Source organism: Pristiophorus japonicus, chromosome 13 (assembly GCF_044704955.1).
Source record: "Pristiophorus japonicus isolate sPriJap1 chromosome 13, sPriJap1.hap1, whole genome shotgun sequence".
Classification (NCBI taxonomy): Eukaryota; Metazoa; Chordata; class Chondrichthyes; family Pristiophoridae; genus Pristiophorus; species Pristiophorus japonicus.
In genome coordinates, this window is record NC_091989.1 from 196,402,862 (window position 1) to 196,474,503 (window position 71,642).

Genomic DNA, 71,642 nt, shown 5'->3' on the forward strand with positions numbered 1-71,642 from the left:
CCTGTCAAGCAGTGCATTACAGATCCAGATGCTGTGTAAAAAAAAATTGCTGACCTCTCTGTTAAGGGAAACAGGTCCTTCCTATTCACTCTATCCAGGCCCCTCATAATTTTATACACCTCACTAAGGTCTCCTCTCAGCCTCTTTTCCAAAGAAAACAAACCCAGTCTATCCAATCTTTCCTCATAGCTAATATTCTCCAGTCCAGGCAACATCCGCCTAAATCTCCTCTGTACCCTCTCTCATGCAATCACATCTTTCCTGTAATGCAGTGGCCAGAACTGCACACAGTACTCTAGCTGTGGCCTAACTAGTGTTTTATACTGTTCAAGCATAACCTCCCTGCTCTTATATTCTATGCTTCGGCTAATAAAGGCGAGTATTCCGTATGCCTTCTTAACCACCTTATCTACCTGTCCTGCTACCTTCAGGGATCTGTGGACATGCACTCCAAGGTCCCTTTGTTCCTCTATACTTCTCAGTGTCCTACCATTTACTGTGTATTCCCTTGCCTGGTTAGCCCTCCTCAAATACATCACCTCACACGTCTCAGGATTGAATTCCATTTGTCACTGTTCTGCCCACCTGACCAGTTCATTCGGCACAGACACGATGGACCGAATAGCCTCCTTCTGTGTCGTAATATTCTATAATTCTATGATTGATATCTTCCTGCGATCTACAGCTTTCTTATCAACCACACGACCAATTTTTGTACCAATCATACCCCCTACATTCAAGTCTAAATTATATATATACACCACAATAAGCAAAGGACCTAGTGCTAAGCCCTGCAGAACCCCACTGGAAACAGCCTTCCAGTCACAAAAATACCCATCGACCATTATCCTTTGCTTCCTGCCTCTGAGCTAATTTTGGATCCAACTTGCCACTTTGCCTCTACATGAAATGCACTACCCCCATCAACTCTCCTGGTTACCTACTCAAAAAGTTAAATCAATTCGTCAGACACAACCTTCCCTTAGCAAATCCATGCTGACTGTTCTTGATGAATCCATGTCTTTCTAAATGAAGGTTAATCCTAACTATCAGAATTTTTTCCAATAATTTCCCCACCACCAAGCTTAGGCTGACTGGCCTGTAATACTCGGTCTATCCCCTTATCCCTTTTTCAACAACGGTACAACGTTGGCACCACACCTGTAGCTAGAGGATTGGAAAATGATGGTCAGAGCCTCTGCTATTTCTTCTCCTGCTTCCCTTAACAGCCTGGGATACCATGCATTGGGCCCTGGGGATTTCTCCATTTTCAAAGATGCTAAAACCCTTAATACTTTCTCTCTCTCTCTCTCTTTATTTCATCTAATATTTCACGCTCCTCCTCCCTGATTGCAATGTCTGCATCTCCCCTCTCTTTTGTGAGAACAGGCGCAAAGTATTCATGAACACCATACCCACATCTTCCGCCTCCACACACACATTACCTTTATAGTCTCTAATAGGCCCTACTCTTTCATTAGTTATCCTCTTGCTCTTAATGTATTGATTAAACATATTTGGGTTTTCCCTGATTTTACTTGCCAAAATCTTTTCATGCTCTCTCTTTGCTTTCCTAATTTCCTTTTTAATTGCACCCCTGCACTTTCTATACTGCTCCAGAGATTCTGCAGTATTTAGCCCTCGCTATCTGTCATAAGCCTCCCTTTATTTCTTTATCCTACCCTGTATGCCCCTTGACATCCAGGGGGCTCTAGATTTGTTAGTCCCACCCTTTTTCTTCAAGGGAACATACTTGCTCTGAATCCTCAGGATCTCCTCCTGAATGCATCCCACTGCTCTGACACTGCTTTACCTTCAAGTAGCTGTTTCCAGTCCACTATGGCTAAATCACATCTTAATTTAGTAAAATTGGCTTTTTCCCAATTGAGAACTTTTATTCCTCGTCTATCTTTGTCCTTTTCCATAACTACCCTAAAAGTCTAATTGAATTATGATCACTAGCACCAAAATGCTCTCCCACTGATACCCCTTCCACCTGCCCAGCTTCATTCCCTAAAACTAAGTCCAGATCCGCCCCCCTCCCTTGTTGGGCTTGCTATGTACTGGCTAACGAAGTTCTCCTGAATGCATTTGAGGAATTCTGCACCCGCTATACACTTCACGTTAATTTTATCTCAGTTAATATTAGGGTAGTTGAAATCCCCTGCAATTACTGGCCTATAGTTTTTGCACTTCAGAAATGTGCCGACATATTTGTTCTTCTATCTCCCTCTGACTATTTGGGGGTTCATAGTACACTCCCAGAAGTGTGATCGTCCCATTTTGTTCTTCAATTCAACCCATATGGCCTCATTTGATTATCCTTCTAACACATCATCCCTCCTTATACAGGTGTGACGTCCGAAATCCGGAAACTTCGGGACCGAGGTCATTCTGGATATTTCCGGATTTTGGAACGTTTTTGCCTGGGCCGAGGAAAGTAGGTAGGGGAGGTAGGTTGGGTCGCCGGAGGTTGCGGGGTTGGTGGGTCGCCACAGTTCGGGGGGCCGGTTGGGCCGTCGGATGTCGGCGGGGGGGGGGGGGGGAAAGGTTGGTTGGACCATCGGAAGTCGGGGGGGGTCGGTTGGGCCGGGAGGGTGTTGGTCAGGCTGAGGCCGAGACCAGGGAAGGTCGGGCGGGTCAAGGCCAGGGGAGATCGGGAGAGGGGTCGGGTGGGCCGAGGCGAGGTCAGGCCGGGCTGAGGTGAGGTCGGGTGGCCGGAGGTCGGGCCGCCAAGCCGGGAGAATTTGGATTTCAGAACATTTTCCAATTTCCGGACGATCCCGCCACGGATCGGCCCGGTGTCCGGATTCTGGAATTTGGATGTCACACCTGTAGCTGTAATTGTTTTTTTAATCAATACTGCGGCCCTCCCTCCTTTATCCCCCTCTCTATCCTGACTGAAAACTGTGTAACCAGGAATGTTGAGCTGCCATACCTGCCCTTCTTTCAGCCATGTCTCAGTTACAGCTATATCATACTCCCAAGTGTCTATCTGTGCTCTCAGCTCATCTGCCTTATTCCCTAGACTCCTTGTATTAAAGTATATACCATTTAGCCCTGCCAAATTCACTTGTTGTTTATTTTCTGGCCTTTGTTTCCTCTCACTTACCAATTTTCTGCATTCTGACTTGGAATTATATCGCCGGTCCTTCATCATCGCTAGGTCAATATCCTGGAATTCTCTCCATAACAGCACTGTGGGTGCGGTTTAAAAAGGCGGCTCACCACCTTCTCAGGGGCAATTAGGAATGGGCAATACCTCAGAAATAGGAGCAGTAGGCTACTTGGCCCCTCGAGCCTGCTCCGCCATTTAATAAGATTATGGCTGATCTGATCATGGGCTCAGCTCTACTTCCCTGCCCGCTCCCCATAACCCTTTACTCCCTTATCGCTCAAAAGTCTGTCTATCTCCGCCTTAAATATATTAAATGACCCAGCCTCCACAGCTCTCTGGGGCAGAGAATTCCACAGATTTACCACCCTCAGAAGAAATTACTCCTCATCTCAGTTTTAAATGGGCAGTCCCTTATTCTGAGACTATGTCCCCTAGTTTTAGTTTCCCGATGAGTGGAAATATTTTCTCTGCATCCACCTTGTCGAGCCCCCTCATTATCTTATACGTTTCAATAATATCACCTCTCATTCTTCTGAACTCCAATAAGTAGAGGCCCAACTTACTCAACCTATCTTCATAACTCAACCCCCTCATCTGCGGAATCAACTAGTGAACCTTCTCTGAACAGCCTCCAATGCAAGTATATCCTTCCTTAAACATCATCATAGGCAGTCCCTCGGAATCGAGGAAGGCTTGTTTCCACTCCTGAAGTGAGTTCTTTGGTGGCTGAACAGTCCAATATGAGAGCCACAGAACCTGTCACAGGTGGGACAGACATTCATCGAGAGAAAGGGTGGGTGGGACTGATTTACCACACGCTCCTTCCGCTTCCTGCGCTTGACCTCTTCACGCTCTTGGCGTTGAGATTCGAAGAGCTCAGCGCCCTCCCGGATGCACTTTCTCCACCTAGGGTGGTCTTCGGCCAGGGACTCCCAGGTATCAGTGATGATGTTGCATTTTATCAGGGAGGCTTTGAGGGTGTCCTTGTAATGTTTCCGCTTCCCACCTTTGGCTCGTTTGCCGTGAAGGAGTTCCACATAGAGCATTTGCTTAGGGAGTCTCGTGTCTGGCATGCGAACTATGTGGCCTGACAGCGAAGCTGATTGAGTGTGGTCAGTGCTTCAATGCTGGGGATGTTAGCCTGGATGAGGACGCTGATGTTGGTGTGCCTGTCCTCCCAGGGGATTTGCAGGATCTTGTGGAGACAACGTTGGTGATATATTTCCAGCGACTTGAGTAGTCTTCTGTACACTGTCCATGCTTCTGATCCATACAGGAGGGCGGGTATTACTGCAGCCCTGTAGACCATGAGCTTGCTGGTAGATTTGAGGACCTGGTCTTCGGGCACTCTTTTCCTCAGGCGGCCGAAGGCTGCACTGGTGCACTGGAGGCGATGTTGAATCTCCGCATCAATGTCTGCCTTTGTTGATAAAACGCTCCTGAGGTATGGGAAATGGTTCACGTTGTCGAGCGTTGCGCCGTGAATCTTGATGACTGGGGGACAGTGCCGTGCGGTGAGGACAGGCTGGTGGAAGACTTTTGTCTTACGGATGTTAAGCTCCTCTCGGAATCACAGTTCAGATTTCGTCCCCTACGGGGCACAATGGACATGAAATTTGCAGCGCGACAGCTGCAGGAAAAATTCAGGGAGCAGCGTCAGCGTCAGCCCTTATACATGGCCTTTTTCGATCTTACAAAGGCCTTTGACACTGCGAACCATGAGAGTCAATGGAGCGTCCTCCTCCATTTCGGATGCCCCCAAAAGGTTGTCAACACCCTTCGCCTGCTCCACGACGACAAGCAGGCCGTGATCCTTACCAACGGATCCATTACAGACCCAATCCACGTCCGGACCGGGGTCAAACAGGGCTGCGTCATCGCCCCAACCCTCTTCTCAATCTTCCTCGATGCCATGCTCCACCTCACAGTCAACAAGCTCCCCGCTGGAGTGGAATTAAACTACAGAACCAGTGGGAAGCTGTTTAACCTACACAGTCTCCAGGCCAGGTTCAAGACCACCCCAACCTCTGCCGTTGAGCTACAGTACGCGGACGACGCCTACGTTTGCGTACATACAGAGGCTGAACTCCGGGGCATAGTCGACGCATTCACCAAGGCATATGAAAGCACGGGCCTTCCTTAAATACGGATAAATAAATGCCGGCATTGCCAGTGACGCCGGCATCCCGGAACGAATAAAAAGGATGGGGTCTGACCAGAGATTTATGTGACTGAACTTTGCAGCGTGTCACCCAGCGTGAGAGTTTGAGGCTGTTGGACAATCGCAGGCCAGGACACACCGCGCCTGCGCAGCCACACTCCTCCCGCGGCCGCTTGGGGCGCTGCCAGCCCGCGCGCTCCCGCCGGTGATGTCATGGCGCCGCGGGGTGGGGTGCGGAGGCGCGCTCGAAGCCGGTGATGTCATGGCGCCGCGCACGCTCCCGCACAGCCAGCCATGGAGCGGAGGGCGGCGGCGGCGGGCCCGATGAGTGGCCCTTCCACATCGGCCTGCGCTGAAGGTCGCGCCCTAGCTCTGGCCTCCACCTCGGGTCCGGGCCGGCCCCGTAATGTCCTCGATCTCCCTCCCGAGCTGCTGGTCGAAATCTTCTGCTTGCTGCCCGGCGTGAGCTTGCCCGGCCTGGCCGCCGCCTGCAAGAAATTCCACCAAATCCTCAGCACCGACACCATCTGGAGGAGGCGCTGCCGCGTAGGTGAGGGGGGGGGCAGGGCCTGGCGTGGGGCGTGGCCTCAGGGGGCCTATTGGGGCGGGGTCTGAGGCGCAAGAGGAGCCAATGGGTGTGGGGCCTCGGGGCAGGGGCGGGGCATATGGGAGCGGGGTTGCGGTGGGTGGGGCTTAAATGGGCGACGATTAAAGAGAAGGGAGGGGTCTGAGGGGGAGGGTCTCAAGGTGAGCAAGGGAAGAGGATCAGGGGTGATGGACTGGGGGAGGGGCCTGGGATCAAGGGTGGGGGGGGTCCTGGAATCAGGGGTGATGGACTGGGGTCGTGGACCGGGATCAGGATGTGGGGGAGGGGCCCAGGATCAGGAGTGGGGGAGGGGCCCGGGATCAGGAGTGGGGGAGGGGCCCGGGATCAGGAGTGGGGGACTGGAGGTGATGGCCTGGGGGTGGGGGACTGGGGCTCGGGATCAGGAGTGGGGGAGGGGCCCGGGATCAGGAGTGGGGGAGGGGCCCGGGATCAGGAGTGGGGGACTGGAGGTGATGGCCTGGGGGTGGGGGACTGGGGCTCGGGATCAGGAGTGGGGGACTGGAGGTAATGGACTGGGAGTGTGGCCCTGATCAGCAGTGGGGCCTAGGATCAGAGGTGGGGGACTGGGGTTGGAGGAACGGGGGAAGGGGAATGGGGCAGGTGGAGGGTGATGGATTTGGGAAGGGGCAACAGTATAGCTGACTGAGAGCAGTGGCTGTGGGACGGGGTGAGGGGTCTCTGGCTCCATGATGGGAGAGACCGGGGTCTCGGTGACGGGGGATCTGAGACTGTCCATGGGGCGGAGCAGGAGGGCAAACCTGGTGAGCTGATTGAGATGTTGCCCATGTGGTGGCTGGCATCGTGTCGGGGGAGAGGAACATACAAGACGAGAGAATGATGTATGATATGATGCCTCAGCAGTGATCGTTGGCATGGATCCAGTGGACGTTGTCACAAGGAAATGGGATCGGAAGTGGACGGGTTGCTCTGTCCTGTCCACATGAATTATAGCATCAGTTTGTGGCCACATTTATTTAGCCAAGGGTTTCTGTCTCAGTAACTCAGTGTTACTGTGTTGTAGAGGGAGCTTTACCAACCAGTCCTGGGAGTGCTTGATGCACCAGTGGGAAGCTTTACCTGGGATCGTTCCATGCTGACACTGGACACAGAGTGAAAAGTCTCCAGCCCCAGTAGAAAGTAAGAACTTGCATTGATCAAACATCTCAGTGATTGACGGAGAATGAATGGTTGCTCAGCCAGTAATACTGGCCTGAGATAGTCAGGTGTTGGTGTATGTTATGACTGGTTGTTTTTTGACTGATTATTGAATCATAGAAATTTACAGCTCAGAAGGAGGTAATTTCGGCCATTGTGCCGGCCGACAAAGAGCTATTCAGTATAATCCCATTTTCCAGCTCTTGGTCCGTAACCCTGAAGGTTACGGCACTTCAAGTACTTTTTAAATGTGGTGAAGGTTTCTGCCTCTACCACCCTTTTAGGCAGTGAGTTCCAGACCCCCACCACCCTCTTGATAAAAAAATTCTCCTCAAATCCCCTCTAATCCTCCCACCAGTTACTTTAAATCTATGCTTTCTGGTTGTTGACCCCTCTGCTAAGGGAAATCCACTCTATCTAGGCCCCTCATAATTTTATACACCGCAATAAGGTCTCTCCTCAGCCTCCTCTGTTCCAAAGAAAACAAACCCAGCCTATCCAATCTTTCCTCATGGCTAAAATTCTCCAATCCACGCAACATCCTCCTAAATCTCTGTACCCTTTCTAGTGCAATCACATCGTTCCTGTAATGTGGTGACCAGAGCTGCAAGCAGTACTTCGGCTGTGGCCTTACTAGTGTTTATACAGTTCAAGCATAACCACCCTCCTCTTGTATTCTATGCCTTGGCTAATAAAGGTAAGTATCCCATATGCCTTCTTAACCACCTTATCTACCTGTCCTGCTACCTTCAGGGATCTGTGGACATGCACTCCAAGGTCCCTTTGTTCCTCTACACTTCAGTGTCATACCATTTATTGTATATTCCCTTGCCTTGTTAGCCGTCCCCAAATGCATTACCTCACACTTCTCCGGTTTGAATTCCATTTGCCACTGTTCTGCCCACCTGACCAGTTGCTTGATATCTTCCTGCAGTCTACAGCTTTCTTCTTCATTATCAACCACATTATTTGTATCCACTGCAAACATCTTAATTATACCCCCTTCATTCAAGTCTAAATCATTGATATATACCACAAAAAGCAAGGGACCCAGCACTGAGCCTTGTGGAACCCCACTGGAAACAGCCTTCCAGTCACAAAAACACCATTCGACCATGACCCTTTGCTTCCTGCCTCTGAGCCAATTTTGGATCCAACTTGCCACTTTGCCCTGGATCCCATGGACTTTTACTTTCGTGACCAGTCTGCCATGTGGGGCCTTATCAATATACACTACCCTCATTGACCCTCCTTGTTACCTCCTCGAAAAATTCAATCAAGTTAGTCAGACACGACCTTCCCTTAACAAATCCATGTTGACTGTCCTTGATTAATCTGTGTCTTCCTAAATGAAGATTTATCCTGTCCCTCAGAATTTTTTCCAGTAATTACCCCACCACCATGCTTCAGCTGACTGGCCTGTAATTGCTCAGTCTGTCCCTTTCTCCCTTTTTAACCAACGAATGTTACTGGAGTGCAGACATGCCGATTATGCTCTGATATTGTGCCCTCAGCTGAGTGACGGACGGATCTTGTGGTTTTACACTGTAGTGAGCGTCGAGCCAGTGCTGAGCAGGGGGTGAACCCGCTCACTGTCGGTGTGGGCACTGCAAGTGCTATAGAGTAACCTGTGTGTGGGTACATGTTCTTCGAAAGAGTCAGTGCCGGTATGTTAGAATCATGGAATGATACAGCACAGAAGGAGGCCATTCGGCCCATCGCACCTGTGCCGGGACTTTGGTACTATTTCATGAATCTCACTCCACCGTTCTTTCCCCATCGCCCTGTAAATTTATTCCCTTCAAGTATTTATCCAATTCCCTTTTAAAAGTTACTATTGAATCTGCTTCCACTGCCCTTTCAGGCAGCACATTCCAGATTACAACAACTCGCTGCATAAAAAAAACGTGTCATAGAAAAAACATAGAAAATAGGTGCAGGAGCAGGCCATTCAGCCCTTCTAGCCTGCACTGCCATTCAATGAGTTCATGGCTGAACATGAAACTTCAGTACCCCCTTCCTGCTTTCTCGCCATATCCCTTGATCCCCCGAGTAGTAAGGACTTCATCTAACTCCCTTTTGAATATATTTAGTGAATTGGCCTCAACTACTTTCTGTGGTAGAGAATTCCACAGGTTCACCACTCTCTGGGTGAAGAAGTTTCTCCTCATCTCGGTCCTAAATGGCTTACCCCTTATCCTCAAACTGTGACCCCTGGTTCTGGACTTCCCCAACATTGGGAACATTCTTCCTGCATCCAACCTGTCCAAACCCGTCAGAATTTTAAACGTTTCTATGAGGTCCCCTCTCACTCTTCTGAACTCCAGTGAATACAAGCCCAGTTGATCCAGTCTTTCTTGATAGGTCAGTCCCACCATCCCGGGAATCAGTCTGGTGAATCTTCGCTGCACTCCCTCAATAGCAAGAATGTCCTTCCTCAAGTTAGGAGACCAAAACTGTACACAATACTCCAGGTGTGGCCTCACCAAGGCCCTGTACAACTGTAGCAACACCTCCCTGCCCCTGTACTCAAATCCCCTCGCTATGAAGGCCAACATGCCATTTGCTTTCTTAACCGCCTGCTGTACCTGCATGCCAACCTTCAGTGACTGATGTACCATGACACCCAGGTCTCGTTGCACCTCCCCTTTTCCTAATCTGTCACCATTCAGATAATAGTCTGTCTCTCTGTTTTTACCACCAAAGTGGATAACCTTACATTTATCCACATTATACTTCATCTGCCACGCATTTGCCCACTCACCTAACCTATCCAAGTCACTCTGCAACCTCATAGCATCCTCCTCGCAGCTCACACTGCCACCCAACTTAGTGTCATCCGCAAATTTGGAGATACTACATTTCATCCCCTCGTCTAAATCATTAATGTACAATGTAAACAGCTGGGGCCCCAGCACAGAACCCTGCGGTACCCCACTAGTCACTGCCTGCCATTCTGAAAAGTACCCATTTACTCCTACTCTTTGCTTCCTGTCTGACAACCAGTTCTCAATCCACGCCAGCACACTACCTCCAATCCCATGTGCTCTAACTTTGCACATTAATCTCCTGTGTGGGACCTTGTCGAAAGCCTTCTGAAAGTCCAAATATACCACATCAACTGGTTCTCCTTTGTCCACTTTACTGGAAACATCCTAAGACCCCTCGTAATTGACCTCTACACCAAGGGAAATAGGTCCTTGCTATCCACTATATCCAGGCCTCTTAAAATTTTATACAACTCAATGAAGATTTGTCAAACATGATTTCCCTTTCACAAATCCATGCTGACTTGGACCTATCATGTCACCATTTTCCAAATGCGCTGCTATGACATCCTTAATAATTGATTCCATCATTTTACCCACTACTGAGGTCAGGCTGACCGGTCTATAATTCCCTGCTTTCTCTCTCCCTCCTTTTTTAAAAAGTGGGGTTACATTGGCTACCCTCCACTCGATAGGAACTGATCCAGAGTCAATGGAATGTTGGAAAATAGCATCCGCTATTTCCAAGGCCACCTCCTTAAGTACTCTGGGATGCAGTCCATCAGGCCTGGGGATTTATCGGCCTTCAATCCCATCAATTTCCCCAACACAATTTCCCGACTAAGAAAGATTTCCCTCAGTTCCTCCTCCTTACTAGACCCTCTGACCCCTTTTATATCCGGAAGGTTGTTTGTGTCCCCCTTAGTGAATACTAAACCAAAGTACTTGTTCAATTGGTCTGCCACTTCTTTGTTCCCCGTTATGACTTCCCCTGATTCTGACTGCAGGGGACCTACGTTTGTCTTTACTAACCTTTTTCTCTTTACATACCTATAGAAACTTTTGCAATCCGCCTTAATGTTCCCTGCAAGCTTCTTCTCGTACTCCATTTTCCCTGCCCTAATCAAACCCTTTGTCCTCCTCTGCTGAGTTCTAAATTTCTCCCAGTCCCCAGGTTCGCTGCTATTTCTGGCCAATTTGTATGCCACTTCCTTGGCTTTAATACTATCCCTGATTTCCCTAGATAACCACGGTTGAGCCACCTTCCCACTGGAATGTACAATTGTTGTAATTCATCCATGCGGTCTCTAAATGTCTGCCATTGCCCATCCACAATCAACCCCTTAAGTATCATTCGCCAATCTATCTTAGCCAATTCACGCCTCATACCTTCAAAGTTACCCTTCCTCTGCTTCTTTTGCCAATTATCATAACTGCGTCCTCTAGTTACTGATCCTTCTGCCAGTAGAAACAGTTTCTCCTTATTTACTCTTATCAAACTGACAATATGGAAAACTGCCCAGGTATAATACACTGGTTAGGCCACAGCTGGAGTACAGCGTGCAGTTCTGGTCGCCGTATTATAGGAAGGACGTGATTGCATGGAGAGGATACAGAGGAGATTTACGAGGATGCTGCCTGGAATGGAGAATCTTAGCTATAAGGACAGATTGGATAGGCTGGGTTTGTTCTCCTTGGAACAGAGTAGGCTGAGGAGAGACCTCATTGAGTTGTATAAAATTTTAAGAGGCCTGGATATAGTGGATAGCAAGGACCTATTTCCCTTGGTGTAGAGGTCAATTACGAGGGGTCTTATGATTTGATTTGAGGGGAAGCTTCTTCACGCAGCAGGTCTGGAACTCACTACCTGGAAAGGTGGTAGAGGCAGAAACCCTCGCCACATTTAAAAGGTGCTTGGATGGACACTTGAAGTGCCGTGACCTTCAGGGTTATGGACCTAGAGCTGGTAAGTGGGATTAGACTGGATAACCTCTTGTTGGTTGACGCAGACATGATGGTAAGTACTTCAGGGAATCTAATACGGCCAGAGTGATCTCCTGGACTAGTTTTGATTGCCTGGATGATTCGGAGAGAAATTTTCCCAGATTTTTTTCCCCCAATTGGCCTAGGTTTTTTTGCCTCTCCCAGGACATCACTTGGCTCCGGGTGGAGTAGAGTGTAAAATGTTGAGATACATGGGGTATTGTGGTTGTGTGGGATGGACTGGTTAGGCCGGATGCACCTTCCCGGTCTGCCATTGTTCATAGGTTTATATGTAACCTTCAAGGCTGATGATCGAGGGCTATGTGGCTCTTTGTTGGCCGGCGCAGACACAATGGGCCGAAATGACCTCCTGCGCTGTAAATTTCTATGTATGTCCTGTCCACAAAAAGCTGGACAAATCCAATCTGGCTAATTACCGCCCCATCACTCTATTCTCAATCATCAATAAAGACGCTGTCGACAGTGCTATCAAGCAGCACTTACCAATAACCTGCTCACCGATGCTCAGTTTGGGTTCTGCCAGGTCCACTCTGCTCCAGACCTCTTTACAGCTTTGGTCCAAACATGGACAAAAGAGATGAATTCCAGAGGTGAGGTGAGTGTGACTGTCCTTGACATCAAGGCAGCATTTGACCGAGTGTGGCATCAAGGAGCCAAGTAAAACTGAAGTCAATGATAATCGGGGTGGTGGCGGGGGGGGGGGACTCTCCACTGGCTGGAGTCACACCTAGCACAAAGGAAGATGGTTGTGGTTGTTGGTGTTCAATCATCCCAGTCCCAGGACATCACTGCAGGAGTTCCTCAGGGCAGTGTCCTAGGCCCAACCATCTTCAGCTGCTTCATCAATGACCTTCCCTCCATCATAAGGTCAGAAGTGGGGATGTTCGCTGATGACAGTGTTCAGTTCTTTTCGCAACTCCTCAGAAAATGAAGCAGTCCATGCCCGCATGCAGCAAGAATTGGACGATATTCAGGCTTGGGCTGATAAGTGGCAAGTAACATTCGCACCACACAAGTGCCAGGCAATGACCATCTCCAACAAGCGAGAGTCAAACCACCACCCCTTGATATTCAACAACAATACCATCGCCGAATCCCCCACCATCAACATCCTGCGGGGGGGGGGTGGTTACCATTGACCAGAAATACTGTGGCAACAAGAACAGGTTAGTGGCTGGGTATTCTGTGGGGAGTGTCTCACCTCCTGACTCCCCAAAGTCTTTCCACCATCTACAAGTCAGGAGTGCGATGGAATACTGTCCACTTGCCTGGATGAATGTAACTCCAGCAACACTCAAGAAGCTCGACATCATCCAGGACAAAGCAGTATGCTTGATTGGCACCCCATTCACCACCTTCAACATTCACTCCCTCCACCACTGGTGCACTGTGACTGCAGTGTGTACCATCTACAAGATGCACTGTAGCAACTCACCAAGGCTTCTTCGGCAGCATCTCCCAAACCCGCGACCTCTACCATGTAGAAGAACAAGGGCAGCAGGCGCATGGGAGCACCATCACCTAGAAGTTCCTCTCTAAGTTACGCACCATCCGGACTTGGAAATATATCGCCGTTCCTTCATCGTTGCTGGGTTAAAATATTGGAACTCCCTCCCTAACAACCCACTGTGGGAGTACCTTCACCACATGGACTGCAGTGGTTCAAGAAGGCAGCTCACCACCACCTTCTTGAGGGCAATTAGGGATGGGCAATAAATGCCGACCTCGCCAGCGACGCCCACATCCCGAACACATTTTTTTTTAAACCCTTTCATGATTTTGAATACCTCTATTCAATCTCCCCTTAACCTTCTCTGCTCTAAGGAGAACAACCCCAGCTCGTCCAGTCTCTCCATGTAACTGAAATCACTCATCCCTGCACTCTTTACTGCACTCTCCCCAAGGTCTTGACATCCTTCCTAAAGTATGGTGCCCAGGATTGGACACAGTACTCCAACTGGAACCTAACCAGTGTTTTATAAAGTTTTAGCATAACTTCTTTGCTTTTGTACTGTATGCCTCTATGATTAAAATTGTACCATTTAGTTCATATTGCCTGTCCTCATTCTTCCTACCAAAATGAATCACTTCACACTTCTGTGTGAAATTTCATCTGCCATGTGTCTGTCACTTCACCAGTCTGTCTATGTCCACCTGAAGTCTGTTACTATCCTCCTCATTGTTTACTACATTTCCGAGTTTTGTGTCATCTGCAAACATTGAAATGATGCCCTGTATCCCGAAGCCCAGCTCATTAATATATATCAAAAAGAGCAGTGGTTCTACTACCGACACCACTGTACACTTCCTCCAGTCTGAAAAACAACTGTTCACCTCTACTCTCTGCTTTCTATCCCTTAACCAATTTTATATCCATGATGCCATAGGGGCATTTAATTGCAGAGGCCTTAATTTTGCTAACGAATCTGTCAAATGGCTATTGAAAGTCCATTTACACGACTGCCCTCATCAACCCTTCCTGTTACTTCAACAAAGAACTCAATCAAGTTAGCCAAACATGATTTACCTTCAACAAATCCGTGCTGACTTTTAGCTGAAATATTAGCTCATACTTTTCCAAATGCCAATTAATTTTGTCCCATATTATTGTCTCTAAAAGTTTTCCATACTGACGTTAAGCTGATTGGCCTGTAGTTGCCGGATTTATCCTTCTCCCTTTTTTTGAACAGGGGTGTAATCTTTGCTATCCTCCAGTCCTCTGGCACCACCCCCATATTAAGGAAGGATTGGAAGATTGTGGCCAGAGCCTCTGCAATTTCCACCCTTACCTCCCACATTACAACAGTGACTACACTTCAAAAATACTTCATTGGCTGTAAAGCGCTTTGAAACATCTGGTGGTCATGAAAGGCGCTCTATAAATCCAAGTCTTTCTTTCAGTAACCTACGATGCCTTTTCTACTTTGAGGACTGCCAACCTTTTAAGTACCTCTTTATTTTTATCCTATCCAATATCGCTACTACCTCCTTTACTGCTACATTGGTAGCATCCTCGTTAGTGAAGACAGATGCAAAGTCATCCTCGACTCCAAGGGACTGCCTAAGAAGAAGAGTGCAGTCAGATGCAAAGTACTTATTTAGTGCCTCAGCCACGCTCTCTGCCTCCTTTTTAGTCCCTAATCGGCCTTACCTTTCCTTTGATAACCCTTTTGCTATTTATATGTTTATAAAATACTTGTAGGTTCCTTTTTATGTCGGCCACTAATCTATTCTCATACTCTCTCTTTGCCTCTCTTATTCCTTTCTTGGATCTCCTCTGTGCTTTCCATATTCCGCTTGTTTCTCTGCTGTATTATGAACCTTACATTTGCCACAAGCTTCCTTTTTCTGTCTCATTTAAATCTCTATATCTTTAGTCATCCAGGGAGCTCTAGCTTTGGATGCCCTTCCTTTCCCCCTCATGAGAATTTGTCTACGCTACTCATTGAAGGCTTCCCATTGTTCAATTACTGTTTGCCTGCCAATTTTTGATTCCAGTGCACCTGGGTCAGAATGGTTTTCAACTCACTGAAGTTAGCCCTCCTCCAGTTAAGCATTTTTATGCTTGATTGTTCCATGTCCTTTTCCATAACTACTCTAAACCTGATATGATCACTGTTTCCCAAATACTCCCCCACTGAAACATGATCCATTTGTCCCATTTCATTCCCCAGAACTAGATCCAGCACTGCTTCCTTCCTCATTGGACTGGAAACATAATGACCAAGAAAGTTCTCTTGTATATGATGGGCTGAAATGGCCTCCTTCCGTGCTGTAAACTTCTATATACCCCTCTTATCCCTGTAGATTTAAAGTAAATAGTGGGGGGGGGGGGAGGGTTCAAGTGAGGGGAAATGTAAAAAGTCAAAGGGAAAGGAGAAGGCAATAGTGATAGGGGTAATGATAACCAGTGTATGACAGGAAAGGACAGAGTGTATAAACATAAGAGTGCACCAGAAAATAGAGTCTAAGTAGGGAAAAATGGTAAAAAGACTAAATTAAAAGCTCTTTATCTGAATACACGCAGCATTCATAACAAGATAGATGAGTTGACGGCACAAATAGAAATAAATGCGTATGATCTGATAGCCATTACAGAGACATGGTTGCAAGGTGACCAAGGCTGGGAACTGAATATTCAGGGATATTTGACATTTTGGAAGGATAGGCAGAAAGGAAAAGGAGGTGGGTTAGCTATGTTAATACAGGATGAGATCAGTGCAGTAGTGAGAAATTATATTGGCTCAGAAGATCAGTTTGGGTGGAGATAAGAAATAACAAGGGAAAGAAGTCACTGGTGGGAGTCGTCGATATGCCCCCTAACAGTAGCTACACTGTAGGACAGAGTATAAATCAAGAAATAATAGAGGCTTATAAGAAAGGTATGGCAACAATCATGGGCAATTTTAATCTTCATATAGATTGAACAAATCAAATTGGTAAAGCTAGCCTTGAGGACGACTTCATAGAGTGTATTCGGGATGGTTTTCTTAGAACACAGAACCAGGGAGCAGGCTATTTTAGATCTGGTGATGTGTAATTAGATAGGATTAATTAATGATTTCATAGTAAAGGATCCTCTAGGGAAGAGTGATCATAGCATGGTAGAATTTCAAATTCAGTTTGAGGGTGAGAAACGTGGTTCTCAAACTAATGCCTTGAACTTAAATAAAGGCAACTACAAAGATAGGAAGACAGAGTTGGCTAAAGTGGACTGGGAAAATAGATTAAAGGGTAAGATGGTAGAAAAGCAGTGGCAGACCTTTAAGGAAATATTTCATAACCCTCAGCAAAGATATATTCCAGTGAGAAAGAAAGACTCTTAAGAGAAGGATGAACCATCCATGGCTAACTAAGGAAGTTAAGGATGCTATCAAATTCAAAGAAAAGGCATACAATGTTGCGAAGATTAGTATTAGGCCAGAGGATAGGGAGATTTTTTAGAAACCAGCAAGGATGATTGAAAAAATAATAATGAGGGAGAAGATAAACTAACAAGAAATATAAAAACAGACAGTAAGAGCTTCTACAGGTATATAAAAGGGAAGAGAGTAGCTAAAGTAAACATTGGTCGCTTGAGGATAGGACTGGGGAATTAATAATGGGAAACGGGGAAATGGTAGAGATTTTGAACAAATATTTTGTATCGGTCTTTATGGTAGAAGACACTAAAATATTAATTGATAATCAAGGGGCTATAGGGAGGGGAGAATTTAAAACAATCACTAGAGAAAAAGTACTAGGCAAACTAATGGGACTAAAGGTAGATAAGTCCCCTGGACCTGATGACCCGCATCCTTGGGTCTTAAAAGAAGTGGCTGCAGAGATAGTGGATGCATTAGTTGTAATCTACCAAAATTCCCTGGAACTGGAGGGGTCCCAGCAGACTGGAAAACCACAAATGTAATATCCCTATTCAAGAAAGGAGGGAGACAGAAAGCAGGAAACTATAGACCAGTTAGCCTAACATCTAATCTTGGCCACTTTGTATGCCATTGTTATCAATTTGGTACCATCTTTTATTTCCTTAGTTAGACACAGATGGTTATCTCTTCTCTGAAAGTCTTTCTCATTGGAATATATTTTTGTTGAGAGTTATGAAATATCTCCTTAAATGTCTGCCACTGCTTATCAACTGTCCCACACTTTAATCTATTTTCCCAGTCCATTTTAGCCAACTCTGCCTTCATACCTTTGTAGTCTCTGACTACCTGTGTGACATCGAGACATGGCTGAGGAGATAATATCTCGTGTTATATACATTAACGATTTGGATGAAGGAATAGAGTGTAATATCTCCAAGTTTGCAGATGACACTAAACTGGGTGGCGGTGTGAGCTGTGAGGAGGACGCTAAGAGGCTGCAGGGTGACTTGGACAGATTAGGTGAGTGGGCAAATGCATGGCAGATGCAGTATAATGTGGATAAATGTGAGGTTATCCATTTTGGGGGCAAAAACACGAAGGCAGAATATTACCTGAATGGCAGCAGACTAGGAAAAGGGAAGGTGGGCAACGAGACCTAGGTGTCATGGTTCATCAATCACTGAAAGTGGGCATGCAGGTACAGCAGGTGGTAAAGAAGGCAAATGGTATGTTGGCCTTCATAGCTAGGGGATTTGAATATAGAAGCAGGGAGGTCTTACTGCAGTTGTACAGGGCCTTAGTGAGGCCTCACCTGGAATATTGTGTTCAGTTTTGGTCTCATAGTCTGAGGAAGGACGTTCTTGCTATTGAGGGAGTGCAGCGTAGGTTCACCAGTCTGATTCCAGGGATGGCTGGGCTGTCATATGAGGAGAGACTGGATCAACTGGGCCTTTATACACTGGAGTTTAGAAGGATGAGAGGGGATCTCATAGAAACATATAAGATTCTGACGGGACTGGACAGGTTAGATGTGGGAAGAATGTTCCCGATGTTGGGGAAGTCCAGAACCAGGGGACACAGTCTTAGGATAAGAGGTAGGCCTTTTAGGACTGAGATGAGGAGAAACTTCTTCACTCAGAGAGGTTAACCTGTGGAATTCCCTGCCGCAGGGAGTTGTTGATGCCAGATCACTGGATATATTCAAGACGGAGTTAGATATGGCTCTTATGGCTAAGGGGATCAAGGGGTATGGAGAGAAAGCAGGAAAGGGGTACTGAAGGAGTGATCAGCCATGATCTTGTTGAATGGCGGTGCAGGCTCGAAGGGCCGAATGGCCTACTCCTGCACCTATTTTCTATGTTTCTATGTTGTTACAAGCATCAAAGGGTGTTGATGCTACTTCTAGTCCAGACTGCACTGCTCATCAAACATGTGGAAACACGGTCCATTATGAAGACCAGTGACGGAGTTCTATACATGGGATTACTAACTTTTGGAGGACAGGTCTCCCCAGCACAACTTCTGATGGCTCAATCGCACCTGCTCCCATTAGCCTTTAATGGCAGCCACCTGAAGCTTGGGCAGTGGTTGAGATGAAGAGTCCCGAGAGGCTGCAGAAATGTCAATGATTAGCATGTCAAACCTCGACCCTTGTTCTCACCTGATACAGGTGAGTGGCACAAGCAGGGGGCAGGTAAATAGCGTGTTGCTTCATAGGGGCTGTATGTCGGGAACTGGTTTGCTCTGAATTGACCCAGTTACTCTAGTTGGATGGATGGTAGAATCTCGAGGCTCCTTGAAACACTGGTCCGGATCCGGATCAGAAACACAAGTCAGCTGTGACCGTTGGTTAATGGTCACTAATCAAGGTGTCCTGGATAAATGGCTTCCACAATAACTCGCTTCATACCTGGAGCAAAGGGAACCAGAATAGTTTGGACGCAGTTTGTTATGTCAAGTTGCACCAAGGTCTGTCTTTTTGAAAACGCCGCGAGGTTGTACGCTGCGTGTAATGAGAGCCCCTCAGGAAATGAGTGAACCAAGTATCTAGGACTCATGACATGATGACAACCTGGAAGTCACCAAACACGCATTAGATGTAACTAGAGAGAATTCTCCACTTACCCTGAGTAGAGGCGTCTGCTGCCCTGATACTGTAATCTTGTACAAATAAAATCCTGGAGGCAGTTAAAATACCAGTGTCTGAGTGCTAACCAATCTCGCTCTAACTTTCACGGTTAAACTACGTTCCGTTTACTATAGACACATTTTATAGTTTGTCTACTGCTAATATTCTGGGACTGTGACAAAGCTTTCAATATGTTACATCAGATATCGTATCACTTCAGCTTGATTTCAAATGTAGTTTCAGATCCCGTCTTTATTCTAAGAGAGGAGATGTAAGTAGATCAGTTATTGCTGCTGATGGCTGACAGGACACAGCATCTAAAGCTGTTTACAAAGCCAGAATCACTGCTCGATGCAAATTCAGGCGAATAAAAACAGAAAATGCTGGAATCATTCAGCAGGTCAGGCAGCATCTGTGGTGAAAGAAAGAGAGTTAACGTTTCAGGCCCATGAGCTTTCGTCAGAACTGGAAAAGGATACATAGAAGTGGTTAACACTCAACAAGGACACATAGAGCTAGACTTTCCACTAGGTGGCTAAGGCCGAAAAAATGCCTATACAATACCTACTATCAATATAAATACCATAAAATAATATTCTGAGCTGATCTATCTATAAATAAACTCTCTAAATAACTCACAACTGTTTAGCTCCTCTTTTTCTGTTGCCTCCACCCTTCCTCCGATCTTCAAAATGGTGTCCATAATGCCCGTTTCCGTTTGTAAAGCCCGGGAAAAGCAACTATTTCTCAGTGATCTTTTCGGCCTTGCATCAGCCCAGCGAAGTGCCGGCTATGTGCCGAAAGTTGGGATGGGCCTCGTATGGGCGATCAGTTCGGTGATCATTTTGGCTAAGTGAGCTGAAACTTGGGGGCCTATTCTTCCAGCGATGTTTTGGGCCTAGTTTCCATTTTTTGTTGAAAATGGGCGATAGAGGTCCGTTTTGGGTGATAGATGGGCCTTAGATGGTCGATGTGAAAGTCAAGCCTGCGATATCTTCATTCCTCACCAGTCACACTGGAGAGGGTTGTACTTCAAGTGGGGGATGAACTGCAGCCTTAGCATTGCGTGTGGCACTGGACTGTACTTCATATTTAGCAGGAATGTCAGACCATGGGTTGTGGCCTCTGGCAGTAGATGTCTTTATATTTTCTTCAGTGTGGGACTGAACCCCACAGGCCAAAAGGGGGCAATAGGCGGAACATAGACTGGAAACATCAGCCAGCTCCTGATCACTGTTGACTGCTGCTGAAAGATGCTGGTGTATGACGACTGGCTGAGGATAGGATTAGGGCCGGCTGTGATCAACGCCATGGTTGACTATCTTGCTGATCCTCACTTTCTGAGCTCACTACGGACAAGGTCCATGGAGGGCAACCAGCCTCATGGAGGGCAGCCGGCCCCTGTGGGCACCGTGGGACAAGAGCCGGTCCCTGTGGGTGGAAATCAGTCCCCTTAAGGCGAGAGCAGGGCCCCATGGAGGGCAATCGGTCCATGTGGAGGGCAATTGGTCCCCGTGGGGCAAGAGCAGGGTCCCGTGGAGGGCAGTCGGTCCCCGTGGGCGACGGCACGATAAGGAGGTGAGGAAACAATCTTTAGTCAATTTTTGACATCACTTCTTAGTAAAATGTTTCTTTTTTTTTGTAGAATATGGAGTTTCAGAAAACCTACGACGTTTGGAGACGGTGGGGATCGCTTGCCACGATTTGTACATCAAACGTGAGTAGCAGTACCTCCTTTGTAAATAATGATTTCTGTGCAAACACCTCATGAATTTGGGGCCTCCTGTCCTACCCACAGGCTGCAGCTTGAAATCTGCCCCGAGGGACGGACGGTGACCTGTCCCGAGGGACGGACGGTGATCTGTCCCGAGGGACGGACGGTGATCTGTCCCGAGGGACGGACGGTGATCTGTCCCGGGGGACGGACGGTGATCTGTCCCGAGGGACGGACGGACGGTGATCTGTCCCGAGGGACGGACGGACGGTGATCTGTCCCGAGGGACGGACGGACGGTGATCTGTCCCGAGGGACGGACGGACGGTGATCTGTCCCGAGGGACGGACGGACGGACGGTGATCTGTCCCAGGGACGGACGGTGATCTGTCCCGAGGGACGGACGGAACAGGGACGGACGGTGATCTGTCCCAGGGACGGACAGTGATCTGTCCCGAGGGACGGACGGACGGTGATCTGTCCCGAGGGACGGACGGACGGTGATCTGTCCCAGGGACGGACAGTGATCTGTCCCGAGGGACGGACGGAACAGGGACGGACGGTGATCTGTCCCAGGGACGGACGGTGATCTGTCCCGAGGGACGGACGGACGGTGATCTGTCCCAGGGACGGACGGTGATCTGTCCCGAGGGATGGACGGACGGTGATCTGTCCCGAGGGATGGACGGACGGTGATCTGTCCCGAGGGATGGACGGACGGTGATCTGTCCCAGGGACGGACGGTGATCTGTCCCGAGGGATGGACGGACGGTGATCTGTCCCGAGGGATGGACGGACGGTGATCTGTCCCGAGGGATGGACAGACGGTGATCTGTCCCGAGGGATGGACGGATGGTGATCTGTCCCGAGGGATGGACGGATGGTGATCTGTCCCGAGGGATGGACGGACGGTGATCTGTCCCGAGGGATGGACGGACGGTGATCTGTCCCAGGGACGGACGGTGATCTGTCCCGAGGGATGGACGGACGGTGATCTGTCCCGAGGGATGGACGGACGGTGATCTGTCCCGAGGGATGGACAGACGGTGATCTGTCCCGAGGGATGGACGGATGGTGATCTGTCCCGAGGGATGGACGGATGGTGATCTGTCCCGAGGGATGGACGGACGGTGATCTGTCCCAGGGACGGACGGTGATCTGTCCCAGGGACGGACGGACGGTGATCTGTACCGAGGGACGGACGGTGATCTGTCCCAAGGGACGGACGGACGGTGATCTGTCCCAGGGACGGACGGACGGTGATCTGTCCCAGGGACGGACGGTGATCTGTCCCCAGGGATGGATGGACGGTGGTCTGTCCCGAGGGATGGACGGACGGTGATCTGTCCCGAGGGATGGACGGACGGTGATCTGTCCCGAGGGATGGACGGACGGTGATCTGTCCGACTCGCCCTCCAGGAGTGCAGGCACCTTGCAGGGCACGTTGACCCATTTAGCTTGGGCGCAAATCTGCTTGTGGCAAAGATCATGCTGAGCAGTGATTTAGAGAGAGCTGCTGTTGACGTTCCATTATGGAGGTCGGGTGATGAGCCTTTTAATGTGCATTGAAGTGAGCGGCTGTGGATGGATACTTTCATTTCACTGGGTTAATCCCGGCAAGGATCAGTGATGAGCTAATAGAATGAAGCACGAATGGTCAGACTCACAGAAGTCATAAGAATGGCTGGTGTGAGAAATGGAAGAATTTACACTATTCCATTCGGAGGTCCTTTTTTGAGGCTATGGTTAAGGCACATTGTTCTGATAGTGTAGCTGGAGCTTTACTCTGTATCTAACCCGTGCTGTACCTGCCCTGGGAGTGTTTGATGGGACAGTGTACAGGGAGCTTTACTCTGTATCTAACCCCATGCTGTACCTGCCCTGGGAGTGTTTGATGGGACAGTGTACAGGGAGCTTTACTCTGTATCTAACCCCATGCTGTACTTGCCCTGGGAGTGTTTGATGGAACGGTGCAGAGAGAGCTTTACTCTGTATCTAACCCGTGCTGTACCTGGGGGCAGTGTAAATGGCATTTGAATATAAGAGCATAAGAATTAGGAACAGGAGTAGGCCATCTAGCCCATCGAGCCTGCTCCGCCATTCAACAAGATCATGGCTGATCTGGCCGTGGACTCAGCTCCACTTACCCGCCCGCTCCCCATAACCCTTAATTCCCTTATTGGTTAAAAATCTATCTATCTATAATTTGAATACATTCAATGAGCCAGCCTCAACTGCTTCCTTGGGCAGAGAATTCCACAGATTCACAACCCTCTGGGAGAAGAAATTCCTTCTCAACTCGGTTTTAAATTGACTCCCCCGTATTTTGAGGCTGTGCCCCCTAGTTCTAGTCTCCCCGACCAGTGGAAACAACCTCTCTGCCTCTATCTTGTCTATCCCTTTCATTATTTTAAATGTTTCTATAAGATCACCCCTCATCCTTCTGAACTCCAAGGAGTAAAGACCCAGTCTACTCAATCTATCATCATAAGGTAACCCCCTCATCTCCGGAATCAGCCAGTGAATCGTCTCTGTACCCCCTCCAAAGCTAGTATATCCTTCCTTAAGTAAGGCGACCAAAACTGCATGCAGTACTCCAGGTGCGGCCTCACCAATACCCTGTACAGTTGCAACAGGACCTCCCTGCTTTTGTACTCCATCCCTCTCGCAATGAAGGCCAACATTCCATTCGCCTTCCTGATTACCTGCTGCACCTGCAAACTAACTTTTTGGGATTCATATTGAGTGCACAAGGTTGCAGCCCCTGTTCCATTATTTGAAGGGGCTGCTCCTGAAATTCTGGCTGCACTTCAGTCCCACTCTCCTGATCTTTGGGCACCCTGTGCGGAGGGGAGCGGGTAGGTCCGAGGGCCTCCTCGTAGGACTGCTCCTGGGCACGGCCAAGGGTGCCATCAGCCGGTCCAGGCAGCGGGCGGTCGAGGGGGTCGTTCAACCTGACTGCCTGCCTCTCTTCCGCTCTTACATCCGGTCCAGGGTGTCCTTGGAGATGGAGCACGCGGTGTCCACCGGTACGCTCGCGGCCTTCCGCGAGAGGTGGGCACCGGAGGGACTGGAGTGCATCATCACGCCCGGCAACCAAATTTTAATTTGATTTTACGTTTTAAAGTTTAATTTGTTTTAATTGCCGGTGCTTTTAGTGTCCCCCTCTCCTTTTATAGGGGGCACTGGAAAAAGGAAAATTTTGTTTTTAGTGCCCAAAAAAAAAAACCACAAAAAAACCCAAAAAAAAAACAAAAAAGGGCCTTGTAAATGTCTTGTGTGTGTCATCCAGGTCGGGTGGCACGGATACATGTTTTATGTTTTGCAGGTTAACTCAAAAGAGTTTCATGCACAAGGAAGATCCCATCCGAACTGACCCCGTCCGGACGGAATTCCTCATCGGCGCCTCCCTCGGGGGCCGGCGCCTCACAACTTGAGCCGCCTCGGGGAAATCCCCTCCGTGCCTTTCAGTTCCGCGCGGAGGGGTTTCCTGTACGGGCTGCTCCTGCACACTCTCAACTTTGCCATCCTCGCCTGCCGTCCGGACACGCCATGGCGTACCATCCTGCCGTCCAGAGGAGGCGGGGGTCCCCGATGGAGGGCACTCTACGCAGGGGTCCTCCCACTATTCATCGGGGACTTGGCCTGGAGGGTGGTGCACGGAGCAGTGCCGTGCAATAAATTTTTAAGCCGGTTCACGGACTCCCAGGCCGCCTGCAATTTCTGCGGTCTGGAGGAGTCCGTGTTCCATGTTTTTATTGAGTGCACAAGGTTGCAGCCCCTGTTCCATTATTTGAAGGGGCTGCTCCTGAAATTCTGGCTGCACTTCAGTCTCACTCTCCTGATCTTTGGGCACCCTGTGCGAAGGGGAGCGGGTAGGGTCCGAAGGCCTCCTCGTAGGACTGCTCCTGGGCACGGCCAAGGGTGCCATCAGCCGGTCCAGGCAGCGGGCGGTCGAGGGGGTCGTTCAACCTGACTGCCTGCCTCTCTTCCGCTCTTACATCCGGTCCAGGGTGTCCTTGGAGATGGAGCACGCGGTGTCCACCGGTACGCTCGCGGCCTTCCGCGAGAGGTGGGCACCGGAGGGACTGGAGTGCATCATCACGCCCGGCAACCAAATTTTAATTTGATTTTACGTTTTAAAGTTTAATTTGTTTTAATTGCCGGTGCTTTTAGTGTCCCCCTCCCCTTTTATCGGGGGCACTGGAAAAAATTTGATTTTAGCGCCCCCAAAAAAAAAGAAAAAAAAGAGGGCCTTGTAAATGTCTGCTGTGTCATCCAGGGCGGGTGGCACGGTTTAATGTCTTTTTATGTTGACAGATAAACTCAAAAAGAGTTTCATGCACAAGGACCCCCAGGTCCCTCTGCACTGCAGCATGTTGTAATTTCTCCCCATCCAAATAATATTCCCTTTTACTGTTGTTTTTTCCAAGGTGGATGACCTCACATTTTCCGACATTGTATTCCATCTGCCAAACCTTAGCCCATTCGCTTAACCTATCTAAATCTCTTTGCAGCCTCTCTGTGTCCTCTACACAACCCGCTTTCCCACTAATCTTTGTGTCATCTGCCAATTTTGTTACACTACACTCTGTCCCCTCTTCCAGGTCATCTATGTATATTGTAAACAGTTGTGGTCCCAGCACCGATCCCTGTGGCACACCACTAACCACCGATTTCCAACCCGAAAAGGACCTATTTATCCCGACTCTCTGCTTTCTCTTAGCCAGCCAATTCTCGATCCATGCGAATACATTTCCTCTGACTCCGCGTACCTTTATCTTCTGCAGTAACCTTTTGTGTGGCACCTTATCGAATGCCTTTTGGAAATCTAAATACACCACATCCATTGGTACACCTCTATCCACCATGCTCATTATATCCTCAAAGAATTCCAGTAAATTAGTTAAACATGATTTCCCCTTCATGAATCCATGTTGCGTCTGCTTGATTGCGCTATTCCTATCTAGATGTCCCGCTATTTCTTCCTTAATGATAGCTTCAAGCATTTTCCCCACTACAGATGTTAAACTAACCGGCCTATAGTTACCTGCCTTTTGTCTGCCCCTTTTTTAAACAGAGGCGTTACATTAGCTGCTTTCTCTGGTCGCAGGGTAAAGGTTCTGTAATGTTACACTTTAAGCAGCACCAACATCTTTGCACAAAGATTTTGTGCAGCTCTTGGTGTCGTCCAGTTGGGCCACAGTGATGGAGGGTTTGCTGAACCTGCTACCGACAAGGTGAAGACCGAGCGGGATGGCTGGACAGTGCACAACATTTGCAAGGCAAAGCTCACCACATTTGCTGTCCTCTGCAGTCTGGTTTGAGAGTTGACATTGTTTTGATGTAGAATGTTAACGTTTGAATATTTGAACTGTGCAATAGAACCGCCGAGGGTGAGGGCACCCCTTTCATGTCCGCATTGAGGTCTGAATCTGTCCGGATGTACGAAGATTGTAATTTTGCTGAATCCATGGACTGTCAGTGGATTGAATGGGGATCTGGGAACACTGGTGGAGCAGACTCCAGTCCTGATCTCACTGACCTGTCTGTTTAGGTATTAATCCTCGGGTCAAATCAGGAAGGTTCGTGAAGTTGCTTCCCGACTATGAAAACATGGAGCACCGGGATGTGTACACGCGCTGTATGTATGACGCTAGTTTGATGTGGTAACTGGAGCACTGCATGATGAGAATGAACTGACCCATGCCTCTGCTCTGTTTGCTGCTGTGGTAATAGAAGGTTTGTGTCAGAGCCCCTTGGAGATGGGGAGAGGAATGTGAGAGAGATTGCCCTCCCCCATAAGAGCTGTCGGCATGGTGACGTGGCAACCTCAAAGGACACAGGGTTGGTTGTCTCGGTGGTGATTGACAGTTTTAATTGTTTTTTGTTTCCCCTGCTTCCCCCACCCCCACCCCCTCACCCTCTTTCTGTGAAGATGCTGACTTATAGAAACATAGAAAATAGGTGCAGGAGGAGGCCATTCGGCCCTTCAGCCTGCACCACCATTCAATATGATCATGGCTGATCATGCATTTCAGTACCCCATTCCTGCTTTCTCTCCATACCCCTTGATCCCTTTAGCTGTGAGGGACACATCTAACTCCCTTTTGAATATATCTAACGAACTGGCCCCAATAACTTTCTGTGGTAGAGAATTCCACAGGTTCACAATTCTCTGGGTGAAGAAGTTTCTCCTCATCTCAGTCCTAAATGGCTTACCCCTTATCCTGAGACTGTGACCACTGGTTCTGGACTTCCCCAACATCGCGAATATTCTTCCCCAGACGGAGAGTGGGTTTGCTTAGGTTGGTCATGGCTTTGTGGCCGGGTAATGGGCTAGTGCTCATTGGGGAGTCTGGGAGCAGCAGATGCTACTGAGCAGAGCAGTTTGTGTGAAACATTACCCGACAATCTGATGTTTTAAGTTGCATCCTTATCCAGTGGTAACGTGTAAGTAAAACTAAAACCTAGTCAGAAAATCATTGCAATGCATTTAAACCCTGCTTGGAGATGGGACTCTAAACATCAGATTTAATGGTAATTTTGCTCAATATTAACCATTTGACAAAGATTAATAGCATTGAGTGGCATGAGACTGGACTGAGTTTCTGAGCTGGTCTACATTAAGCTTCCCTTACACTGAATGAATGGGACTAATCCCACTGTATGGATGGTGTGATTTAACCGTGTGCCCCATGGTGCCGACAGTCTACTTGACTGATACCAGTCCTGTAATGCACCCATCACTCCCCCCTCTCCCCGCTCCCCCCTCTCCCCGCTCCCCCCTCTCCCAGATCCCCCCTCTCCCCCCTCCCACCGTTCCCTCCCCACTCACCCCTCTCCCCCCCCGCTCACCCCTCCCACCCCCCCGCTCAACCCTCCCACCCCCCCCCGCTCATCCCTCCCCCCCCCCCCCCGCTCACCCCTCCCTCCCCCTGCACCTCTCCCTCCCCCTGCACCCCCTTTGCCCTGCACCCCCCCCTCTCCCACCACACCTCTCCCACCCCGTGCCCCCTTCCCCCTCTCCGCACCACCCCCCGCACCCCCTCCCCTCCCCGCACCCCCTCCCCTCCCTGCACCCCCTCCCCTCCCCGCACCCCCTCCCCTCCCCGCACCCCCTCCCCTCCCCGCACCCCCTCCCCTCCCCGCACCCCCTCCCCTCCCCGCACCCCCTCCCCTCCCCGCACCCCCTCCCCTCCCCGCACCCCCTCCCCTCCCCGCACCCCCTCCCCTCCCCGCACCCCCTCCCCTCCCCGCACCCCCTACCCCTCCCCGCACCCCCTACCCCTCCCCGCACCCCCTACCCCTCCCCGCACCCCCTACCCCTCCCCGCACCCCCTACCCCTCCCCGCACCCCCTACCCCTCCCCGCACCCCCTACCCCTCCCCGCACCCCCTACCCCTCCCCGCACCCCCTACCCCTCCCCGCACCCCCTACCCCTCCCCGCACCCCCTACCCCTCCCCGCACCCCCTACCCCTCCCCGCACCCCCTACCCCTCCCCGCACCCCCTACCCCTCCCCGCACCCCCTACCCCTCCCCGCACCCCCTACCCCTCCCCGCACCCCCTACCCCTCCCCGCACCCCCTACCCCTCCCCGCACCCCCGACCCCTCCCCGCACCCCCGACCCCTCCCCGCACCCCCGACCCCTCCCCGCACCCCCGACCCCTCCCCGCACCCCCGACCCCTCCCCGCACCCCGACCCCTCCCCGCACCCCCGACCCCTCCCCGCACCCCCGACCCCTCCCCGCACCCCCGACCCCTCCCCGCACCCCCGACCCCTCCCCGCACCCCCGACCCCTCCCCGCACCCCCGACCCCTCCCCGCACCCCCGACCCCTCCCCGCACCCCCGACCCCTCCCCGCACCCCCGACCCCTCCCCGCACCCCCGACCCCTCCCCGCACCCCCGACCCCTCCCCGCACCCCCGACCCCTCCCCGCACCCCCGACCCCTCCCCGCACCCCCGACCCCTCCCCGCACCCCCGACCCCTCCCCGCACCCCCGACCCCTCCCCGCACCCCCGACCCCTCCCCGCACCCCCGACCCCTCCCCGCACCCCCGACCCCTCCCCGCACCCCCGACCCCTCCCCGCACCCCCGACCCCTCCCCGCACCCCCGACCCCTCCCCGCACCCCCGACCCCTCCCCGCACCCCCGACCCCTCCCCGCACCCCCGACCCCTCCCCGCACCCCCGACCCCTCCCCGCACCCCCGACCCCTCCCCGCACCCCCGACCCCTCCCCGCACCCCCGACCCCTCCCCGCACCCCCGACCCCTCCCCGCACCCCCGACCCCTCCCCGCACCCCCGACCCCTCCCCGCACCCCCGACCCCTCCCCGCACCCCCGACCCCTCCCCGCACCCCCGACCCCTCCCCGCACCCCCCTCCCCCCCCCGCACCCCGCACCCCCTACCCCTCCCCGCACCCCCTTTCCCTCTTCCCCCATCTGCACCCCCTCCCCTATCTGCATCCCCTCCCCCCCCCTGCACCCCCTCCCCCCTGCACCCTCTTCCCCTGCACCCCCTCTCCCCCCCCTGCACCCCCTCTCTCCCCCCCCCTTCACCAGCTTACCCCCTTCCCCCTCCCTCCGCTCACCCCCTTCAGTTTAATGCGCTGTGACCGTGCCTCGTGTTGGGGTTCAGGGCTCCGTCTCATCGCAGCGTAAAATTTAGTGTGAGATGCTGAAAGTAGCTCTGATGTTTGTTACAGTGCTGCACCCTTACCGTAACATCCTGGGCCTGTGGCAGCCGGACATCGGACCGTACGGAGGGCTGCTCAACGTGGTTGTAAGTAACAGACCGTGAAGCTTTGTGTTGCACTTTGGGTTTTCGAGTTCTGTAGTGAATGAAGTCCGCTCTTTATCCCATTCGCCACATTTCGCCAGCGTCTGTGGGACGCGCACAGAAATGTCGGAGCTTTGTGCTTTGCTTACTGTGATTTCGAATGAGTCTATGAAATCCTCTTCAGTGCAATTGTACTGCTCTGAGCGGAGATTATAGGCACTGTCTTCAACCCTGTGAGGAGCGGCCGTCACCAATATTCCCCCTAATTTTTTTTTAGTGCGCGGTCCCTTTAACTAGGTGCGCAGCCCATTCAAATTGTTGCCCATGCACGGTTTCTTCCTGTCGAAGCCGGTGAGCAGCCTGCACGGGACCTCCAGGCTGCCGTGCGGCCGCACAGCTTAGCGGGAACATGCTCATCACCCTATGCTCGCTGACCGACATTGGCCCCCAGTCCGGCAACGCCTTGATTTTAAATTTTTATCCTTGTGTTCAAATCCCACATGGCCTCGTCCCTCCCCATCTCTCTAATCTCCTGCAGCACCACAAAACCCCCTCCCACTTCGAGATGTCTGCGCTCCTCCAATTCTGGCCTCTTACACATTTCTGATTTCCATCGCTCCACCATTGGCGGCCGTGCCTTCAGCTGCCAAGGCCCTAAGCTCTGGAATTCCCTCCCTAAACCTTTCCACCTATCTCTCTCTCCCTCCTTTAAGATGCTCCTTAAAACCTGCCTCTTTGTCCTAATGTCTCCTTATGTGGCTCGGTGTCAAATTTTGCCTGATTATGCTCCAATGAAGCGTCTCAGGCGATTTTACTATTTTAAAGGTGCTATATAAATGCAAGTTGTTGTTGTTGTGATACATTCTGTCACGTTAGCCCTGTGTACGGATTGCGAGGGTTGCAACTGGACTGAGCATCCTCAGTGAGTGTCACCATTGGTGGCTGTATTGCTTTCCACCGCGGTGATGCGATGAGATGCGATGAGATGCTCACTGGTGTTTGTGTTATCGACCCACAGGTAGACGGGTTGTTTATCATTGGCTGGATGTTCCTGCCTCCTCACGATCCCCGAGTCAATGACACTATGCGCTGCAAACCTTTGTTCCGGATTCACCTATGGGAAAAGAACAAGGCGGAAGTGGAATGTATGTACGGACACAAGGGCTCTCACAAGGGAGATATACAGGTAGAACGCACGGAGCGATTCCTAACTCTTCTTCATTCATTCTCTGTATAGAAATTAAAAAGGTTGATTTCCTCCTCTACTCTGTTCTCTACCCACCCCACCCCCCCCGGATTGAAAATGGTTAAATAGTGAAGTGAGATATTTAAATTTAATGGGGGTGGAGGAGCCTAGGAAAATCAAACCAACCGTGATCAGTTAATGGAGAGGGATATGGAGCAGAGGAGTTCTAAATGGGCAATTAGTTATAAATGAAACAAAGGGGGGAATAGCATAGACCAAAAAAATCACAGGAAAAGGAGCAGTGTTTATTGAAACAAAAAAGCAAAAATAAGGTTAAAATACATGGATTGCAATGCGGAATGTGTGGGACAAAAGCTGGGGGACTGGAATTAATTGCTGTCAGGAAGAACTAGACTTAAAACGTAAACAGAAACCACACTGCAAATTGGACAAGAATGAAACTAAACAATCCGGATGTAATCTATTTAAAAGGGATTAAACAGGTAAAAAAAGAATGGCAATATTGGTGGCGGAAACACTTGCTGTGCCAGGGTGCTGTAGACAGGGGAAGGGCAGAGGCAGAGTCAGTATGGTTGGAGCTAAAAGATAAAATGGGTTTGTTCCCTTAACCGGGGAGCATTACAGTGCTCCAGATATTAGGGAGGAAACGGGAGAGGAAGTCTGGCGTCAGATTAGAGAGAGGATCAGGAGGAATTACTATTCCGGAGATTTTAATTATCCACTGGGACAGAGAAGGAGTGAATGGCATAGAGGGACTGGGATCCCTGTACCGTGTACAGACTCCCTCCTCGAGCGGGGTGTAAGTGTGCGACGGGCGGAGGTGCTGGGGGATCTGGTACTGAGCAATGAAATAGATCAGGAAACTGAGCTAACTGTGGGTGAGCACCTTGTGAGTCGTGACCACAATATGGTGAGGTTTCTCTCTCTCTTAGGCAGTCCCTCTTAGAGTCGAGGATGATGTGCTTCTACACTAATATGAGTTGTCAAGTGACTGATTGAGACCAATGCGGGACCTACAGTCTCTGTCACAGGTGGGACAGACGGTGGTTGGAGGGACGGGTGGGTGGGGTGCTTGGGTTGTCGTGTGCTCCTTCCGCTGTTTGCGCTCGGCTTCCGCGTGCTCCCAGCGAAGAGACTCGAAGTGTTCGGCGCCTTCCTGCGTGCTTCTCCTCCACTTTGAACGGTCTTCGGCCAAGGATTCGCAGGTGTTGGTGGGGATGTTGCACTTTTTCAGGGAGGCTTTGCGGGTGTCCTTGAAGCGTTTCCTCTGCCCGCCTGGGACTCGCTTGCTGCGTCGGAGCTCTGAGTAGAGCGCTTGTTTTGGGAGTCTTGTAGCGTGCATGTGGACGATGTGGCCCGTCCATTGGAGCTGATTGAGCATGGTCATTGCATCGATGCTGGGGATGTCCGCCTGAGCGAGAACACTGACGTTGGTGCACCTATCCTGCCAATGGATTTGCAAGATCTTGCGGAGACAGCATTGGTGGTACTTCTCCAGTGCTTTGAGGTGCCTGCTGTACATGCTTCAGACATAGAAACATAGAAAATAGGTGCAGGAGTAGGCCATTCGGCCCTTCGAGCCTGCACCACCATTCAATAAGATCATGGCTGATCATTCCCTCAGTACCCCTTTCCTGCTTTGTCTCCATACCTCTTGATCCCTTTAGCCATAAGGACCATATCTAACTCCCTCTTGAATATATCCAATGAACTGGCATCAACAACTCTCTGCGGCAGGGAATTCCACAGGTTAACAACTCTGAGTGAAGAAATTTCTCCTCATCTCAGTCTTAAATGGCTTACCCCTTATCCTTCGACTGTGTCCCCTGGTTCTGGACTTTCCCAACATCGAGAACATTCTTCCTGCATCTAACCTGTCCAGTCCCGTCAGAATTTTATATGTTTCTATGAGATCCCCTCTCATCCTTCTAAACTCCAGTGAATGCAGGCCCAGTTGATCCAGTCTCTCCTCATACGTCAGTCCTGTCATCCCGGGAATCAGTCTGGTGAACCTTCGCTGCACTCCCTCAATAACAAGAACGTCCTTCCTCAAATTAGGAGACCAAAACTGAACACAATATTCCAGGTGAGGCCTCACTAAGGCCCTGTACAACTGCAGTAAGACCTCCCTGCTCCTATACTCAAATCCCCTAGCTATGAAAGCCAACATACCATTTGCCTTCTTCACCGCCTGCTGTACCTGCATGCCAACTTTCAATGACTGATGTACCATGACACCCAGGTCTCGTTGCACCTCCCCTTTTCCTAATCTGCCGCCATTCAGATGATATTCTGCCTTCGTGTTTTTGCCAGCAAAGTGGATAACCTCACATTTATCCACATTACACTGCATCTGCCATATGTTTGCCCATTCACCTAATCTGTTCAAGTCACCCTGCAGCCTTTTAGCGTCCTCCTCACAGCTCACACTGCCACCCAGCTTAGTGTCATCTGCAAACTTAGAGATATTACATTCAATTCCTTCATCCAAATCATTAGTGTATATTGTAAATAGCTGGTGCCCCAGCACTGAACCCTGCTGCACCCCACTAATCACTGCCTGCCATTCTGAAAAGGACCCGTTTATCCCGACTCTCTGCTTCCTGTCTGCCAACTAGTTCTCTATCCACGTCAGTACACAACCCCGAATACCATGTGCTTTAATTTTTCACACCAATCTCTTATGTGGGATCTTGTCAAAGTCTTTTGAAAGTCCAAATACACAACATCCACTGGTTCTCCCTTGTCCACTCTACCAGTTACATCCTCAAAAAATTCTAGAAGATTTGTCAAGCAGGATTTCCCGTTCATAAATCCATGCTGACTTGGACCGATCCCGTCACTGCTTTCCAAATGCGCTGCTATTTCATCTTTAATAATTGATTCCAACATTTTCCCCACTACTGATGTCAGGCTAACCGGTCTATAATTATCCGTTTTCTCTCTCCCTCCTTTTGTAAAAAGTGGTGTTACATTAGCTACCCTCCAGTCCATAGGAACTGATCCAGAGTCGATAGACTGTTGGAAAATGATCACCAATGCATCCACCATTTCTAGGGCTACTTTCTTAAGTACTCTGGGATGCAGACTATCAGGCCCCGGGGATTTATCGGCCTTCAATCCTCTCAATTTCCCTAACACAATTTCCCGCTTAATAAGGATTTCCTTCAATCCGTCCTTCACACTAGACCCTCGGCCCCCTCGTATTTCCAGAAGGTTATTTGTGTCTTCCTTCGTGAAGACAGAACCAAAGTATTTGTTTAACTGGTCCACCATTTCTTTGTTCCCCATTATAAAGTCACCTGAATCTGACTGCAAGGGACCTACGTTTGTCTTCACTAATCTTTTTCTCTTCACATATCTATAGAAGCTTTTGCAGTCAGTTTTTATGTTCCCAGCAAGCTTCCTCTCATACTCGATTTTCCCCCTCCTAATTAAACCCTTTGTCCTCCTCTGCTGTATTATAAAATTCTCCCAGTCTTTAAGTTTGCTGCTTTTTCTGGCCAATTTAGATGCCTCTTCCTTGGATTTAACACTATCCTTAATTTCCCTTGTTAGCCATGGTTGAGCCACCTTCCCCGTTTTATTTTTACTCCAGACAGGGATGTACAATTGTTGAAGTTCATCCATGTGATCTTTAAATGTTTGCCATTGCCTATCTACCGTCAACCCTTTAAGAACCAGAGGTCACAGTCTAAGGATAAGGGGTAAGCCATTTAGGACCGAGATGCGGAGGAACTTCTTCACCCAGAGAGTGGTGAACCTGTGGAATTCTCTACCACAGAAAGTTGTTGAGGCCAATTCACTAAATATATTCAAAAAGGAGTTAGATGAGGTCCTTACTACTAGGGGGATCAAGGGGTATGGCGAGAAAGCAGGAATGGGGTACTGAAGTTGAATGTTCAGCCATGAACTCATTGAATGGCGGTGCAGGCTAGAAGGGCCGAATGGCCTACTCCTGCACCTATTTTCTATGTTTCTATGTTTCTATTACTCTCCAGTCTATTCTAGCCAATTCACGCCTCATACCATCGAAGTTATCTTTCCTTAAGTTCAGGACCCTAGTCTCTGAATTAACTGTGTCACTCTCCATCTTAATAAAGAATTCTACCATAATATTATGGTCACTCTTCCCCAAGGGGCCTCGCACAACAAGATTGCTAATTAGTCCTTTCTCATTACAGATCACCCAGTCTAGGATGACCAGCCCTCTAGTTGGTTCCTCGACATATTTATCGTGGGATGTGGGCGTCACTGGCAAGGCCAGCATTTATTGCCCATCCCTAATTGCCCCTTGAGAAGGTGGTGGTGAGCTGCTGCCTTGAACCACTGTAGTTCGTGTGGTGTAGGTGCTCCAACAGTGCTGTGAGGGTGGGAGTTCCAGGATTTTGACCCAGCGACAATGAAGGAACGGCAATAGACTTCCAAGTCAGGATGGTGTGTGACTTGGCGAGGAATTTGGAGGTGGTGGTGCTCCCATGCGCCTGCTGCCCTTGTCCTTCTTCGTGGTAGAGGTCGCGGGTTTGGGAGGTGCTGCGGAAGAAGCCTTCGCGAGTTGCTGCAGTGCATTTTGTAGATGGTGCACACTGCACTGGTGGTGGAGGGAGTGAATGTTTAAGGTGGGGGATGGTGGGGGGGGCCAATCAAGCGGGCTGCTTTGTTCTGGATGGTGTCGAGCTTCTCGAGTGTTGTTGGAGCTGCACTCATCCAGGCAAATGGAGAGTATTCCATCACACTCCTGACTTGTACCTTGTAGATGATGGAAAGGCTTTGTGGAGTCAGGAGGTGAGACACTCGCCGCAGAATACCCAGTTTCTGAGCTGCTCTTGTTGCCACAGTATTTATGTAGCTGGTCCAGTTAAGTTCCGGGTCAATAGTGACCCCCAGGATGTTAATGCTGGAGAGGATGATGAGGCTGTGAAGACGTTGATGGAAGTCTTGGTTTTATCACAAGTCGTAGGGGGGGACTGGGCCTCGGTGAGAGATCGTGTGGGACTGGCCTCGGTGAGAGACCGTGGGGGAGACTGGCCTCGGTGAGACCGTGGGGGGGACTGGGCCTCTGTGAGAGACCGTGGGGGGGACTGGGCCTCTGTGAGAGACCGTGGGGGGCACTGGGCCTCGGTGAGAGACCGTGGGGGGCACTGGGCCTCGGTGAGAGACCGTGGGGTACTGGGTTCTGTGATATAGGAAGGGGTTTGAGGTTTTAGGGAAGGTACAAATATGAAACAAAACTGAAAATGGTGTATTTTTGTAAGAACAACGCAGATTATGAGGAGATATGATGGTGTTTAAAAGGATGGAACGGTGTAGAAAAAAGCAGGCTGTCACCAGTAATAGAGGGTCTAGGACGAGGGGCCAGAGATCCAGGATTAAATGCGAGAGATTTAGAGCAGGGGCAGGAGAAACCTGTTGACACGAAGAGTTGTGAGGCTGTGGGATTCTCTCCCAGGCCTAGTGGTCGAGGCAGAAACTGTCACCTTTCAGAATTAGATCGGAGAGGGAGATAGAGGAGAGGGGGTTGAAAGGAGATGGGAACAGGGTCGGTAAAGAAGATTAGAACTATTTGCTTGCAGGGAGGGTAAAGGCCGGCATGGACTGGTTGGGCCGAATAGCCTGTTTTCCTGTTGTAACCCTGATGTATTTGTGCTGCTTGTGTATGTCAGTCCTGTGCTTGAATTAAGAATGTGGGCTAGGAGGAGTCACTTGCTCAGAGAAGCTGTGCAGAGATAAGGCCCAGCTGGCTCTGTGTGCAGCCACAACCCCTGATACAATACAGCCCACAGGAAAATGCGAGGTTCCCTTCCTGATCTGGTCTGAGTTAGTTCCCCTGCCCAGGGTGATGGCAAGGCTACAAATCGACCTGTGTCGCTGAGGGAGGATGAGGGAGAATCATACCGGGCTTCTGATGCTGATTGCATCCAGTGACTGTGCTGGAAAGGGCGTGTGTGACTATCAGATGAGAACTGATTGAAATATTGCAATTGGCTGGATCCCAGTTTCCTTATACCTGTGCTGCCCAATCAGTCGCATCCCAAACCCGTGGCTGTCAATGTTTCCCCTGAGGGGTGCGGCTGCTATTTGCTATTTGCAATCCGGAGGTCCCGTGCAGGCTGCTCACCAACAGCGGCCGTGCACCAATCCGGAGGTCCCGTGCAGGCTGCTCACCAACAGCGGCCGTGCACCAATCGGAGGTCCCGTGCAGGCTGTTCACCAGTAGTGGCCGTGCATCAATTGGAGGTCCCGTGCAGGCTGCTCACCAGTAGTGGCCGTGCATCAATCGGAGGTCCCGTGCAGGCTGCTCACCAGTAGTGGCCGTGCATCAATCGGAGGTCCCGTGCAGGCTGCTCATCAGTAGTGGCCGTGCATCAATCGGAGGTCCCGTGCAGGCTGCTCACCAGTAGTGGCCGTGCATCAATTGGAGGTCCCGTGCAGGCTGCTCACCAGTAGTGGCCGTGCATCAATCGGAGGTCCCGTGCAGGCTGCTCACCAGCAGCGGGCACTGAAAAAAACAGCTCGCAGGTGTGGATGTGCGGCAAATTTATAGGGACTGCATGCCAAAAACAAATCAGAGGGAACATTGATTGGTTGGTATTAGCCAGAGGGCAGTTGGGTTTACATGGAAACACTGCTCCCCCCCCCCCCCCCCCAGACCCTGACCACTGATTGACTGGTGGGTGGAAACACTGCGTCCCATAGAGCTTGACCACTGATTCATTTTATTTGGGCTGCTATTTGCAATTTTGCAAACCCGCACACAGTGTAATTTACTACCTCAGGTTAAACAACTTTGAACTGAACCATTGTGAACTCATTTTATGTTCTATGGGGCTGCAGAATCCTGTATCTAATAAAGAGTATTTTTTTTTGCAGATTGTGAAGAAGGATGAGTTTTCAACTAAGTGCAATCAGACCGATTTCCACCGGATGGCTGGAGGGAGGCAGGAGGTAAGTGTCGCGGTTATATAACAACATAAGAAATAGGAGCAGGAGTAGGCCATTTGGCCCCCCGAGCCAGCTCCGCCATTCAATAAGATCATGGCTGATCTGATCTTGGCCTCAACTCTACTTCCCTGCCCGCTTCCCATAAACCCTTGATTCCCCTGTGGTTCAAAAATCTGTCTATCTCTACCTTAAATACATTCAATGACCCAGCCTCCACAGCTCTCTGGGGTACAGAATTCCAAAGATTCACGACCCTCTGAGAGAAGAAATTCCTCCTCATCTCCGTTTTAAATAGGCAACCCCTTATTCTGAAACTATGCCCCCTAGTTCTAGATTCCCCACGAGAGGAAAAATCCTCTCAGCATCGACCCTGTCAAGCCCCCTCAGAATCTTATACGTTTCAATAAGATCACCTCTCATTCTTCCAAACTCCAATGAGAATAGGCCCAACCTGCTCAACCTTTCTTCATAAGACAACCCCTTCTTCTCAGGAATCAACCTAGTGAACCTTCTCTGAACTGCCTCCAATGCAAGTATATCTGTCCTTAAATAAGGAGACCAAAACTGTACGCAGTGTGGTCTCACCAACACCCTGTACAGTTGTAGCAAGATTTCCCTACTTTTATATTCCATCCCCCTTGCAATAAAGGGCAATATTCCATTTGCCTTCCTAATTACTTGCTGTACCTGCATGCTAACTTTTTGTGTTTCATGTACTAGGACCTCCAGATCCATCTGTACTGCAGCATTTTGTAGTCTCTCTCTCTCTTTTGTCATTCTTCCTACCAAAGTAGATAACCTCACATTTTCCCACATTATACTCCATCTGCCAATTTTTTGCCCACTCACTTAACTTGTTTATATCCCGTTGCAAATTCTTTGTGTGCTCCTCACAACTTGCTTTCCCACCTATCTTTGTATCATCAGCAAATTTGGCTACATTGCACTCGCTCCTTTCATCCATATAGATTGTAAATAGTTGAGGCCCCAGCACTGATCCCTGTGGCACCCCACTAGTTACAGTTTGCTAACCAGAAAATGATCCATTTATCCTGACTCTCTGTTTTCTGTTAGTTAGCCAATCCTCTATCCATGCAAATATATTACCCCAAATCCCGTGAGCTCTTATCTTGTGCAGTAACCTTTTATGTGGCACCTTATTGAATGCCTTTTGGAAATCCAAATGCACTACCAACTGGTTCCCCTTTATCCACCCTGCTCATTACATCCTCAAAGTAAATTTGTCAAACATGATTTCCCTTTCATAAAACTATTGACTCTGCTTGATTATATTATGATTTTCTAAATTTCCTGCTGCTACTTCCTTAATAATGGATTCCAGCATTTTCCCAATGACAGATGCTGGTCTATAGTTTCCTGCTTTCTGTCTCCCTACTTTCTTGAATAGGGGTGTTATATTTGCAGTTTTCCAATCCGCTGGGACCAGTGAATTTTGGTAGATTACAACCAATGCATCCACTATCGCTGCAGCCACTTCTTTTAAGATCCTAGGATGCAGGCCATCAGGTCCAGGGGACTTGTCTGTCTTTAGTCCCATTAGTTTGCCTTGTACTTTTTCTCTCATGACAGTGATTGTTTTAAGTTGCTCCCTCCCTATAGCCCCTTGATCATATATTATTATTGGGATGCTTTTAGTGTCTTCTACTGTGAAGACCGATACAAAATATTTGTTCAAAGTCTCTGCCATTTCCGTCATCCTCTCAGGGACCAACATTTACTTCAGCTACTCTCTTCCTTTTTATATACCTGTAGAAGCTGTTAACTATCTTTTTATATTTCTTGCTAGTTTAGTCTCATACTCTATCTTTACTTTCTTTATTTTTTTTTTTAGCCATCCTTTGCTGGTTTCTAAAAATTTTCCAATCCTCTGGCCTACCACTAATCTTCACTACATTGTATGCCTTTTCTTTCAATTTGATACCATTCTTAACTTCCTTCGTAAGCCACGGATGGTTCATCCTTCTTGTAGAGTCTTTCTCACTGGAATATATATTTGCTGAGAGTTATGAAATATCTCCTTAAATGTCTGCCACTGTTTCTCTACCATCTTACCCTTTATTTTTCCAGACCACTTTTGCCAACTCTTGTCTTCATACCTTTGTAATTGCCTTTATTTAAGTTTAGGACACTAGTTTCAGACCCAAGTTTCTCACCCTCAAACTGAATTTGAAATTCTAACATGCTATGATCACTCTTCCCTAGAGGATCCTTTACTATGATGGCAAATGGAATTCAATCCGGAAAAGTGTGAGGTAATGTATTTTGGGAGGGGCAACAAGGAAAGGGAATACACAATAAATGGGAGGATACTGAGAGGTGTGGAGGTACAGCGGGACCAAAATGACAGATGGAATGCTTTCCTTTATTAGCCGAGGCATAGAATACAAGAGCAGGGAGGTTATGCTAGAACTGTATACAACACTAGTTAGGCCACAGCTTGAGTACTGCGTGCAGTTCTGGTCACCACATTACACAAAGGATGTGATTGCACTAGAAAGGGTGCAGAGGAGATTTACGAGGATGTTGACAGGACTGGAAAACTTTAGCTATGAGGAAAGATTGGCTAGGCTGGGGCTGATTTCCTTGGAACAGAGGAGGGGTGATTTAATGGTGGTGTATAAAATTATGAGGGGCCTAGATAGAGTGGATAGGGAGGACCTATTTCCCTTGGCAGAGGGGTCAGTAACCATGGGGCATAATATTAACTTTTATTTATATAGTGCCTTTAATGTAGTAAAACGTCCCAAGGCACTTCACAACAGTGTTACAAGACAAAACAGATACATTTGACACCAAGCCACAAAAGAAGAAATTAAGGCAGATGACCAAAAGCTTGTTTAAAGAGGTAGGTTTTAAGGAGCATCTTAAAGGAGGAAAGAGAGGTAGAAAGGCGAAGAGGTTTAGGGAGGGAGTTCCAGAGCTTAGGGCCCAAACAGCTGAAGGCACGGCCACCGATGGTTGAGCAGTTATAATCAGGGATGCTCAAGAGGCCAGAATTTGAGGAGCGCAGACATCTTGAGGGATTGTGAGGCTGGAAAAGATTACAGAGATAGGGAGGGGCGAGGCCAAGGAGTGATTTGTAAACAAGGATGAGAATTTTGAAATTGAGGTGTTGTTTAACCGGGAGCCAATGTAGGTCAGAAAGCACAGGGGTGATGGGCGATCGTGACTTGGTGTGAGTTACGACACGGGCTGCTGAGTTTTGGATGACCTCAAGTTTACGTAATGTAGAATGTGCGAGGCCAGCCTGGAGCGAGTTGGAGTAGTCAAGTCTAGAGGTAACAAAGGCATGGATGAGGGTTTCAGCAGCAGAAGAGCTGAGGCAGGGGAGGAGGCGGGCAATGTTACGGAGGTGGAAAAAGGCAGTTTTAGTTATGCCGCAGATATGTGGCTGGAAACTCATTTCAGGGTCAAATATGACATCTAGGTTGTGAACAGTCTTGTTCACCCTCAGATTGATGCTAGGGAGAGGGATGGAGTCAGTGGTTAGGGAACGCAGTTTGTGGCGGGGACCAAAGATAATGGCTTCGGTTTTTCCAATATTTAATTGGAGAAAATTTCTGCTCATCCAGTACTGGATGTCGGACAAGCAATCTGACAATTTAGATACCAAGCAGGGTCGAGAGAAGTGGTGGTGAGGTAGAGCTGGGTATCGTCAGCGTACATGTGGAAACTGACTCCGTGTTTTCCGATTATGTTGTCATGGGGCCGCATATAGATGAGAAATAAGAGGGGGCCAAGGACAGATCCTCGGGGGCACTCGAGGTAACGATGCTGGAGTGGGAAAAGAAGCCATTGCAGGAGATTTTCATGCTACGATTAGATAGTTAAGAATGGAACCTAGCTGGATGTTGGTTGAGAGGCGTTGGAGGAGGATGGAGTGGTCAACTGTTTCAAAGGCTGCAGATAGGTCCAGAAGGACGAGGAGGGATAGTTTACCTTTGTCACACTCACAAAGGATGTCATTTGTGACTTTGATGAGAGCCGTTTCGGTACAGTGGCAGGGGCGAAAACCAGATTGAAGGGATTCAAACATTGAATTCATGGAAAGATGGTCACGGATTTGGGATGCGACAACACGTTCAAGTACTTTGGACAGGAAAGGGAGGTCGGAGATGGGGCGATAGCTAGCAAGCAAATTGGGGTCAAGGGTTGGTTTTTATGAGAAGGGTGATGACGGCAGATTTGAAGGAGAGGGTAACAGTACCTAAGGAGAGAGAACCGTTAACAATGTCGGCTAACATGGGAGCCAGAAAAGGAAGTTGGGTGGTCAGCAGTTTAGCGGGAATAGGGTCAAGAGAGCAGGGAGTGGGTCTGATCGACAAAATAAGTTTGGAGAGATCAAGAGGGGAGATCAAAGAGAAACTAGCGAAAGATATGTTTAGGGCTCGGGCAGGTGGGAGTCTCAGATGAAGTTTGGCCCTGTGGGCTAGGTGAAGGAAGAGGCAGCTGATTGGTTAGTCTCAATCTTTGAGACAAAGAAGTCCATGAGCTCGTCACATTTGATAAAAGATTTAAAGTAGTTGGTAAAAGTATTAGAGGGGAGATGAGGAAAGATTTCTTTACCCAGAGGGTGGTGGGGGTCTGGAACTCACTGCCTGAAAGGGTGGTAGAAGCAGAAACCCTCACCACATTTAAAATGTACTTGGATGTGCACTTAAAGAGCCATAATCTGCAGGGCTACGGACCTAGTGCTGGAAGGTGGGATTAGACAGGATAGCTCTTTTTCGACCAGCGCGGATACCGCGGGCTAAATGGTCTCCTTCAGTGTTGTAATTTTTTCTATGATTCTATGAGATCATAGTTGGGACTGATATCCTGAGGGAGTAAGGAGGTAAGTGTTGGGATGAGGGACTGATCCTGAGGGAGACAGGAGGTAAGTGTTGGGATGAGGGACTGATATCCAGTCAAGGTGAGGGACATTTTTTGAAAAGAAAGAAAAAGACTTGCATTTATACAGCACCTTTCACGATCTCAGGATGTCCCAAAGCACTTTACAGTCTTTTGAAGTATGGTCACTGCTGTAATGTAGGAAACACTGCAGCTAATTTGCGCACAGCAAGCTCACACAAACAGCAATATAATAACCAGATCATCTGTTTTACTGATGTTGTTTGAGGGATGAATATTGGTTAGAACACCAGGGAGAACTCCCTGAAATAGTGACATGGGATCTTTTACGTCCACCTGGGAGAGCAGACGGGGCCTCGGTTTAATTCAATAAGGTTGATCAAGTATGACCTTCCCTTTTGAAATCCGTGCTGACTAGTTATATTTTGAGTCTTTTAGTAAAGATTCCATTATCTTTCCTGCCACCGTTATTTATCTTACTGGTCTATAGTTCACTGGTAAATACTGAGGCATTATTTTTATCATTACCTGTGAGTTTAACTATGATGTCTGTTCAGAACCTCCTCCTTCCATCGCCACGGTTCCCAGTCCTGACTCTTCTCCCAATACATTAACCTGTCCTTTCTCTTATCCTGTCGCGAGGTTTGCTATGTATTTCCAACATTTGCTGTTTTTATTTCCGGTGTCCAGTGTATCTAGTTTCACTGAGATCAGTTATTTTGGCTCCTCCGACTTTCCCAGTGATGTTGGTTGCAGGGATTTGCTGTCAGTGGGTCAGAGCAGCTTCTGCATTCAGTGGGCACAGCCTTGGGGAAGCCCTCGGGTCGGGTACAGCTGTGTGCCCGCGGGCAAGGTAACAGCAATGGCTCCTTCGCTATACTGCATTTCTTCGGTGAAACTGTGCTTGCACCAACAGGAATTCCGCACGTGGCTGGCCGAGGAATGGGGGCGGACTCTCGAGGATATTTTCCATGAGCACATGCAGGAGCTAATCCTTATGAAATTTATCTACACCAGTCAGTACGAGTGAGTGTGTCTCATTGGATAACTCGCCTTAGCGTTATCCAACTTCCGGAAACTTTAGGGATCTGAACTGCTGTTGCTCAGGGTCAGCACCTTCAAACTGGTGGAAGGAGAGGGGCCTGGAACTCGGGGGGAGGGGCCTGGGACACGGGGGGAGGGAGGGCCTGGGACACGGGGGGAGGGAGAGCCTGGGACACGGGGGGAGGGGGAGCCTGGGACACGGGGGGAGGGGGAGCCTGGGACACGGGGGGAGGGAGGGCCTGGCACACGGGGGGAGGGAGGGCCTGGGACACTGGGGAGGGAGGGCCTGGGGCACGGGGGGAGGGGGAGCCTGGGACACGGGGGGAGGGGGGGCCTGGGACAGGGGGGAGGGATGGGGGGGCCTGGGACAGGGGGGAGGGATGGGGGGGCCTGGGACACGGGGGGGAGGGGGGGCCTGGGACACGGGGGGGAGGGGGGGCCTGGGACACGGGGAGGGATGGGGGGCCTGGGACACGGGGGGGGGGAGGGGGGGCCTGGGACACGGGGGGGGGGAGGGGGGGGCCTGGGACACGGGGGGGAGGGAGGGCCTGGGACACGGGGGGAGGGGGAGCCTGGGACACGGGGGGAGGGGGGACCTGGGACAGGGGGGAGGGATGGGGGGGCCTGGGACAGGGGAAGGGATGGGGGGGCCTGGGACACGGGGGGGAGGGGGGACCTGGGACACGGGGGTGGGGGGGCCTGGGACACTGCGGGGGAGGGGGCCTGGGACACGGGGAGGAAGGGGGGGGCCTTAGATTCCTGTTTCCCGCATTCGCCTGCGACAGTTGCCCTGTATTCGAGGAGATCCCTTGTGGTAATCTCAGTGCACTCGGGGTGGTAGGAGTGGCTGATATCAGAGAGGTGGTCCTTGGGTCCTGCTGGTTTTAAACAGAATGAGTTTCACAGCTTCTTCCCATGCGCTTGTGTGTGGGGGAGTGATGTCCGACGATGTGGGGGGTGGGTGATGTCTGGGAGGGGTTGATGTCCGGCTGTGTGGGGGGGGGGGAGGCATCCCGCAGTGCCGGGGGGAGGGTGTCCGGCGGTGAGGGGGGTGGTGGAGGGTGCGGGTGTCTAGCGGTGCGGGAGGGATGGGGGGGTGGGTGTGTGGCGGGTGTGTCCGGCGGTTTTGGGTGAGGGGGGGGTGGTGTTCCTGCGGTGTCTGGCTGTCCGGAGGTGCCAGGGGTCCAGCAGTGTGTGTGTTGGGTAGTGCAGCGGTGATTAGCATTTGGGTAAGTGACTTTGACCTCTCTCGCAGGAGGAAGGGGGGGTGACCTAATGCCTCCTGTGTTTGTGTTTCAGTAACTGCCTGACATACCGTAGGATCTATGTACCGCCATCCAGCCCAGAGGATCTGATACCACCCGGCCTTTTTAAAGGAACGTATGGGAGCCATGGGCTGGAGATTGTTATGCTGAGCTTCCATGGAACCCACATCAAAGTAACAAAAATCACCGTAAGTGACCATAAGCTACAGTCATTCCTGAGAGACACGGCTCACATCTGTGGAAATAGGCCAGCGGTGTGCATCTGTATCAGAGATCAGTGATGTTTGAGGACAGTGAAAACTCTCTGATTAATGATGGATACCATAGTCCAGTCGGAGGCCCATTGAGCTTTTGCTGAGAGAGCACGTTCCTCAGTGTGGAGGATATTTGGGACCTTGCAGTGCAGGTCCATAGATCCCTGAAGGTAGCAGGACAGGTGGGTAAGGTGGTTAAGAATGCATACGGAATATTAGCTGAGGCATAGAATATGAGAGCGGGTGTTGGGGGGGGGAGGTTATGCTTGAACTGTATGAAACACTAGTTAGGTCACAGCTAGAGTACTATGTACCATTCGGGTCATCACATTACAGGAAAGATGTGATTGCATTAGAGAGGGTACAGAGGAGATTTATGAGGTTGCTGCCAGAACTGGAGAATTTTAGCTATGAGATTTGATTGGATAGGCTGGGGTAGTTTTCTTTGGAACAGAGGAGGCTGAGGGGAGAGGTACTGTATATAAAGTTATGAGTGGCCTAGATAGAGTGGATAGGAAGGACCTATTTCTTTTAGCAGAGAGCTCAGTGGACATAGATTTAAAGTAATTGGGGAGAGGTTTTGAGGGGAGTTGAGGAGAAACCTTTTCACTCAGAGGGTGGTGGGGGTCTGGAACTCACTGCCTGAAAGGGTGGTAGAGGCAGAAACCCTCACCACATTTAAAAGTACTTGGATATGCACTTGAAGTGCCGTGACCTACAGGGCTACAGACCAAGAGCTGGAAAGTGGGATTAGGCTGGATAGTTTTTCGGCCGGTACAGACACGATGGGCTGTAAACTTAGATGCTTCTATGGCTCCGTACTCCTAGGGACTCGTGGAATTGGTTAGATTTGAATTTCTAGGTTTATAAGTTGTCCTGACAACCTTTCCCTTTCACTGTTGGGAATTATGCAAATATCTGTAAATTGTGTTGTTGAGTGCCAGCAGTTAATGGCATTCTCCCCCTGAGCCTGATGGTTTTGGGTTCAAGCCCCAATGCAGACTTGAGCACATGATCTAGGCCGACACCAAGTGCTGTGCTGAGGGAGTGCTGCTTTGTCGGAGACCCTGTCTTTTAGATGAGACGTTAACCCATGCCTGTCAAAGTGGACATCAAAGATGCTATGGCATTATTCGAAGAAGAGCAGGAAGTTCTCCTCGTGTCCTGGCCAACATTCATTCCCTTAACTAACACCATGAAAAACAGCTCATCTTGTCATTCATTGGCGATCCTGGCATCTTGCTGTGCACAAATTGGTTTCTCTGTTACCGACATAACCATACGTTGGGTATCGTGGTTTTACGATGCTGAAACTGAAGGAATCGAGCATCTAATATTAGATCTAAATAAAGCAGTGACCTGTGTACTCGACACCATGGGCGAAAAGATTTAAACTAACCTTTAGTCCCTTTTTTAACATTGAGTACAGGGAGACCCGAATGTGCCTGCAGGTCAGCTGACTTTGTACGTTGACGTGACTCGCCCTGTCCAACTACCTGACATCGAGTACCTGCGAAACTTTGATAAACTCTCTCGAATCGTGCTGGAGATTCACCAACAGGTGCAACGTGACCAACAGAACCAGGAGCATTGGCAGGACAGCACTCGTTGCAATGCAGACAGCTCGCAGCCCAACTGCAATGGGGTGCAAGAACCAAAGGAGCAGGGAGCGAAGGCTGGCGGGGTGAGCACCAAGACTGAGGCTGAGGGAGCGACTGCAGGGGGCCCGGTGGCTGGGCAACCCTTTGTGCTACCCGTAGGAGTGATGGCTCGAAATGAGGTGTATCCAAGGACGTGTCGGGCCTGGTAAGGAACTGCGGAGTGCGCGCGACTAAATACCAGCAAGTTATTGGTCCTCCAAAGGGTCAAAGGTAACAAATCATCTTGTGGAAGCAGAGGGCACTGAATGAATACTTTGCATCTGTCTTCATAGAAGATGAGGATGAAGTTAATGTCGGAGTAGAGATATTGGATAGGATAAAAATAGATCAAAAGGCGTTGTTAAATAGTTTGGCGTCACTCAAAGTTAACATGTCACCCAGTCCAGATGGGATGCACCCCAAGTTGCTGAGGCTAGTAAAAATGGAGATAGCAGAAGCTCTGACCACAATCTTTCAATCCTTCTTGGATATTGGAGTAGTGCCAGAGGACTGGAGGATTGCAAATGTTACATCTGAGTTCAAAAAAAGGGGAATGGGATAAACCTGGTAACTACAGGCTAATCAGTTTAGCATCAGCAGTGGGAAAACTACTGGAGACCATTGTCAAGGACAAAACTAATCCTCACTTGGAGAAGCATGGGTTAAAGGCAAATCATGACTGACTAATCTGATTGAGTTCTTTGATGAAGTAACAGAGAGGGTTAAAGAAGGTACTACAGTAGATGTATAGATGGATTTTTAAAAGGCATTTGATGAAGTACCTCAAAACAGACTAACTCGGAAAATAGAAGCACATGGATTAAAGGGACAATGGTAACTCGGGTACGTAATTGGCTAATGGATAGGATGCAGAGAGTCATGGTGAACAGATGTTTTTCTAACTGGAGAGAAGTATGCAGTGGGGTCCCCCAGGAGTCGGTATTAGGGGCATTGCTTTTCTCGTTATATGTAAATGACCTGGACTTGGGTGTCAGGAGTACAATTCGAAGTTTGCAGATGTTACAAAACTTGACAACGTAGTAAATAGTGAGCTGGATAGTAGCAGACTTCAGGAGGACATCGACAGATTGGGGAAATGGGCAGACACTTGGCAGATACAGTTTAATGCGATGTGTGAAGTGGTGCACTTTGGGAGGAACAACACTGAGAGGCAGTATAATCTAAATGGTACTGTTTTGAGGGGTTTACAAGAGCAGAGGGACCTGGGCGTGCATATTCACAAACTTTGAAGGTGGCGGGGCAAGTTGACAAGGTGGGTGAGAAAGCGTATGGGATACCAGATCTTATTAAATAGCGGAGCAGGCTCGAGGGGCCAAATGGCCTACTCATGCTCCTATTTCATATGTTCTTATACCTGGCTTTGTAAATAGGGCCATTGAGTACAAAAACAAAGAAGTCATGCTAAACCTTTATAAATCACTGGTTAGGCCTCAGCGTCCAATTCTAGAAACCTCACTTTGGGAAGAATGTCAAGGGCTTGGAGAGGGTGCAGAGGAGATTTACCAGGATTACACCAGGGATGAGGGACTTCCATTATGTGGAGAGATTAGAGGAGCTAGGATTGTTCTCCTTAGAGCAGAGAAGGTTAAGGGGAGACCTAATAGAGGTATTCAAAATTATGAGGGGTTTTAATAGAGCAAATAGGGTAAAACTGTTTCCTCTGGCAAGCAGGTCAGTAACCAGAGGTCACAGATTTAAAATAATTGGCAAAAGAACTAGAGGGGAAATGAGAAATGTCTTCACACACGTGGTTGTTAAAATCGAGAACGCACTACCTGAAAGGATGGTGGTGATAGCCATTACGGAGACATGGTTGCAAGGTGACCAAGGCTGGGAACTAAACATTCAGGGGTATTTGTGACAATTCGGAAGGATAGACAGAAAGGAAAAGGAGGTGGGGTAACTCTGTTAGTAAAAGATGAGATCAGTGCAGTAGTGAGAAATTATATTGGCTCAGAAGATCAAGATGTAGAATCAGTTTGGGTGGAGATAAGGAATAATAAGGGGAAGAAGTCACTGGTGGGCGTGGTCTACAGGCCCCTAACAGTAGCCATACTGTTGGACAGAGTATAAATTATGAAATAATTAAGGCTTGTAAAAAAAGGAATGGCAATATCATGGGCGATTTTAATCTTCATCTTGATTGGACAAATCAAATTGTCCACGGTTGCCTTGAGGAAGAGTTCATAGAGTTTATCAGATAATTTCCTTGCACTGTACGTTGCAGGGAGCAGGCTATCTTAGATTTGGTACTGTGTAATGAGATAGGATTAATAAATGATCTCCTCTAGGAAAGAGTGATCATAGGAACATAGGAAATAGGAGCATGAGTAGGCCATTTGGCCCTTCGAATCAGCTCCGCCATTTAATAAGATAATTGCTGATCTGATCATGGACTCAGCTCCACTTCCCTGCCCCATAACCCTTCACTCCCTTATCGCTCAAAAATATGTCTATCTCCACCTTAAATATATTCAATGACCCAGCCTCCACCACACTCTGGGGAAGAGAATTCCACAGATTTACGACCCTCAGAGAAGAAATACCTCCTCATCTCAGTTCTAAATGGGTGACACCTTATTCTTAAACTATGCTCCCTCATTCTAGATTCCCTCACGAGGGGAAATATCCTCTCTGCATCAACCTTGTCGAGCCCCCTCAATATCTTGGATGTTTCAAAACGATCCCCTCTCATTCTTCTAAACTCCAATGAGTATAGGCACAACCTACTCAACCTTTCTTCATAAGTCAACCCCCTCATCTCAGTAATCAATCTAGTGAACCTTCTTTGAACTGCCTCCAATGCAAGTATATCCCTCCACAAATAAGGAGACCAAAACTGTACACAGTACTCTTGGTGTGACCTCACCAATACCCTGTACAGTTGTAGCAGGACTTCTCTGCTTTTATACTCCATCCCCCTTGCAATAAAGGCCAACATTCCATTTGCCTTCCTGATTACTTGCTGTACCTGCATATTAACTTTTTGTGTTTTATGCACAAGGACCACAGGTTCCTCTGTACTGCAGCATTTTGTAATCTCGCTCCATTTAAATAATAAGTTGCTTTTTTATTTTCCTGCCAAAGTGGATAACCTCACACTTTCCCACATTATACCAAATGTTTGCCCATTCACTTAGCCTGTCTACATCACTTTGCAAATTCTTTGTGTCCTCCTCGCAACTTGCTTTCCCACCCATCTTTGTATCATCAGCAAACTTGACTTAATTACACTTGGTCTCTTCATCCAAGTCATTAATATAGATTGTAAATAATTGAGGACCCAACACCGATCCCTGCGGCACCCCACTAGTTACTGTTTGCCAACCAGAAAATGACCCATCTCGACTCTCTGTTTTCTGTTAGTTAGCCAGTCCGCTATCCAAGCTAATATATTACCCCCAACCCCGTGAGCTTTTATCTTGTGCAGTAACCTTTCATGTGGTACCTTATCGAATGCCTTCTGGAAATCCAAATACACCACATCCACTGATTCCCCTTTATCCACCCTGCTCATTACATCCTCAAAGAACTCCAGAAAATTTGTCAAACATGATTTCCTTTTCATAAAACCATGCTGACTCTGCTTGACTGTATTATGCTTTTCCAAATGTCTTGCTACTGCTTCCTTAATAATGGACTCCAACATTTTCTCAATGACAGATGTTAGGCTAACTGCCTGCCTCCTTTTTTAAATAGGGGTATTACATTTGCGGTTTTTAATCCGCTGGGACCTCCCCAGATCCAGGGAATTTGGTAGATTACAACCAATGCATCCACTATCTCTGCAGCCACTTCTTTTAAGACCCTGGGATGCAAGCCATCACGTCCAGGGACTTGTCCACCTTTAGTCCTATTATTTTACCGAGTACTTTTTCTTTAGTGATGGTGATTGTTTTAAGTTTCTCCCTCCCAATAGCCCCATGATTATCCATTATTGTGATGTTTTTAATGTCTTCTACTGTGAAGACCGATACAAAATATTTGTTCAAAGTTTCTGCCATTTCCCTGTTTCCCATTATTGACACCCCAGTCTCATCCTCTAAGGGAGCAACGTTTACTTTACCTACTCTCTTCCTTTTTATATACCTGTAGCTCTTACTATCTGTTTTTATATTTCTTGCTGGTTTACTCTCATAATCTATCTTCCCTCTCTTTATTATTTTTTTTAGTCATCTTTTGCTGGTTTAAAAATTTTTCCCAATCTTCTGTCCTCCCACTATTCTTAGACACTTTGTATGCCCTTGTTTTCAGTTTGATACCATCCTTTACTTCCTTAATTAGCCACGGATAGTATTCTCTTCTCTTAAGGTCTTTCCTTCTCACTGGAATATATTTTTGTTGAAAGTTATGGAATATCTCCTTAAATGTCTGCCACTTTTTATCAACCGTCTTACACGTTAATCTATTTTCCCGGTCCACTTTAGCCAACTCCGCCTTCATACCTTTGTAGTCTCCTTTATTTAAACTTAGGACACTGGTTTGAGATCCAACTTTCTCACCCTCCAATTGAATTTGAAATTCAACCATGCTATGATCACTCTTTCCTAGAGTGCACTATGAGATCATTTATTAATCTTGTCTCATTACACAGTACCAGATACAGGATAGCCTGCTCGCTTGTTGGTACTGCAATGTACTGTTCAAGGAAACCATCCTGGATACACTCTTATGAACTCTTTCTCAAGGCTATCTTGGCCAATTTGATTTGTCCAATCAATATGAAAATTAAAATCGCCCATGATTATTGCCGTACCTTTCTTACAAGCCTCTATTATTTCTTGATTTATACTCCGTCCAACAGTGTGGATACTATTAGGGGCCTATAGACTATGTCCATCAGTGACTTTTTCCCTTATTATTTCTTATCTCCACCCAAACTGATTCTACATCTTGATCTGAGCCAATATCATTTCTCACTACTGCACTGATCTCATCCTTTATAACAGAGCTACCCCACCTCCTTTTCCCTTCTGTCTATCCTTCCGAATTGTCAAGTACTGCTGAATATTCAGTTCCCAGCCCTGGTCACCTCACCATGTCTCTGAAATGGCTGTCAAATCACACCCATTTATATCTATTTGTGCCGTCAACTCATCTATCTTGTTACGAATGCTGCATGCATTCAGATAAAGAGCTTTTAATTTTGTTTTTTTACCATTTTTCCCTGCTTTGACTCCACTTTCTGATACTCTTATTTTTATACATTCTGCCCCTTCCTGTCACACTCTGCTTATCATTTCCCCCATCGCTACCCTGCTGTATTGCCGCCTTCTTCTTTCTCTTTGACTTTTTACATTTTCGATCACCTGAACCCTCCCCCCCCGCCCCCCAATTATTTAGTTTAAAGCCCTCTCATGATTGAATTTCAAATTCAGTTGGATCTCAAACCAGTGTCCTAAGCTTAAATAAAGGAGACTACAAAGGAATGAAAGCAGAGTTGGCTAAAGTGGACTGAGAAAATAGATTAAAGTGTGGGATGGTTGATGAGCAGTGGCGGACATTTAAGGAGATATTTTATAACTCTCAACAAAATTATACTCCAATGAGAAGGAAAGACTTTGAGAAGGGATAACCATCCATGGCTAAACTAATGAAATAAAAGATGGTAACACTAATTTGCAGGGTTATGGGGAAAAAGCAGGACTAAATTAGGCAGTTCTTTCAAAGAGCCAACACCAGCACGACAGGCCGAATGGTCTCCTGTGCTGTAAGATTCTATGATTCTAAGTAGGCTGGCCAATAGAGCACCAATGCACTGTGCACAGAAGGGTCGACTATACATTCATGGCTGGGACTCCCACGTGTGAATTGTTAATCTTGGCTGGGCTCGGTCAGAGGAATGTGGGTTTAGGTTCACTGCAGGATTCAACCACAGAATCCGCACTCTGATGTAGTACTGAGGGATTTCTGCATCATCTGGGATCTTTCAGATGAGATATTAACCTAAGGTGCTGCCTGTTCCGATGGTATTAAATATCCCACGATACTATTCTAAGCAGAGCAGGGAGTTCTGGTATCCTGGACAACATTTATCCCCCATCCAATATCAACAGAAAACAAATGAATTGTGCTGACATCCTGGCTTTGACTGAGACTTGAGTTGGAGGTGGTGACACCTCACCCTTTACTGAAACCTTCCGCCACCTGCCCTGCCCAAATCACATCTTGGTCTCTACCTTTTCCTGCAATCACCTCAGCCTGTCGCACCTTTCTCACCCCTCAGCATTCCTCCAAAGTCCCCCCACCCCCAAGTTTCTCCTCGAGTTCTTTCCTCCCTCAACCTCTGCACGAAGCAACTCTTCAGCCTCAGCAATTTAAGTCTCCATCTCAGCTCCTCTTATCTCCTCTCTGAATTCACTGCCCTTCTATCCTCCCTCAACCTTTCCCTCTTTATAAACTCTCCTCCCCATAGCGTTGCCACTCCCTCAACCTTAACCGTGATCACCGACAAGGCCATCTCCAGCCAGCCACTTTTTATCTCAGCACCCACATCCCCCCTTTCCTCTATTAACTCCACTTTCTTCTGCACCCACCCTGGAATAAACTCCATCTGAAGTTGCTCAAAGCTGCTGTTCCATACTCCCAGCAGCCTGTGGCCCTCCATTCACCACGCTACCTCTCCGTCGCCGGTTTGCTCAACCACTCCCTTACCTCCACCTTCAATGCCCTTGTCCCCTGCATCATCATCATAGGCAGTCCCTTGGAATCGAGGAAGACTTGCTTCCACTTCTGAAGTGAATTCTTTGGTGGCTGAACAGTCCAACACGAGAGCCCCAGACCCTGTCACAAGCGGGACAGATAGTCGTTGAGGGAAGGCGGGGGGGGTGGCACTGATTTACCGCACGCTCCTTCCGCTGCCTGCGCCTGACCTCTTCACGCTCGCAGCATTGAGATTCGAAGAGCTCAACGCCCTCCCAGATGCACTTTCTCCACCTAGGGCGGTCTTCGGCCAGGGTCTCCCAGGCGTCAGTGGTGATGTCGAACTTCACCAGGGAGGCTTTGAGGGTGTCCTTGTAACGTTTCCGCTGTCCCCTGCAAAACCTTCAATGTCTCTCATCCCGTTCGTACCCCCGACTCAGCCCCCATCTTTTCTGACGCAAAGTTGAACATACCTGGTGCTCAACTGGCCTAGCCATCCGTCCCCAGATCTGGCTGGCCCACATTAAGCTCTGTTGCACCTCACTGTCCTCTACCTGAATCACCCACTGCCCTAAGATCATCCTACGGGTAAAGATGACCCCGAGCTCCTTTTCTCTTACTGACCATCTCCCTAAAACCCATCTCCCCTTCTCCCTGCACTTTCACTTGTAACAGCAAGTGCGAGGAGCTGGTGGACTTTGTGGTCAGCAGGGTAGAGGCCATTCATTCAGCTGCCGGTGCTGCTTCTCTTGCTCACCACCAGTGCCAGAGCATTCATCCTCAACATCTTTTAAAATTTTTCTCCTGCCCAGATCAACCCCCTGTGTAATTAATGTTCCCTTTAAGCCGCGCTATCGTGCAACCCTCTGAAAATACCTCACAGCCAGTCAGCCAGATTTTAAATAGAAAAACCTCGCGTGCGCAGAAATTTGATTGGCCCATGGTCTGGTCCTTTATTCCTTTTCTCTAAAGCACCGTGGGTCTTTATTTGTTGTAAGGGCTTTGTAATAAGTGCAAGGTTATTCTGAGTTTTGAGAAATCTGTGAGCGATCGGATTGGTTTTTTAAAAATTTGTGGGCGTCGCTGGGAAGGCCAGCATTTATTGCCCATCCCTAATTGCCTTTGACCTTGAGAAGGTGCTATAAAAATTCATGTCTGACCGTTGCTATCCAGTCACAAAGGTCAAAGGGCAAGTTTTCCTCAGTGACACTTGAGGTCCTCTCACCAGCTGGTTCCCGGCAGGTATTTATAACAAATTATAACTTTCAGAAGGCACGAGAGGTCTGAAGCGTTCTGGAATAGATTGTATTAAATGTGCAGAATAGCGCCGTTTTATCAGTTGTAATTGTAAGGAATGCATCTAACTTTAGTTAATGGATTTTTCGTGTACAGTAATTTTTCAGCTGTTTTTTTTTTAGCGATTCTGAATGCTTGTTGTGTTTTTGCCTTGTTGCTAGTTTTTACGGCACTGGCCTGATAGCAGGACACGGATTCACCAGCCCCGAGAGGACGCCCGGGCTTTTCATCCTGTTTGACGAGCAGTGCTTCGGCTTCATCTGGCTGGACCTGAAATCCTTCAGCCTGTACAGCAGGATTGAAGACTCGCTGAAAAGCGCACAGGCCCCTTTCAGAGAAGCTTTCGAATTGATGCTCAAGAGCATGCAATCATGGACGTCCTGACTAATGTCGGCTCTCAAGGAATGAAGTGTTGCACCTCTGTGCAATCACAGCGGCGTGAAACAGTCCCTCCCCGCCTCACTAAAGCATGCACTTTGGGAAGAAAGACTGGTGTTTGAAGTTGCCAGAACCACATACCGCCTCCTGCTCACCTGAACCCTCCCCCCTCCCCCCTCTCACCTGAGCTACTACCCCAAGGTAATATTGCTGCAATGGTTTTGTAAGAAATTTTCTTTTTAGAGCAACCTGCGTAGGCTGAGCCGAGAATGCAACATAGATGGGAGTGCAGAGACTCTCCAAGCACTCGCCTGTACGCTAACATAACACAATGTCAAGGTGGGGATGAACGATGATCGAATGAAACTTTGACTTTGCTGTACACTAACGTTTCCTACATTACAACAGTGACTACACTCTAAAAGTACTTCATTGGCTGTAAAGCACTTTGAGACGTCCGGTGGTCGTGAAAGGCGCTATATAAATGCAAGTCTTTCTTTTTTTCTTCACACTGAGCAATCTTCGATGGTTCAGTCAGCACATCTGAGGAACTTTGTCTTTTAATTTTGTTACAAATTGTTGAACACATTTACTTTTATTGTGTTTGGAGAGGAATAGATCGAGGAGTAAGTGATTACTTTTGTATCTGATGTCAGAGAAACTAGATTATACCCGGATTGGGTGTTTCACACAGATCCTCACACTGGAACCCTCTAAACCTGCCAACTGAGACATAGTGATGCAATATCAGGAAATAAAGTATTATTTAAATTTGAGTTTATACAGTTATTATTATGCCTGAAAGATTTTAATATTTATGTTAAAATTTATAAGAGAAATTTTCAGTTTAATGTTTTTATGTTTGAAAAGAATTATTTAAGTTTTGTGAACTGAGACTTAATTAAAAGAAACTTTTGGAAATGGTGTGTGTTGTTTCCTGACTACACTGAGGACAGGTTGGGACGCAGGAACTCAATCCTGTGTCTGCAGTCACTGTGGATGGGACATGCCACGTGCAAATGGCTGATGAGGTTGTTAAAGCAAGTGCCCATATCTGCCAGATGACTGGAGCACATGGGTGTATCTGGGATTCCTGGAGCATGTGCACCGCTGACGATGGTGCTGGGATGTGCGCATGAGATGGAGCCACAAGGACATGAGCTGGGATTTCTGGGAAGGAAGAATAGTTTTAGAGTGGGGTCTGTGTCAGTTTATCATAAGAAATAGGAACAGGAGTAGGCCATCCGGCCCCTCGAGCCTGCTCCGCCATTTAATACGATCATGGCTGATCTGATCATGGACTCGGGTCCACTTCCCTGCCCGCTCCCCATAACCCCTTAATCTCTTATCGGTTAAGAAACTGTCTACCTCTGTCTTAAATTTATTCAATGTCCCAGCTTCCACAGCTCTGAGGCAGCGAATTGCACAGATGCACAACCCTCTGAGAGAAGAAATTTCTCCTCATCTCAGTTTTAAATGGGCGGCCCCTTATTCTAAGATCATGCCCCCTAGTTCTAGTCTCCCCCTTCAGTGGAAACATCCTCTCTGCATCCACCATGTCAAGCCCCCTCATATACATTTCGATAAAATCACGTCTCGTTCTTCTGAATTCCAATGAGTATCCTATTGAAGCTCATGGCAGCAAATGAATTCAGACTTTCAGGTGTTGCACATATAATTAATGTATTTAATTTGTTCTTGCAATGTGCGTGACGGCAGAATTTATTGCCGATCCCTCGTTGCCATAAGCTAACCATGTATGGGACATTGAGTCACATGTCGGCAAGACTGTGCGGTCACGAGCCTTTTCCGTGTTGGGCTTTTACAAGAATCTGAGAGCTTTCATTATCGTTTTATCTTGTGCCAGCCCTGAAATGATCACTTATTGACTCCAGTTTCACAACTTGCCGTGATAGGGTTTGAACTCGAAGCCTCTGGGTTGCTCGTCTAGTACCTCAGCCACTAAGTTACTATTTGTACCTAATTATAAAGGGTCTGTGGTGTGGTGGTTATGGTACTGGACTAGCGCCTCAAGGGGTCATATGTTCAAATCCATTACCATGGTCAGCTGTGAAACAGAATTCAGTAATAAATCTGGCTCTATAATACAGGAGGATCCTGGTCTGTGGGTAGAGCACAGGACAGTGGGATTAGTTTTGGATTGCTCTAGCAAAGAGCTAACTCAGACACAATGGGCCGAATGGTCTGCGGTGCTGCAAACTTCGATGGTTCTTTAACAGAAACCAGCATTCAGGAATAGATGTCGACTTAAACACGGCTGCCTTGTGTTTCTGATTTATTTCCACAGAACATTCTCGTTTATCTTAGAATCATAGAAATTTATAGCACGGAAGGAGGCCATTTCAGCTCATCGTGTCCGCGCCGGCCAACAAAGCGATCCAGCCTAATTCCACTTTCCAGCTCTTGGTCCTTCAAGAGCACATCCAAGTACTTTTTAAATGTGATGAGGGTTTCTGCTTCTGCCACCCTTTCAGGCAGTGAGTTCCAGACCCCCACCACCATCATAGGCAGTCCCTCGAAACGAGGATGCTTCCATGCCAAAAAGGAATTAGTTCACAGGTGTTGCAATGAAGGACCTAATATTCCAGATCCCGAACTACATCTTGGAGGGTGGAAGATGCCTGTGCGTGGATTTTTTTAACGTGTGGTGGCCGTTGCACACCAGCCACCACACGGGCTTGACAGAGCTAGGTCTTGGTCCGGTGGCAAGGATTACCCAAGATGACTGGAGACCAGCTCTGCTGCATGGATCGAGCGCGCACACATATAGCAGTATGGGCTGGCCCGTACTGCACCTGGGCCCCGGTCACTTCCATCTACAAACTCTTGCCGCTCATTCGCCCCTCCTGCTGTGCCTGCCTGCGCTGCAATCAGCAACCTGGCTTCGCAGTCGTCGCCCTCCTGCAGTGGTATGCCGCCGCATGCTGCTCCCTCTGATGGTCCCAGCCTGCTGATGGTCTTGCAGGCCGGAACCACGCCGATTTTCGGGCCGGGCTGCCGCACGCTGCTCCCTCTAATGCAGCCTTTCAATCACAGTAAATCACAGACCCCCACCACCCTCTGGGTGAAGAACTTTCCCCTCAAATCCCATCTAAATTTCCTACCAATCACTAATTCTATGCCCCCTAGCTGTTGACCTCTCTGCCAAGGGAAATGGTATGTTCTATCCACTCTATCTAGGCCCCTCATAATTTTATACACCTCAATCAGGTCTCTCCTCCGCCTCCTCTGTTCCAAAGAAAACAAACATAGCCTATCCAATCTTTCTTCATAGCTAATATTCTCCAGTCCAGGCAACATCTCATAAATCTCCTCTGTACCCTCTCTAGTGCAATCACATCTTTCCTGTAATGTGGTGACCAGAACTGCATATAGTACTCTAGCTGTGGCGTAACTAGTGTTTTATACAGTTCAAGCATAACCTCCCTACTCTTGTATTCTATGCTGTGGCTAATAAATGCAAGTATTTTGTATGGCTTCTTAACCATCTTATCTACCTGGCCTGCTACCTTCAGGAATCTGTGGACATGCACTCCAATGTCCCTTTGTTATTCTACACTTCTCAATTTCCTACCATTTAATGAGTATTCCCTTGCCTTGTTAGCCCTCCTCATATGCATTACCCTCGCACTTCTCCAGATTGAATTCCATTTGCCACTGTTCTTACCACCTGACCAGGGAACCAAATCCAGATTATATGGAAAGACAAGCTGGGCATTCTCAGCTCCAGACACATCTCGCCCTTGACCGAGTTGTGGCAGTGAGTGTTTAAGACTGTTTGAGAACACACTGAACATTGATCTTGAGTGGAATTTATACATTGAGAAGCCACTGCGAAATATTGAAATGAATGGAGCTCAGTTTGTTACAATAGGAAGTTTTGACTCCATTACCTGCAGGGTCAGAGTTTTCTCCTGACTCTTTTCTCTGTGGCCTGTCACCTTCCCCAGGAGATTATATAAGGAAGAGTCCCTTGGGCAGATTGAAAGTGAGGGATTCACAGCAGTATTATTACATTAATCAGTCCTGTTTTGGGTAATAAAACAGAATGTTGGAAATACTCAACAGGTCAGGCAGCATTTTTGGAGAGAGACCATTAACGTTTCAGGTCGATGACCTTTTATCAGAACTGTGTAGGGTAGTCTGTTCTGGGTAGGCTGCCTGTTAATGACTAGTATTGAAAACTAGACCCCAAGCATTTGGTAATTCCAGTCAGAGAAAGCTGAAGATCTACCCTAACTGTGTGCAGAGAATATTTAAAAACACTAGAGTATAGTGCAGTGTGACACTCATCACGCCTTTGATTCGCTGAGCTGTCTCCCTCCAGCCTCCCAAAGTATGCTGCTTCCATCAATGCCAGAAACTTTAATATAAAGTAGATATTTTAAAAAGGGAAGTGCGCCCACAGACCACAACAGCTTTTGAATTTTCTAGTTATTACAGGGATTCTTTTGAAACAAATGTATAATTTTAGAGCAACACATTTTAAATACACTTCCCTTACTAATAGCAGGTGAGTGGTTTCTGAACTATAAAGTTTCTATCAACTTTATTCTCAATTAGTAACTTGTCTGTTACTGAGGCAAATAATTTTTTTGAAGCATTTTTCTACATCCTGACAACCTGTGTGAAGTTGTTTTTCCGAACCTCACCCTTCAAGTTTTACTAAGCAGCTGAAATTCCTATTTTAATGGTTAAATTCAACAAGTTTAAATAAAAAAATAATGTAATTTTACTCTGAATCCTCAAGAACGAGTCTCTTAAACCATTTAAGACTCTTGATCATTTTATAGCAATATGGGCAAATAAACTGATGCTTAAACACAATTAAAGGTTTCTTATTAAGTGTAATCTTTTGATTGCAGTTAAATAGCAGGATCGTGAAGTACCACACTCTGTCTCAAAATGTGTGTAACAATGCTTCAGGCTTGCTGATGGTGGAGAATTACGTGCCATGCTTGTTCAATCTTTCAGTCAGGATAGTCTCAGTGAGTGCACCTCACCCTGAGACTTGTGCTCCCAGAATATTGTGTCAGCCTACACCTGAGCACTGTGTTCTGGGCATCAAACCTCAGGAAGGATGTTGGCCTTGTACGGGGTATAGCACAGATTCACTGAAATGGAGCTTATGAAAAGGGTTGAATTATGAGGACTGGTTGCATAGACAAGGCTTGTATTTCATTTGAGTATCGAAGATTAAGGGCTGATCTAATTAAGGTATTTGAGATGATCAAAATGGCGAGAGAGCCCAGAACAAGGGGGCAAAACCTTAAAATTAAAGCTAGGTCGTTCAGGGGTGATGTCAGGAAGCACTTCTTCACACAAAAAGTAGTACAAATCTGGAATTGCCCCAAAAGCTGTGAGTCAATTGGAAATTTCAAAACTGAGAGTGATAGATTTTTGTTGGGTAAGGATATAAAGGGTTATGGAACCATAGTGGGTGGGGTGTTACAGTTCAGCCATGATCTAAATTGAATAGGCTCCAGGAACTGAATGGTCTAAGATTCTTATAGTTACCAGCGTGGCAACATCACCAGCCTCCTTTGACTCGAGTGCAGATTTTTTTACCGAAGGTTTGCTTTGCTTAGGATCTTTGCCTTCGTCAGACACTTCACCAAAGACGGTCATGTTGAAATATGTTTTGTGGCTGGTCCTTGGTTTACCGCTGTTCCTTTGCCAAGATGGCGGCGCCTCGGCGGGCTTGACCAAGATGGTGGCGAAGTCTCGCGCGAGTCACGGTCCGGCGGCTGGCGCAGGCACAGTGAGGCGGGAGCCGGTGATAGCGGCGGGATTTTAGGTGGCGGCGGCGCAGGCGCGGTGAGGCGGGAGCCGGTGATGGCGGCGGGATTGCAGGCGGCGGCAGCGGCGGCGCTGAGGGAGCTGACGGTGCCGGCGGGTGAGGAGAGAGTGGGACTGGAGCCGGGGGGGGGGGTATTTATATACCCGGGGCGGGTTTATATAGCCGGGGGTTGTTGGCGCCACACGGTGTCCGCCTGCCTCAGTCTCTGCCCTGGGCTGAGGCGATGGGCTCACCACCAGCAGCTCCACATTCCAGGCCGCCACTCCCGGGCCCTCTATCAATGCCAGCTTGCTCTGTCTCTGCATTGGTTGTGGCCATCGGGGACAGGGAGCCAGACCCAGTCCAATTATTGTACCAGGCTCATCCTTGGCAGTAGATAATGATCCGGATAGTTTCAGGCTTCAGGATGGTGTCTTCATTTTTCCTCCACCGAGGATTCCCCTCTGCCTTGGTTAACATGGTCCACAACCGTGTCCGTTCCATTTCCCGCCCCTCTGCTCTCACCCCTTCCCCTCCCTTTCAGAGCCACGACAGGGTTCTCACCTTTTTTCTATTTTCTATGTTTCTATGATGGGGTACTGAAGTTGAATGTTCAGCCATGAACTCATTGAATGGCGGTGCAGGCTAGAAGGGCCGAATGGCCTACTCCTGCACCTATTTTCTATGTTTCTATGTTTCACCCCACTAGCCTCCACGTTCAACGGATCATCCTCCGACATTTCCGCTACCTCCAGCGTGAACCCACCACCAATCACATCTTCCCCTCCCGGCAGTCCGAAGGGACCGATCCCTCCGCGACAGCCTGGTTTACTCCTCAATCACCCCCTCCCCTTTCCACGGCATCTTCCCGTGCAGGCGCAGGGGATGCAACACCTGCCCTTTTACCTCCCCCTTTCCCACTGTCCAGGGCCCCAAATACTCCTTCGGGGCTGCTGTGGGAAAGAGAAAAAAAACCCAGAAAAAAAAATAGGGGCAGAGGTTATGATTTGAAATTGTTGAACACGATGTTGAGTCCTGAAGGCTGTACCTGTACTTCTTTCAATTTAGTATAGTGTATCCGCAGCTCACGATGCGGTCTCCTCTACATTGGGGATACCAAACGCAGATCGGGTGACCGCTTTTCAGTCTGTACGCGTGACTCCGAGCTTCTGGTCGCCTGTCACTTTAATTCCCCGCTCCACTCCCACTCAGTCCTCGGCCTCCCACACTGTTCCAATGAAGTTCGACGTAAGCTCGAGGAACAGCACCTCATCTTTCAATTCGGCACGTTACAGCCTTTTGGACTCAACATCGAGTTCAACAATTTCAAACTATAACCTCTGCCCCTACTTTTTTCTGTTTTTTCTCTCTCCCTCAGCAGCTGATGATGATTCTGCCATTTACACCCCATCTAGACTCCCCTTTTGTTTCTAAACTTGCCCCATTAACATCTCCTTTTGTCTTGCACTATCATCCCATTTGTCTTTTAATTTCTTCTGCCTTCCACCCCATCACAGACCTTCCCTTTTGTTTTCTCCTTCCCTGCCCCTGCACTTGCTTAAAAACCTGTTAGATCTCTAACTTTTTCCATTTCTGACCCAAGAGTCATCGACCTGAAACGTTAACTCTGTTTCTCTCTCTACAGATGCTGCCTGACCTACTGAGTATTTCCAGCATTTTCTGCTTTTATTTCAGATTCCAGCATCTGTAATATTTTGCTTTTGTGACAGGATGGTGAAATGGGCAGAAGCATGGCAAATGGAGTGCAATGCGGAGTAGTGTGCAGTGCTGTGCTTTGGGAGGACGAATATGGAAAGACATTGAACGGCACGATTTTGTAAAGTGTGGATGAGCAGAAGACCTCTGCTCATCCACAAATCCTTAAAGGTGGCAGGGCAAGTTGATGAGGTGTATTCGGGTTTATAAATAGAGAAGTAGAATATAAAAGCAAAGAGATCATGCTCGAACTTTTAAATCATTGGTTAGGCCTCAGCTGGAGTATTGTGGACAATTCTGGGCTTCACACTTCAGGAAAGATGTAAAGGCCTTAGAAAGGGTACACAGTAGGTGTGCCAGGATGTTACTAGGAGGAGGGACTTCAGTTATGGGGAGAGGTTGGAAAAGTTTGGTGTTCTCCTTGGAACAGAGAAGGTTAAGAGGTGACCGAATAGAGGTTTTCAGGATGATGAGCGATTTTGAGAGTAAATAGGGAAAGCTCTTCCCTCTGGCGAGTGGGTCAATAATCAGAGGTCATCGATTTAAAATCATTGGCAGAAGATCGAGAGGGAGATGAGGAGAAATGTTTTCACTTAGAGAGTTGCTGGGATCTGGAACGCTCGACCTGAAAAGGTGGTGGAAGCTGATTGCATAAATAATTTTGAAATGGAGTTGGACAGGGACTTGAGGATGAAGAACTTGCAGGGTTACGGACTAAAAGCGGGGATGTGGGACTGAGCACAACTGCTCTTTCAAAGAGCGAGCGCAGGTGGGCACAGGAAACGTTACAGGGACACCCTGAAAGCCTCCCTGAAAAAGTGCAACAGCCCCACTGACACCTAGGAGTCCTTGGCCAAAGAGCGCCTTAAGTGGAGGAAGTGCATCCGGGAGGGCGCTGACCACTGCAAGTTCTTCATCCTCAAGTCCCTGTCCAACTCCATTTCAAAATTATTTATGGAATCGGCTTCCACCACCGTTTCAGGTCGAGCGTTCCAGATCCCGGCAACATTAAGTGAAAACATGACGTGAATGATCAGCCATGATCTTATTGAATGGCGGTGCAGGCTCGAAGGGCCGAATGGCCTACTCCTGCACCTATTTTCTATGTTTCTATGAATAGCACATTGAGTGTGTTGGTCTTACCGCAGGTAAAGGGTACACAGCCATATAGGGAATGGGTGACCAACAGAAAGAGCAGTGCAAGGAAGGTAGTGCAGGGGTCCTCTGCGGTCATCCCCCTGCAAAACAAATACACCGCTTTGGGTACTGTTGAGGGGGATGAATCATCAGGGGAGGGCAACAGCAGCCAAATTCATGGCACCGTGGGTGGCTCTGCTGCACAGAAGGGCAGGAAAAAGAGTGGGAGAGCTATAGTGATAGGGATTCAATTGTAAGGGGAATAGATAGACGTTTCTGTGGCCGCAACTGAGGCTCCAGGATGGCATGTTGACTCCTTGGTGCAAGGGTCAAGGATGTCTCTGAGTGGGTGCAGGGCATTCTGAAAAGGGAGGGTGAACAGCCAGTTGTCGTGGTGCAGATAGGTACCAACAATATCGATAAAAAAACGTGATGAGGTCCTATGAGACGAATTTAGGAAGCTAAGAGCTAAATTTAAAAAGTCGGACCTCAAAAGACGTGCTAGTCAGAGTAGGAATCGCAGGATAGCTCAGATGAATACGTGGCTTCAGGAGTGGTGCAGAAGGGAGGGATTGAAATTCCTGGGACATTGGAACCGGTTCTTGGGGAGGTGGGACCAGTACAAACCGGACAGTCTGCACCTGGGCGGGACCGGAACCAATGTCCTAGGGGGAGTGTTTGTTAGTGCTGTTGGGGAGGAGTTAAACTAATATGGCAGGGGGATGGGAACCTATGCAGGGAGACAGAGGGAAGTAGAATAGGGGCAGAAGCAAAAGATAGAAAGAAGAAAAGTAAAAGTGGAGGGCAGAGAAACCTAAGGCAAAAAGTAAAAAGGGCCACATTACAGCAAAATTCTAAAGGGGCAAAGTGTGTTAGAAAGACAAGCCTGAAGGCTCTGTGCCTCAATGCGAGGAGTATTCGTAATAAGGTGGACGGATTAACTGCGCAAATAGCAGTTAACGGGTATGATGTAATTGGCGTCACGGAGACATGGCTCCAGGGTGACCAAGGCTGGGAACTCAACATCCAGAGGTATTCAACATTTAGGAAGGATAGACAGAAAGGAAAAGGAGGCGGGTGGCATTGCTGGTTAAAGAGGAAATTAATGCAATAGTAAGAAAGGACATTAGCTTGGATGATGTGGAATCTTATGGGTGGAGCTACGGAATACCAAGGGGCAGAAAACGCTAGTGGGAGTTGTGTACAGACCACCAAACAGTAGTAGCAAGGTTGGGGACAGCATCAAACAAGAAATTAGGGACGCATGCAATAAAGGTACAGCAGTTATCATGGGTGACTTTAATCTACTTATTGATTGGGCTAACCAAACTGGTAGCAATGCGGTGGAGGAGGATTTCCTGGAATGTATTAGGAATGGTTTTCCTGACCAATATGTCGAGGAACCAACCAGGGAGCTGGCCATCCTAGACTGGGTGATGAGTAATGAGAAAGGACTAATTAGCAATCTTGTTGTGCGAGACCCCTTGGGGAAGAGTGACCATAACATGGTAGGTAGTATTTTTTATTAGGATGGAGAGTGACACAGTTAATTCAGAAACTTGGGCCCTGAACTTAAGGAAAGGTAACTTCGATGGTTTGAGGCGTAAATTGGCTAGAATAGACTGGCAAATGATTCTTAAAGGGTTGCCGGTGGATAGACAATGGCAAGCATTTAAAGATCACATAGATGAACTTCAGTCTGGAGTAAAAATAAAACGGAAGGTAGCTCAACTGTGGCTAGCAAGGGAAATTAAGGATAGTGTTAAATCCAAGGAAGAGGCATATAAAAAGCTGAGGACTGGGAGAAATTTATAATTCAGCAAAGGAGGACTAAGGGTTTAATTACGAGGGGGAAAATAGAGTACGAGAAGAAGCTTGCTGGGAACATAAAAACTGACTGCAAAAGCGTCTATAGATATGTGAAGAGAAAAAGATTAGTGAAGACAAACGTAGGTCGGATTCAGGTGAATTTATAATGGGAATCAAAGAAATGGCAGACCAATTGAACAAATACTTTATTTCTGTCTTCACGAAGTAAGACACAAATAACCTTCTGGAAGTACTAGGGGACCGAGGGTCTAATGAGAAGGAGGAACTGAAGGATATCCTTATTAGGCGGGAAATTGTGTTAGGGAATTTGATGGGATTGAAGGCTGATTAATCCCTGGAGCCTGATAGTTTGCATCCCAGAGTACTTAAGGAAGTGGCCCTAGAAATAATGGATGCATTGGTGATCATTTTCCAACAGTCTATCGACTCTGGATCAGTTCCTATGGACTGGAGGGTAGCTAATGTAATACCATTTTTTAAAAAGAGAGGGAGAGAGAAAGCGGGTAATTATAGACCGGTTAGCCTGACATCAATGATGTGGAAAATGTTGGAATCAATTATTAAGGATGAAATAGCAGCGCATTTGGAAAGCAGTGACAGGATCGGTCCAAGTCAGCATGGATTTATGAAGGGGAAATCATGCTTTACAAATCTTCTGGAATTTTTTGAGGATGTAACTAGCATAGTGGACAAGGGAGAACCAGTGGATGTGGTGTATTTGGACTTTCAAAAGGCTTTTGACAAGGTCCCACACAAGAGATTGGTGTGCAAAATCAAAGCCATGGTATTGGGGGTAATATACTAACGTGGATAGAGAACTGGTTGGCAGACAGGAAGCAGAGAGTCGGGATAAACGGGTCCTTTTCAGAATAGCAGGCAGGGAGTGGAGTGCCACAGGGCTCAGTGCTGGGACCACAGCTCTTTACAATATACATCAATGATTTGGATGAAGGAATTGAGTGTAATATCTCCAAGTTTGCAGATGACCACGAAACTGGGTGGCGGTGTGAGCTGTGAGGGGGACGCTAAGAGTCTGCAGGGTGACTTGGACAGGTTAGGTGAGTGGGCAAATGCATGGCAGATGCAGTATAATGTGGATAAGTGTGAGGTTATCCACTTTGGAGGCAAAAACACGAAGACAGAATATTATCTGAATGGTGGCAGATTAGGAAAAGGGGAGGTGTAACGAGACCTGGGTGTCATGGTTCATCAGTCATTGAAAGTTGGCATACAGGTACAGCAGGCGGTGAAGGTGGCAAATGGTATGTTGGTCTTCATAGCTAGGATTTGAGTATAGGAGCAGGGAGGTCTTGCTGCAGTTGTACAGGGCCTTGGTGAGGCCTCACCTGGAATATTGTGTTCAGTTTTGGTCTCTTAATCTGAGGAAGGATGTTCCACCAGACTGATTCCCGGGATGGCTGGACTGACATATGAGGAGAGACTGGATTAACTGGGCCTTTATACATTGGAGTTTAGAACGATGAGAGGGGATCTCATAGAAACATACAAGATTTTGACGGGACAGGACAGGTTAGATACGAGTGGATTGTTCCCGATGTTGGGGAAGTCCAGAACCAGGGGACATAGTCTAAGGATAAGGGGTAGGCCATTTAGGACTGAGATGAGGAGAAACTTCTTCACTGAGAGTTGTTAACCGGTGGAATTTTTTGCTGCAGAGAGTTGTTGATGTCATTTGATTGGATATATTCAAGAGGGAGTTAGATATGGCCCTTACGGCTAAGGGGAATCAAGGGGTACTGAGGGAATGATCAGCCATGATCTTATCGAATGGTGGTGCAGGCTTGAAGGGCCGAATGGACTACTCCTGCACCTATTTTCTATGTTTCTGTGTTTCTCCTCATCTCCCTCGAGATCTTCTTCCAATGATTTTAAATCGATGACCTCTGGTTATTGACCCACTCGCCAGAGGAAAGAGCTTTCCCTATTTACTCTTAAAACCTCTCATCATCCTGAAAACGTCTATTAGGTCACCTCTTAACCTTCTCTGTTCCAAGGAGAACAGTCCTAACTTTTCCAACCTCTCCTCATGCAGAAATCAAGCGCAGGCAACTGAAAAAGCGTGCAGCAAACCTGTCCCACCCACCCTTTCAACGATTATCTGTCCCACCTGTGACAGGGACTGGTTCTCGTATTGGACTGTTCAGCCACCTAAGAACTTATTTTTAAGAGTGGAAGCAAGTCTTGCTTGATTCCGAGGGACTGCCTATGATGATGATGATGGGACGAATGACCTCTTTCTGTGCTGTATATACCCTGCAGCTGATGCAGCTTATTTTTATTCTTTTCAGAACCTTGCATGCTGTCTGCACAGACCAGCCCCGAGGATGTGCTACTGCACACTCTGTCTCGTAATCTGTCTGTCCTGCAGGGGAAGCTGCATCAGGATCCGAGCTGGGCGGATTTGGAGCGACTGAGGGAGCGTGTGGTATCGCGGTTGGTGTGGCCGGTGAGGTGTGACGATGCCGCGTGGAGCTTTGTTTCTGAGGCCCTGGTGCTCCTGTTGTGTTTGAAGCAGGCGATGATCGAGCTGCTGGCACAGTTCACTCCTCCAAAACCCAACCCAAAGACCCCGGAGTGCGCGCCCGCACTGCCTCCTGACACCCTGAGCATCTCGCAACAGAAAACGGTCCAGTCTGCGCTGCAGTTTGTCGTCACTCTCGGCATCTGCCCATACCTCCTGCCGGGGGTCGGAATTCCTCTTGGCCGCAGGTCGGATTTTGCAGCCACGGTTGAAAAGGTGGTGCACCGCTCGGCGGCGTCCAGCGGAACGTGGCGGCTGCACACTGTCACCCTGGTGCTCCTCGATATCGCTCAGCATGCTTCCTTAGAGAGCCTGGTCCTCACCCGGCACCTTGGAGACCTGATCGCTGGTCTCTGCCAATTGGGCTATTCGCCAAACAAGTGTCAGCGGAGCTCGGTGTCTGAGGAGAGCTCACGAGGGGACAGCGAGACACACCAGGTACAGTAACCGACCCTAATGGTAATCAGTGCCAGCCTGGAACGATCACTGCCCACCCAGGTCCCAGGGGAAGGGCAAGGTGATTCTCAGCAGTAAGCATCCACAGAGTGGGTGGGTGGGAGGTCGCAAGGCCAGATCGCTCCTCTCACCACATTCCTACCCATCTCCTATGTTTCTGGGGTTTTCAGCTTTTAGTTCTCTATTTCAGGCTCTGGGTGAAGCCCTGGGGGTTTGTACAGAACCCGAAAGGCCCGGATTCAATCCCCAATCTGTGCTGAGTGTTTAAACTCAGTCTCATCGCCGAGAGCATGCAGAAGCCAAGCATAGGCAGCGGAAGGAGCGTGCGGCAAACCAAACTCCCCACCCACCCTTCAACAACTGTCTGTCCCACCTGTGACAGACTGTAATTTCCGTATTGGACTGTTCAGCCATTTAAGAACTCACTTTTGAAGTGGAAGCAAGTCTTCCTCGATTTTGAGGGACTGACTGTGATGATTGAAATGGGGGCCTCAGTGCACATTGCTCAGGGCTAGGGTTCCTTCTGCTCACTATCCAGTCAGCCCTGCTGTCTAGTAAAGGCATGTGTGGGCCCCCTGTGATGCTCCTCGGGTTGAGTAGCATGTCGACACTTGCTACCAGGTATGACCCGTGGGCGAGGAACCAGAGGCTGCCATTTCCCAGGAAGAACTCGATCCCTCAGTTAGGGAGGGTGGCCGGGTTCTGAGCTGTTGCCGTCTTATCCCACAGCACATCAACCTGCATGAACTCATCATCATCATAGGCAATCCCTCAAAATGAGGGTGACTTGCTTCCACGCCAAAAATGGATACGTTCACAGGTGTTCCAATGAAGGTTCCAGGTTCTGAACTACATGTTGAAGGGTGGAAGATGCCTGTGCGTGGATTTTATTAACGTGTGGCGGCCGTTGCACACCAGCCACCACACGGGTCGACAGAGCTAGGTCTTGGTCCAGTGGCAAGGGCTACCCAAGTCGACTGGAGACCTGCTCTCCTGCACGGGCCCATTGCGCGCACACATTGCAGTGTGGGCTGGCCTGTGCTGCCCCTGGGCCCCTGGCCACGAACTCGCGCCTTCCCTGGGCCCCGATCACGTCCCTCTACAATCTCTCGCCGCTCCTTCGCCCCGACCTTGCCGCTTCTGCTGTATCTGCCCACGCTCCAATCACCGACCTGAACCTTGATGAAGTCACTCTTCGCTGCCGACGCAGCTTGTGTTGCTCCCTGAAGTGGCAGGCCTCCACTCTGCTCCCAGGCCGCTGCTTGCCACTCCTTTTATGGCCCCGACCTGCCCGCTGGTGTTCTCACGCAAGTCGGAGCCTCCACGCTGGATCCCACCACAGGCTACACCCAGCTCGATCTCTGCTTCCTCCTTCAGTGCGAGGCTGCAGCATGCTTCCTGCATTCACCCTGCGATGGGCCAGGTCGCTGACAGACCCCCTCGCTCTCCTGGCTCACCAGCCCCAGGGAAGAGGCAGCCGTGAATCGAGGCAACCCCGTCTCCTCCAGAGAGTTCAGCCCATTTACCGGGAGATTATTTGGGGTCAGTTGCCGTGCCTGGGCCTCAGATTCAGCATTGAGGGCGGCAGTCTGTAGTTTTGTGTAACGTATGCGTCATTGACAGGGTCTCACCGATGCCGAGCTGCGGGTCTGTCGGGAGACTCTGCGGAACCTTCTGGATCGAGTGTATCAGCCGATTGTCATCAAGGAGCTGCTGATGCTGCAGGGAGGAACAAAGCAGGTAATTGGTCCTGGGCCCTGTCGGGTCTCAACAACTGGGGGCATGGTTGGCAATGGTGGGGGGAACGGGAGTGGGATCTGAGTCAGCGGAACACACTTTGAAGGGAGGGGAATATATGACTGGAGGAGTTTGGAGAGAAAAGAAGCCGGATAAACATGATAATGGGAATTGTAATTTTGAGCCACTGATGGGGGAATGCGAGTAAAACTGATATCAATGGGAATTGGGGAAAACTCTCCTGGCTGGAGTCATACCTAGCTCAAAGGAAGGTTGTTGTTGTTGTTGGAGGCCAATCATCTCATCCCCGGGACATAAGATCATAAGAATTAGGAGCATGCTCCACCATTCATTTATCACTGATCATCGACCTCAACTCCACTTTCCCGTCTGATCCCCATATCCCTTGATTCCCCAAGAGTCCAAAAATCTATCTGTCTCAGCCTTGACTATACTCAACGACTGAGCATCCACAGCCCTCTGGGATAGAGAATTCAAAAGATTCACAACCCTCTTGATTGAAGAAATTCCTCCTCATCTCTGTCTTAAGTGGCCGACCCCTTATCCTGAGACTATGCGCCCTGATTCTAGACACTCCAGCCAGGGGGAAACAACCTTTCAGCATCTACCCTGTCAATCCCTTGCAGAATCTTCTGTTTCAATGAGATCACCTCCCATTTTTCTAAACTCCAGAGAGTATAAGCCAAGTCTACACAATCTCTAACCAGAAGACAGCCCTCTCATCCCAGGAATCAATCTAGTGAACCTCCGTTGCACTGCCTCCAAGGAAAGTATATCCTTCCTTAGATAAGGAGACTAAAACTGTGCGCAGTGTTCCAGGTGTGGTCTCACCAAGGCCCTGTACAATTGTAGCAAGTTCCTTAAATGCTGGAATCCAGTGTTAAGGAAGTGGTATCAGGGCATTTAGAAAATCATAACCTGATTAGGCAGGGTCAACATGGTTTTATGAAAGGGAAATTGTGCTTGATAAACTTGAGTTTTTTGAGGATGTAACTAGCAGAGGAGATGAAGGGGAACCAGTGGATGTAGTATATTTG

General features: G+C 48.6%; 2 protein-coding genes across 4 annotated transcripts in view; both read left to right on the forward strand.

Moving 5' to 3' along the window:
- Window positions 1–5,528: 5,528 nt before the first annotated feature.
- fbxo31 (F-box protein 31) lies at window positions 5,529–56,142 on the forward strand. 3 transcript variants are annotated; one of them, XM_070898364.1, is made up of 10 exons: window positions 5,529–5,829; window positions 20,953–21,024; window positions 26,578–26,664; window positions 29,732–29,808; window positions 30,824–30,991; window positions 37,883–37,957; window positions 43,743–43,852; window positions 45,170–45,323; window positions 46,819–47,195; window positions 55,150–56,142. In XM_070898364.1, exons 1-10 carry the CDS (start codon window positions 5,574–5,576, stop codon window positions 55,370–55,372), a joined length of 1,599 nt encoding a protein of 532 aa, XP_070754465.1. In that variant the 5' UTR covers window positions 5,529–5,573; the 3' UTR covers window positions 55,373–56,142. The 3 variants fall into 3 exon arrangements, with proteins under 3 accessions (XP_070754465.1, XP_070754466.1, XP_070754467.1); XM_070898366.1 differs by lacking the exon at window positions 5,529–5,829 and adding an exon at window positions 6,543–7,023; XM_070898365.1 differs by lacking the exon at window positions 26,578–26,664.
- Window positions 56,143–61,211: 5,069 nt separating this feature from the next.
- Window positions 61,212–71,642, forward strand: part of tango6 (transport and golgi organization 6 homolog (Drosophila)) — a 145,010-nt gene continuing 134,579 nt past the window's right edge. Inside the window, exons 1-3 of the mRNA XM_070898367.1 lie at window positions 61,212–61,283; window positions 68,159–68,829; window positions 70,471–70,587. Coding sequence (XP_070754468.1) covers window positions 61,223–61,283; window positions 68,159–68,829; window positions 70,471–70,587 — 849 coding nt within the window. The 5' untranslated portion in view covers window positions 61,212–61,222. The remainder of the gene's footprint in view (window positions 61,284–68,158; window positions 68,830–70,470; window positions 70,588–71,642) is intronic.

Excerpts from the sequence above, each read along its gene's own strand:
- fbxo31 (XM_070898364.1), top strand. The coding sequence starts at position 5,574 with ATGGAGCGGAGGGCGGCGGCGGCGGGCCCGATGAGTGGCCCTTCCACA. Across the intron at positions 5,830-20,952 it reads GAGGAGGCGCTGCCGCGTAG|AATATGGAGTTTCAGAAAAC; the intron begins GTGAGGGGGGGG and ends TTTTTTTTGTAG. Across the intron at positions 29,809-30,823 it reads GAGGGCTGCTCAACGTGGTT|GTAGACGGGTTGTTTATCAT; the intron begins GTAAGTAACAGA and ends ATCGACCCACAG.